This window comes from Talpa occidentalis, unplaced genomic scaffold (genome assembly GCF_014898055.3).
Source record: "Talpa occidentalis isolate TD23 unplaced genomic scaffold, MPIMG_talOcc4v2.1 talOcc4.7, whole genome shotgun sequence".
Classification (NCBI taxonomy): domain Eukaryota; kingdom Metazoa; phylum Chordata; class Mammalia; order Eulipotyphla; family Talpidae; genus Talpa; species Talpa occidentalis.
In genome coordinates, this window is record NW_023605083.1 from 115434465 (window position 1) to 115493271 (window position 58807).

The window sequence follows — 58807 nt, forward strand, 5'->3', positions numbered from 1 at the left end:
CCCCAGTTCTTGTATTAAAATAAATAAATCTTAAAAAAAAACAAAAGAAAAGAAAACCCTTTGGGACATAGAAAAGGGACATCACCTTTGCTCCAGGGATGGTCCCAAAGATGGGGAGAGTTGCAGGCAGGGGGTGCTTATATTTCAGAATTTCATATAATAGTCCTTAGAAGGAAATAAGAGGCCCAAAGTTCCATGAAGACACTCAGGGGGGCAAACGCTGAGGTCCACTGGGTCCATACTTGCCCACACATGTGAATGCCCCCCATTCTATACATGTCCAGATACACATGCAATTCATCACAGTCTGCTCAAGCTCCTACTCTGGGCCAGGAGTCGTTCAGTTAGCACTCATTTAATCCTCACAACACTATGAGGTTGGCATATTATCTCCATCTTCCAGAGGAAGGAATGTGTTTGAGTCCTTTAGCTGCAAAGTGGCAGGTTAGGGATTCTAACAAGGATGGTCTGACTCCAAAGCATGGGTTCTGCTCTGCTGCGCACTGAGTGGGGAATACCCAGAATCATCTGTGCTTGGGAGAAACACTCAGACATTCCAATTGAGCTCTTTGAAGAAATTTGGCTCAGGGAAGGGAAATGACTAGCCCGCGGTCACCCAATAAATGAGTGGAGCTAGGACTCAATTCAGATCTTGAACCCTCGCCTGTCTCTTCCTCTCAAACTGAGCAGTTCACTTCCCTCTCCATGTCTCAGCCTTCCTCATTCCCTGGGAAGGGGTCAGCCAAGGGCCACTAAGGCCCCTCCAACACTGACATCCTGGATTTGAGTTCTTGTGTAAATGTGTACACACACACGCCCTTCTCCAGGGCACCCAAGTCCCTGGCAGAAGAGGACAGATGAAGGAGAGAGAGGGGAGCATGGACCATTGGCTCACCGAAAGGCGGCCGAAGGGCAGCATCCAGGCCAGCTCGGCTCAGCTGACCGTGGCCACGGAAACACCACTTTCAGAGGCTGAGTCTCAAAGCCCAGGACTGGGAAGAGTAGCCAGCCTTGGCACCCAGCCCAGGCCTGAGCCCCGGGCGCTGAGCGCTTATCACAAATCAGGTCTCTCCCTGACTTCATCACACTCTTTGCAGTTGTACCTGGTGTTTAAAAGTAGCAAGCCTCAAGGAACAGTCCCAGAGAGCTCTCATCAGATTAGGGGGTATGTGGGAACGCAGGGAGGGACTTTATCAAGAGGAGGGTGGAGGACAGATTATCTCTCCCTACAGAAGCCTCGCCTTATTAGCCAGGGCTAGGAAAGGCATCTCCTCCGCATACCCTAGATCGGATGCCCCAGTCACTTTCACCTCTATCTGTTAGTCCCCTCAGAGGCCTCAGTTTATCCTCTCAGAACACAGAGAGCTCAAGTGACCTGTCCAAGTTTGCACAGCTCGTCTGGGAGACAACAGATTTGAACGCTGGCAGTCTGGCTCTTGGGTCATCTCTGGGAACAGCTTCACCTTCTCTAGTCTAGGACAAAGGTAAGGATGGGACTTCCATTCAAAGACAACCAGGCATTGGGCTATGAAGGCCACCTCCACAAAGGACAATGGAAAGAGAAAGAATGGTTAAAAGTTCCTGGGGTGCTAACCCAGAGCAGATAAATGAGGATTGCAATCTGAAGAATGAAAGGTAGGTTTGAACCCTTCAGTTTGACTGGTTAAACCCTCCCAAACGTAACTGCCCTGCCCTCCTCTCCTCAAAGGTGGGATTTACTGCTCCAGGCAGGCAGGGAGGGAAGGCGGGAGGAGATAACCCATCTCACAGGCCAGAGGCTTGGTGCCTGGTTCCAGGGGAGGAGTGATGGTAAAGCACTTACTGCTGTGTAAAAGCTTCTTTGGGAATTCTGGCCAGGGGTGATGCGAGCTAACCAGGCGCCCATGAAATAATAATCCCACTCGCTAGCCTCAGTCATCCAAGTCCTGGCCGGCTCCCCATCTTTCATCCCAAACGCTTAAAGGGATTTCACTGTTGGCAGACTGAAAACAAGGGAGCCCCCGGTATCACAATGATTCTGGTTCATTCCAAGCTGCTGCTGGAAATGGGAGTCCCAGGTCTCTGGGCCTGACAGCTGGTTCTCAGCTCTCCTCCCACCCTTAAGAGCCGGCTTCCCCACCTGGCCAGAAGCGTGGGCACAGACCCCTTGGGCTGGGACCAGTTAAGATGACTCACCAAAGGGTGTGGGAGATTCTGGGCAGAACACCCAGGGGCCTTCGTCCTCCTCCAATCCACACAAGTGCTTCTGAGGACACTCTGCCCCAACCCCCTACTAGGTGAGAATTCTGTCTCACCCAACTTCCATAGTGGGATTAGGGTACCCATGAGGAGAGGGGGGTGTTCAGGCCCAGTTTAAGCTTAGAAACCCAATTCCCAAATTCCCAGCTCCCAAATAGATCTTCTAAGAGGGGTTAGGAGGCAAAGGAGATTGAGGTTGGCTTCTTCACTTTGCCCCATCCCAAAGGGTGAAATTGGGGGGCAGGGGAATTTCCTGCACAGCTGGGAAAAGAAAAGGCCAGTGGCATTGGAAAGCCTGAGGTCTGGGTTCATTTCCGGCTCCTGCTCACAACCCAAATCTTCCCTTTCCCTTGGCCTCTGGATCACCAGCCTCAGGATCCAGCCCTGTGGTTCCTGGCCCCTCCCTGTCCCAATATTCAGGGTTCCCAAGAGGCTGGCTACCCACACCCCATCCCCCATGCGCTTCTGCACGTGCTCATGGGTTAATATCCCACAAAACCCACACACACCTCTTCAGAGGAGGGGTAGGAGGACTCCCTTAGACAGCCCTTCCAGGCCAGTGGGAGCAGGAGAGAGTGGGAGATAGGCAAGAAGAGGAAGAGGATGGAAGGGGGGAGGCTGAGGCCGCAGGAAGGCCTGAGATGCAGGAAGCAGCTGGGAGTTGGGGGGGGGGGGGGAGGCTTTGTGCCTGAGTTGTTCCCTGGGTCCTAGGGTCCACAATGTTCATCGTTTTCTGGGCTCTGTGGACTGAGGCGGTGCATCTGGACCTGTTTTGGGCTAGAGACTGGATGTCTACCCCCCAGGCCATGGCAGCTGGGGAGGGCGAGACAGAGAGGGCAACTCCAGACCCCTTTTCTGTGTGGGGGCAGTGGGACCATCAAAACAACTGTCCTGGTCGCCAGGACAGGGGGCATATAGGTCATTGCCACCCCTAAGCCCTCTTCCCCATTGGCATTTGGTGGCCAGGGTCCTTTTGGTCAGAGACCCAAGCTAGAGCCTTCTTGGGTGAAAGTTTGTCCCCAGGTCTCCAGAATTCCTCCCCCAAAATGGCTTCTTGTTTGAGAGGCAAGAGGGCCCTGGCAGGGGACCAAAGCCTGGGATTCCACCCGCCTTCCAGCCTGGGTGCAGAACAAGCATGGGGCAGGTCACCCTCTTCAGATCTGCAAGGGGCAGCTACAGACTGCCACCTGGGAGGGGACAGCTGGCCCCTTTCTCCATTCCTCCGCAGCCTCCTCTGTAAGACCAGCAACACTGGGCCAAGGTTTCACTTCAGGTGGGTCCAAAATTACTTTATGGGAAAAATTTTCAAAGCCGTTTCCGGGGCACAGTGTGTGCCGCTCTGCTTCATAAAGTTTGGGGAAAGGCCCAGACATCTGATTTTTTTTTTTTTTAAGCTCCCCATGATTTTGATGATGGCCTTAAACCACACCAGGGAACCCTATGGATCTTGAAGGAAATAACCCTTTGCTCCTTCCCACTGATCTCCCTTCACATTTAGGGTGCAGAGGGACCCCCCCACCCACAACCCGCACTGAGACCACTGTGGCTGGATGGCTTCCCCCAATACACAGTCGGGGTGCGGTTCTGCGGGCTGTGATCAGCCACAGTCAGAGGTGGGGACAGAAGGGCCGCAGCGCGCCGGGCAGGGCCGGGGTCGGCGGAAGGCTGCCGGCGAGGGCCCGGCAGGGGCAGGGACACCTTCAGACGGAGGGAAGGGGAGGGATCACAGGCTCTGGCCCCGGAAATCCGATCCCTTTAGGACCCAGAGGTGCCAGTCCCCCAGCGGCGGCGGCGAGAAGGGCAGCCGCTCGGTCCCCGGCAGCCGCGGCTCGGGCAGAGCCAGAGAAAGACCGAGGCTCGGGGCGCGGGGGGAGGGAGGGAGGGAGGGAGGCGCGGCGCGCAGCGGCGGGGTCCGCGGAGAGCCCCGGGTGCCGGGATGCCGGGCCCGCTGAGAGCCGAGGCCCCGGGCCGGGGCGGGGGCCGCCCGGGCTGCCAGCCCCGCTGACACCGCCTCGGACGATGTGAGCCGGCGCCTCCGCGCTGCTTCTCGGGCTGGGCGCGCGGCGCCGCCGGCCCCGGACGCCGTTTTTCGATTTGGGTGGGGGCGACCGCCGCGGGCGGCCGGGGCTCGGGGCGGGGGGCGGGGGGCGGCCGTCTCCGGCAGCCTGACTGGGGGAGGCGACCCACACAGGGCACTCGTGGGTTTTTTGTTGGCTTTTTTTTTTTTAATTTTTTTAAAGCGGGGTTATCTGTTTTGGGCAGCTGATTTTTTTTGGGGGGGAGCCTAAAAGGGCCCTTCGGGGGTTTCTTTTTTCGGGGGGGCGGGGGCGGTGGTCCCGACTTGGCGAGCCGCCTGTTGGAGGGGGGGAGCGGGAAGCCCGGGGATGCGAACCCGGCTCCCCCCATCATGATGAAGACGGAGCCGCGGGGGCCCGGGGGTCCCCTCCGGAGCGCCTCCCCGCACCGCAGCGCCTACGAGGCGGGCATCCAGGCGCTGAAGCCGCGGACGCGCCCGGGCCGGACGAGGCACCCAAGGCGGCCCACCACAAGAAATATGGCTCCAACGTCCACCGCATCAAAAGTATGTTCCTGCAGATGGGCACCCCGGCGGGGCCGCCGGGCGAGGCGGGCGGCGGCGCGGGCCCCACCGAGGCCCTGCGGGCGCCCGAGCGCGGCGTGCGCCTGTCGCTGCCGCGGGCCAGCAGCCTCAACGAGAACGTGGACCACAGCGCCCTGCTCAAGCTGGGCACCAGCGTGTCCGAGCGCGTGAGCCGCTTCGACTCCAAGCCCGCGCCCTCGGCGCAGCCCGCGCCGCCGCCGCACGCGCCGTCGCGGCTGCAGGAGACGCGCAAGCTCTTCGAACGGAGCGTCCCGGCGGCCGCGGGCGGCGACAAGGAGGCCGCGGCGCGGCGGCTGCTGAGGCAGGAGCGCGCCGGCCTGCAGGACCGGAAGCTGGACGTCGTGGTGCGCTTCAATGGCAGCACCGAGGCGCTGGACAAGCTGGACGCCGACGCCGTGTCGCCGACGGTCAGCCAGCTCAGCGCCGTCTTCGAGAAGGCCGACTCGAGGACCGGCCTCCACCGCGGGCCCGGGCTGCCCAGGGCCGCGGCCGCCGGGGCGCCCCAGGTCAACTCGAAGCTGGTCAGTAAGCGGTCCCGGGTGTTCCAGCCGCCGCCGCCGCCGCCCGCCCCGTCGGGGGACGCCCCAGCGGAGAAGGAGCGTGGCCCCGGAGGGCAGCAGCCCCCGCAGCACCGAGTGGCCCCCGCCCGGCCGCCCCCAAGCCCCGGGAGGTGCGCAAGATTAAGCCGGTGGAGGTGGAGGAGAGCGGGGAGTCGGAGGCCGAGGCCGCGCCCGGGGAGGTGATCCAGGCGGAGGTGACGGTCCACGCGGCCCTGGAGAATGGCAGCGCCCTGGCAACCCCAGCCAGCCCTGCGCCCGAGGAGCCCAAGGCCCAGGTGGCCCCTGAGGAGGAGGCAGCGCCCGAGAGAGGGGTGGGGAATGGCCGGGCCCCGGACCTGGCCCCCGAGGAGGCGGATGAGTCCAGGAAGGAGGACTTCTCGGAGGCGGACTTGGTGGACGTGAGCGCCTACAGTGGGCTTGGGGAGGACTCCGGGGGCAGCGCCCTGGAGGAGGACGACGAGGACGAAGAGGATGGGGAGCCCCCCTACGAGCCCGAGTCGGGGTGCGTGGAGATCCCAGGGCTCTCCGAGGAAGAGGACCCGGCCCCGAGCCGGAAGATCCATTTCAGCACAGCGCCCATCCAAGTGAGTGCGCCCCGCCGCCCCCCGCCGCCCCTGCAGCGCATGCTGTCGCCCCCGCCCTGCCTGCCGGCTCTGGCAGGCTGAGTCAGCCCCTGCCACCCAGCCCCCTTCCCAGAAGTTACCACCCTGGGGGGGCGTGGGGGAGTTCCAGCTGTTTGTCAGAGGGGGACGTTTTTCAGGCCCAGCGTGGCCTGCCCTGACCTGTCCTCAGGTTCCTCTGCCGCCGCTGCCCCGCCCCCGGGAACCCTGGCGGCTCCGCTCCCACAGGGGTGCTGGGGCACCTGCTTTCCTTTCCTCTCCCAGACATTCCTTCCTCCAGAGGCTCCCAGAGGCTGGGGCTTGGGTGGTAGGAAGATGTGGGGGGGTGGGGGGGGAGGGTGTCCTCAGGACAGCCTCCTCACATTCTCCCTACTCCACTCTAGGAGGGAGGGGGTCGGGGGTGCTCTGACACACTCCCTGCTCTCCTGGTTGGGAGCTAGAGAGGGGAGGGAGGGAGGAGCTGGAACTTCCCAAAATCAAGGTGTGGGAGACGGCAACCCTTCCTTACCCAGTCTGGAGCCCCCACCCCAAATTTGCAGAAGTGAAAGAGGGAAGGAGAAGAGTGAGCTGGCCTCGGGCCATGTGACTGGGGGTGGGGGAAAGTCCTGGTGCTGGGGACGCTGGGGTCTGTGGTAGGCCGGCTCCCACTGGCTAGAGGTGCTGGGTTCCACAAGGACACACACTTGGGGGCGACAGACTAGGTCTACAGCAGGGCCTGGAGGAGGAGGTGGGGCTGGGATACCCCCCAGGGTGCCTGGCAGGGACCTGCCTGGCTATGCTCTTGGCTACTCAACAGGGCAGACTCCCAGGGTCTTGGCAGGCCACAGGTGCACTGGCCACATTTGCTGGGTGCCCTGACGGCACCCTGGGGGATGGGAGCTTCCCCTTTTGGGGGGGGTCTTGGTGTGACCCACCCGCACATGACTCTTGGTGATAGATTTGTGGGTTGTGCCAGTGCCCTGAGAGTCTCAGAGCAGTGTTACAGTTGGAAGAGGAGGTGAGAGGGACATCCCCTGAGAGTTAAGAACCACAGTCCGCACCACCAGCCCCTACCACCAGCACCTTCCATTCTTGCCTGGCACATGTAGCTTAGAGAGCCCAGGCTGACCATGGAGTGTCCAGGCTCTTGGACTTCCTTGGCCTGGACCCTGCCCAGCCTTTACCCCTTCCCAGCCAACCCCTCAGCTGTTTGCCAGCAGTTTCCATGACTACTGCGGGGACTGAAGCTGCCCAAGTTTCCTCTCACCCACCCCCAGTATCTTCACGTCTGTCCCTCTTCCACCTCCCGCCCCAGCAAGGGGCCTGAAATGTGCTACTCCCCTCCCATGACAGCCCCTCGCTGGCTGTGACCTTCGGAGTCCTTTCCTGTCCCCTCGCCCCCTCTGAAGGCTGTGGGACCCTAGAAGGAAGTGAGGTTTCAGAATTTTCTTGGGACACTCTGGAAGGGGATGGGGAGTCAGGACCCCACCCCCAAACACACACACTTAGGCACCACCGCCACCAGTTCTCCACGCAGCCCGATCCCTTCAGAGGTGGAGTTTGGTCTTTTAGTCCTTGGCCTCTGACTGTCTATATTTGACACCTTACCCTGATTTTTGGGTAAAAAATAGCACCTGATTTGGAGCAGTGCTCCCCAACTCCCTGGTGACCTGCTCACCGGTGGTGTGTGGTGCTGCCTTCTCAAGTCTGACTTTTGACCTTGTGGGGATTTCCGCCTCTCACGCTGGGCTTCCCGGGCCCAGTTTTCCCTCTCCCTGCCCCCATCCCTGCATGGACACAAGGCCAGGGGCTTGTGCCCTGCAGATGACCCAGTTGTTGCCTTTATGGAGTTTCCACTAGGAATACAGCCCAATTCCAGATGGTCATCTGGGGCTGGGGCATTGGGTGCTGGACTCTCTCTTATGGGCTAGGCACATGATGGTGGGAATGTGAGGGGGGGGGGCGGTCTGGGGCCTCTCAGCTGGAGGCCTGGGTTTCCTGCAGCGGGCAGGATTTGTAAGGCTGAGAAGAGAGGGGAGGGCAAAGCCCTGGAGGCACTGAGGGTGGTTTAGAGGTCATGTGCATCTGTGGGTGTCTGTGTGTGCATGCACACACAAGGGGGAACCCTACTGCTGGAGCAGAGGGTGAGGGTCAAGGAACCCAGAACAAAAGTGGGCCAAACCGTTTGCTGAACCCATGGCAGTTCCTGTCCCAGGCCTGGGGCTGGTGTGCCAGGGCCTGCCCGCGAGCACCCAGATGGATGCGGTCTCATCCCACGCCACCACTGGCAGGTGACCTTGGGTCACAGAGCTGATGTCTTGCACCAAGCAGACTGGGTGGCCCGGCCCTCCAGGGGACTTAGGCCACTGCCAGCTATTGCCCACGGCTGCTATAAGAGCCTGAGTTTTAGTTTCTCTGATGCTGTAAAATTGAGGGCAGTGAGTTAAGTGGCCACACAGGCCCCTCCCAGCTGTGCTTCTAATTCTGTGAACCCCCCACCGAGGGAGTGAGCCTCTGTGGGGGGAGGGGACTGGGGATGACACTGAGCTAGCCCAAACAAAGCCTGGGACTTGAGTGTTGCTGCTGCCCACTGCCCTCTGGGTGCCCATGGAGCCTGCTCCTGGAGAAGACGGCCCTGCCAGGGGCCTCTGAGGAGATGGGCCCATTCTGGCTCCTCAGGCCGCAGGCCCAGCCATTTGATAGAGCTGCTCCCACCCTTCCTCGCCCCCGCTTGGCTCCAAGTGGTGCCAGCCTGTCGCTGCAGGCAATGAAGCATGAACACGTCATGGTACCCCAAATGGTGCTCATTAACCTCCCACCGAGGCCACCCTTGCTTGGGCCCAGAATTAGGCCCTTTTACAGAACCCCTGCCCTACCTGCTCTGTTCTTTAGAATAGGGTTGGGCAGGGGGATTCTCTTTATTGCTGAGAACAGAACGTGGGGACAAGGCAGGGCTACCTTTGGGCCTCTAGAAGCTGGGTTCACTAGGGATAGTGCTGGAGCCGCTGCCACTTCCCTGATCTTGCTGTCACCAGAGTCCTGGGCAACAGCCTCAAGCTGGGCCTCTTCATGCATGGGAATAAGGGGTGTACCTCTGAGCTGTGGTTCTGGAGGCAGACAGGCTTGGCCCTGCAGGTGGGGCAGTGGTTGTTGAGGGAGGGCCTGCCCTTTCTCCCAGGGGGTAGAGGTGGTCCTGCCCCCCTCCCTCGCCCCCCCCAATGTCAAGTTCAGGTCAAACAGGTTCTGGGTGCCCTTCTGCCTCTTTCCATCCCTCTCTCCCCCCTTCTTGTCTGACACCCCACTCCCCCCTCTCTCCCCATCTGGCATCCTCCAGCATCTTCTCCGTTCTTCCTCCCCTCCTCCTCTTCCCCTCTTCCCCCAGCCTGTCCCTCCCTCTCTCCTGCTGTCTGTCTGCATCAGTCTGAGCCCACCCTTGCCCCTGGCTGGCTCTCTAGGTGCTCCCTCTCACTGTCTCTCTGCTGGTCCCCTCTGTTGGTCTCTGGCCTAGAGACCAGGGTTGGTAGTCTGATGATTTCTCCAGGACCCTTCTTTTCCTTCCACAGGGGATTATGCTCCTATCACTTGGGCTACAAAAGAATAACAGTGTAGATTGAGCAAGACTGAGTCCCTTTCTGTCTTGCCCCAGGAGCTTTGGACTAGAATGGCCTTTGCTTCAAACTGGGGTCAGTCACGTGGGGTTGGGGAGGCCTCATCACCTCCAACCTGGGGAAGGCCTGTGGCAGGAGGACACGGCAGTGGGCAGCGGCCCACAGCTCCCCGTGCTGGGGCTGCCCTGGCCCTCAGAGGGCCCCTCTGACCAGCCGCCCCCCCCAGGTGTTCAGCACCTACTCCAATGAGGACTATGATCGCCGCAATGAGGATGTGGACCCCATGGCCGCCTCCGCTGAGTACGAGCTGGAGAAACGTGTGGAGAGGTTGGAGCTGTTCCCTGTGGAGCTGGAGAAGGGTAAGAGGCTGGGGCCAGGGGACGGACTTCCCTCAGGGAGAGTCGTCCACAGGAACGTTCAGCTTCTCCCTCTGACCGGGCCCCAACTCCATCCTTTGCATCACTCCCACCATGATAGTTCTGCTTCAGCTCCCTGGGGCACTGTGGGCTGGTCCTGGCTGTGTGTTGGCCACACGATGATGGGCAAAAACAATCTCCCTCTCTGCAGCGAGATGGACATTGAGGGAACAGCACATCTAAGTCCTTGTGTCTGTAATAGGTGCAGTGCGGTGGGGGGAGGGGGCGGCCTCCATAGCAGCATTTAATGGGGGATGTCACCAGACTTGGGGGGATTCCCCAAGGAAGTAAGCTTGAATTGAGCTCGGAAGAGGAGGAATTCAGGGTAGAATATAGGGAAGAAAGGAGAGGCTTGGCTGGATTTGAGCAGAGGGAGCAGATGTGCAGACAAGGCCTGTAGACCTTGTAAAGGACCATCCTAAGATGCACCGGGAGCCATTACAAGGCTCTAGAAAGTGATTCTAGAAAGGCCACAGCTTCAGGCTGTGATGAGGGGAGAGTCACAAGTAGATGGCGAGAGACTGCAGTGGTGTAGACAGGATGATGGCCGTGCAGGAAGTGGGTGGACTTGAGAGGTCCTTGGGAGGCAGAATGGGCAGGATGTGGGGTATTTGGCTCAGGCAGAGGCTGTGGGGAGGGGAGAGGAATCCATTGTCACCAGACCTGGCAGCCAGTAGATGGTGGTGCCATTCCCTCATCCCCAGCGAGTGGAGGGGGACTTCTGAGTTTGGATGTCAGGCCCCTGAGGCAGGTGGGGAAGCTGTGGAGAGGGCCTTAGCAGAGAAAGGCAGGGGGTTTTGGTCATGGAGGCTGTGAGTATGGATGAAGTTGCTTAGAGAAGAACACCAAACTGGCTATGGCCACCCCACCCTGTCGAGCCACACACTCATAGTCTCCCTCCTAGGCAGGGAGTGACCCAGGAGAATCCTGGTTGGCTTGGCCAACGGGGTGGACAGGACACAGTTGAGGTCCAATTAGAGGATCTCTGTGCATGAGTGTGCATGCAGAGTGAGGGTGAATATGGGGGATCTTTTACTCTGTGCCCTGCAAACCGGGCTGGGGCCTCTTCAGATCTCCCCAGCCCCACCCCTTGGCATCTCACGACTCTCTGCTCCACAGACTCCGAGGGTCTGGGCATCAGCATCATCGGCATGGGGGCTGGAGCAGACATGGGCCTGGAGAAGCTGGGCATCTTTGTCAAGACGGTGACTGAGGGGGGTGCAGCCCATCGGGACGGCAGGTATGCCCGCCCTTCCCCAGCAGCCAGTGTCTATGGGGTGAGATAGATCCATCCCTGTGCGGGGTTCAGGTGTTTGGGGATTACTTCTGCACCAGGTGCTGGCCCAGGACCTCGGGATACGGCAGTAAACAAAACAAATAGGGCCTGTACCCTCAGGGAGCTTGCATTCTAGGGGCCATGGGAGGTGTGGGGGGGTGTGGCATATGGTTTGGAGTGTTCTGGGCTGTGGCAGGGAGAGCAGGGAGTGGGGGTTGTATAGAGGGTGGAGTACTGTCAAGCATTCTTTTTTCATTCAGCAAATACCCAGTCCCTGACCCTGTAGTAGGGCTAACGCCAGGCCCTTGAGGGTCAGTGATGAGGCCTTGCTCCTGGGAAGCCCCAACGGCCTGGGGGAAGCAGAGAAAAGGAAGGTGGCAATCCCCACCCTCTCACTTAGCCTCCTAATTCCAGAGCCAGTCCCATGGTGCTCTGTTGGCAGTTTGCTTGTGTGAATGTGTCCCAGCTCGCGCCTGCTGTGGGGTGTGTGGAGTGAGCTGTTTGTTATTGTATACATGGGCCTTTGTAAAAAAAATAGCCACTTCCTCCATTTCCACATGGAGCGCTGCAGGAGGTGGCACAGGAGGAAGGAGGTGGCCAGGGGTCCCCAACTCCTTCATAGACCACCCCCATTCTCTATTGCGAGGCAAACAAGGGCTTCCCATGCCACAGGGGGCTAGGTCGGTGCCATGCATCTCCATGGGGCAAGGTGACCCTGTGGAGCATTCTGGAGGAAGTCTGCAGGGTCAGGTCTGTGCAGAGGGCTGGTGTCACATGTGCTGCGGGCCCACACTTGTGTGTGTGTGTGTGTGTGTTTGTGGTGATGTGCTCTGTGGATGTCACACTGCTGTCAGGTGTGATGGAGGAGGGGACAAGAATGTGACTGTCACCCAAGTGTGCTCTCACCCTCCTGGGCCTGGAAGCCTGTGTGTTTTGTTGGCCAGGTCGCAATCGTGCAAATGGGCCTGGCTGATATCTGGGCCCCTGGCCTCATGTATTTTATGTCATTAGACAAAGCACCAGGTCCCTAGAGGGACTGAGCCTCGATTTCTGATGGGAGGGTCCAACTTATCCCAGCTCCTCATGACCCCCTAACCAGTGTTGCCTCCCCTAGAATCCAGGTGAACGACCTTCTGGTGGAGGTGGATGGAACGAGTCTGGTGGGAGTGACCCAGAGCTTCGCAGCCTCTGTGCTCCGGAACACCAAGGGCCGCGTGCGGTGAGGTCCCAGAGGGCCGTGGGCGGGGAGTGGGTGCAGGCAGAAGGCTTGGGCCTCATCCATCTCCTGACTTACCTGCTCATACCCAGCTAGGGTTCTGGGAAGCCCAACTTAGTGAGGAATTGCTGAAGGAATTGCTAGGCCTGGATCCCCAGCCCTGTGACCCCTGCCCGCCTTCGCCCCCAATCACTGCTCCTCACAGCACTTAGGCTTCAAGGCTCACTGCACCTCCAAACTGAAACCTCAACTTATTCCCCTTCCTTCTGCATGTCCCAACTCATTCATTGAAGATCCAACATGTTTAGGGAGAGCACCATCAAATTAGGGTCCTACAACTGGGTACTTGATCCCTCCCTCTTAACCAGCCTATAATCTTGGGGGAATTCTCCTCCCTGGCTTGTATATTAAGGGAGTCTATCTCTGGCATAAGATTCAGGGACCACTACCTGCTTCCCCCAAGAGGGGCACTGCCCCCAGGAAAGGGTGGTGGAGAGAATGAAACAGGATGTGGGTGGCCACTGAGAGGAGGGGCTGGTGCCTGGAAGTTCCACTATTTCCTCTCTATCCTAATCTCCAGTGCCCATCATCCCGCCCCTTCCTGAGGCTCAGGGCTTTGGAGTGCACACAAGACACACCTCCAGAGCCCAGCCCTGCTGGCACAGGCCAGTTCCACCATTCCCCTGCCTCATTTTCTCCCTAGTGGTAGGGGAGAGCACTCTACTGGCAGCTCCTGAACGCATGTCCCCTGCTCCCAGCCTGAAGTTCCTCCTCAGAACTGGCCAGGAGGGCTAGTGGACCTTCTGCCACTCCTGGGAAGGAAACCCAATAAGTCCCCGGCTCCTCCATTCATTATTAACATTCTGCAGCCTCTGGACTCAGCCCTCTCATTTCACCTCCCCTGGGAAGGTGTGAGTTTGGAAAGGGGAGGACCAGCAGGGAGGATGGTGGCATTACTCAGCTGAGGACAAAAGCCGGTGATGATGCTGGTGTCCTTGCAGGTTTATGATTGGCCGGGAGCGGCCAGGCGAGCAGAGCGAGGTGGCCCAGCTAATTCAGCAGACCCTGGAGCAGGAGCGATGGCAGCGGGAAATGATGGAGCAGAGATACGCCCAGTATGGGGAGGATGACGAGGAGGTAGGGACCCCTGGACTGGCTGCTAGTTTTGCTGGCCCCTGGTGGCCAAATGAAGCATTACATGCACCCTGTGTCTTTCCCAAGCCCTGTGAAGTCCAGAGTGCAATTCCCTATTTCTGGGGACCCCGGTCTGAGGGAGGCCATGTAGATCCTTCCCTCAAAGAACCTCTAGTCTAGTGGAGAAGTCATACACTGTCTTCAGACACCCTTTCTGTCCTACAATTAAAACACAAGTCCCTCAAAGAGCCCCCGTTCGGAGGGCAGGACGCAGCCACTAACCTCATGGGGCTTGATCCCAGGGAGGAGACAGCCCTAGAACTCAGGACCTGTAGTGTGATGGTGAAAGTACAGGCTGTTTCTCTGGGGGTCCCAGACTTATGGAGGAACTACCTCTCCCTTCAAGGGGCTCCCAGGGGGAGATAAACCATACCTCTGGTGGGGCTCAGTCTAACGAGGACAACATGAATCATGCCCCTGGGTGCTGCCCCTGTGTGAGCTGGGCAGACTGCTGCCCACCTAAGCCCTGGTCATCAGGGCGAGGGAGGCTGGTGTGGCTGGGTACTCAGCCTCCTGTCCCTTTGCAGACCGGAGAATATGCCACTGACGAGGATGAGGAGCTGAGCCCCACATTCCCAGGTGGTGAGATGGCCATTGAGGTGTTCGAGCTGGCGGAGAATGAGGATGCATTGTCCCCTGTGGACATGGAGCCTGAGAAGCTGGTGCATAAGTTCAAGGAGGTGGGAGGAGGAGGGGTTATGGGGGCGGTGAAGGGTCAGGCCAGGCCAGCATCCTATCCTGCAGCCCTGCAGAGCTGAGCACAGCCCTCTGCCCCACAGCTCCAGATCAAGCATGCTGTGACCGAGGCAGAGATACAGCAGCTGAAAAGAAAGGTGAGGCTGTGGGGGGACAACGGTGGGGGGGGGCAAAATCGGGGGGTGCCACCCCCCACCTTCACACCTGTATACAGCAACAACTGTCCACCACCCTCAAGCACAGCTGTTATACTGAGGTGTCTTCCATTCATACAGTCCATGCTTGTCCCCTACATACAAGCCCAGCCACAAATGCAAACCACTCAGAGAGATAGAGACAGACACAAGCCAGCTAGGACCCCCGGCACCTGGGGACACCCTCTCCGCTGACATAACATGGAGATGCTAGATCCCTGCTGCACAAGGTTGCATCCAGGGGCCTTGGCCAGAGGGGACACGCACAGGCATGGCTGTTGCTCAGGACGAGTGTCATAGGAACTTCTGTTCTCACAGAGGTGCTCGTGCTGACACTGCCTGATAGTGACACACATGACACAGATAAAGATACCCAAGCAGACAGGGTGCCACATGCTCCAGGCATGTAGACACACAATCTTCATGTTAAAAATCTGTATGAGCTGGGAGTTCCAGCTTCCAGTATGCTGGGGAGAGACAGGGAGCAGAGAGGCCCTGCAGACACAGTGCCCCCATACACACTCCCAATTGAGTGTGTACACTCCTGGCTATTGGGCTGGGGGCTGTGAGAGGAGCCAGGATTGTTCAAGAAGCTGCAGGAGCAGGGTAGTCATTGGGGCCAGAGCTGCAGTTAGGAGACAGGGCAGGGGTGAGCCTCCCTGGCCTGCTTTACATCTGTCATCTCACTACAAACCCTTGTGAGCTTGGCAAGGAAACTTTCCTCTCAACAATCAGTTCTCAGGCTCAGCAAAGAGGGTGGGGGGCAGTGGGTTCCCTATCTACACGAATCACGCAGACTCTGGCCCTGGTCCCAGGCTGGGGTGTGCTTTGTCTCCTCTGGCCCCTCCAACCCATGCTACTTGTTCCTCTCAGCTGCAAGGCCTAGAGCAGGAGAAGGGGCGTTGGCGGGTGGAGAAGGCCCAGCTGGAGCAGAGTGTGGAAGAGAACAAGGAGCGCATGGAGAAACTGGAGGGCTACTGGGGCGAGGCCCAGAGCTTGTGCCAGGCTGTGGATGAGCACCTTCGGGAGACACAGGCCCAGTACCAGGCACTGGAGCGCAAGTACAGCAAAGCCAAGCGGCTCATCAAAGACTACCAGCAGAAGTACGCTGCAGCCGGGTACTGGGGGGCTGGGCCGGGGAGGACGGAGAGGTCTGGTGGTTGTTGCTCCCCACCCCCAGCTAAGTAAGGAAGAAAGGCGTACGGAAGTTGGAGGGTAGCTGGACAGGGAAAGACTAGGCCCCAGAAGCTTTGAAAAGATCTGGGACCCCTGACAGAGAACAGCTGAGGACAGGGTTGAAGACCCTGAGACACCCTGGATGGAAGCCAGACCACACAATCTTACCCACGTCTGTTCCCCCACCCCAATCCCCAGGGAGATTGAGTTCCTGAAAAAGGAGACAGCCCAGCGTCGGGTTCTGGAGGAGTCAGAGCTGGCTAGGAAGGAGGAGATGGATAAGCTCCTGGACAAGGTAGGCCTGGGGTTGCCCTAGAGGCAGGGCCCTCTGGAGAGCAGCAGTCTGCCTCCATGGAGCACCCCCTCTGTGGACCCTGAAGTGGGGTGGGGATCATGCTACTGACCTAGGGGGGCAGCAGGGGCAGGATGCTGCCATTGTGCCCAGGCCTGATCTCCTTTCCCCTTTGTGTTCTAGATCTCAGAGCTGGAAGGAAACCTGCAAACACTGAGGAACTCCAATTCTACTTAACAGGAATCATTCCTGGACAGACAATAACGAATACCCTCCCATTGTCCTCCCTCCCCTGTCCTCAATACCCCACCCCACTCTCTACCAGCCTGGGGACAGGTGCCCCGACTCCCCCACCCCTCCACCCCACCTCCCCCAGCTTCAGGGACCAGTGGGCCCATACACAGGCCCCCTTTAGGTGGCCCAGGCAGACAGAGGTGGCTGGAAGGATGGCCTCCTCGCCCTAGGGGCTGAAGCAGAGGCAGGCCAAGGGATGCCGAGGGCTGGCCTGGGTGGTGGATGGACAAAAGGACCTGCAGACCAAACTGCCAGACTTTACAACCTCCAGCCTTTGTCTCTGGACTGGAATGGGGCTGGGGGCTCTCCCAGCATCTCACCACTTGGAGGCTGCTCCCTGCCCATGGGGCTTCTGGGTGGCCCCTGGGCCTCTTGACTTGAGATTCTACCTTCTTGGCCCTTCCCCTGCCCCCATCATTGTGCTGTCTGTTGCGTTCTCACCCTCCTGCTGGGAGGGGCTGCCTCCACACCTCCTCCCTCACCTGTCCCCGTCCCAGGAGGGATGGAGTCCACCCCAGAGCCTAGAGGCAGGGCCTGACCCTGCACTGATTTCTCATGTGTCCTTGGGGAAAGGGGGAGCAAGAGCAGGAAAGGGGGAGAATCCAGAACACTTGGTCCCCACCTCCCCCTTTCTTGGGGCAGCAGCCCTCAAGCTCTCCCTGTGCCTCCCCGTCCCCAGGTGCCAAATAGCCATAACCTCTTCCTGAAACTGTTCTAGGGCCTCTCTAGGGTCCAGGTCTCCTGGTCAAGCCTGGGAATGCCAGGGGTGAAAGGAGGTCAGCTTAGGGTGCCTGGCGGCAGAGACCCTGGTCTTCAGCCAGGGGCACATTACTTACCGGAAAGCCAGGCCCTGCCCTGCCCTGCCTGCCCAGGGCCACACCTGGAAGCCTTGTACTAACATCGCAGAGATTCAGCCTCACCCCACTCCACCCCTACTGTTTTCCATTGTTTTGACTGGAGGGCAGAATTTTACTACTAACCTTTTTGGAGACCAGGGCCGCCTTGCTGGCAGCCTGCTTTCTAAGTGAAATCGACTCCGTTTCCCCACTTGAACCCCAAATTGGGGCTTGGACCAAGGGAAGTGAGACCCCCAAACCCCCAGGTCTCTCCACTTTCAGAATCCATCTCATTTTGCCCCCCTGCCTCATGCCCCTGCCCCAGCCTGGGGTTTTTGTTCATTTTTTAAAAACAGACAACCCCTGTCCCGTCCGTTTAGGCTTCTCTTCGTCCCCTGTAAATAGACCGTGCCATTGATCAGTATTTCCTGCCCTCCCCGCCCCACTCCTGCCCCCCGTCGTGCCCCACCCTAGGAAGAGCAGGCTGCCTCGGCTCGCCCGGCCCGCGCACTTCACCTCCGCCGCCCGGGCAGGCGGGGGCGGGGCCTGGGGGCGGGTCCGGACGGGGCACTTCCGGTTTCTCGGACCAATGGCTGCCCCCGCCCCGCCCCCGCAGGACCGCGTCTCTGTATATAATATATATATGTATGTATTGTTCCCGGTTTTGTACGGACCATGCCCTCTGTCAGGTCGTCCCCATAAAAGCAGCCCCCAGAGCCTCGCTGCCTGGTTTCTTGATTCGGGGGGAGGGGCAGGGATGCCAGCGCTGCCTCCGACACTGAGGATCTTGTCCACTCCTGGTTTCAGCAAAATTGCTCTCCACCACCACTGTCCCCATCAGCACTTACGTTTTTTTAGCCAGTCCTCCTGGGAAGGACTGAGGTTTCTAGAGTGTTACTCACGCCCACTGAATATCTCTTTTTACAAGACCTCTGATGGGATCCATGGACTGGGGTAGCTGCGGTAAGGTGAACCCATACCTTCCCTCCCCTGAGAAGTCGTCAGATCAGGGTACCCCGAGTCCGTACTCTGAGGGATCTTGTGTGAGGTAATTGAAGACTCAAAGGTTACCTGGGACTGGAAGGTGAAATGTCAGAGCAGTTCTGTCTTCAGGGTTCTAGAGAATACCTCTGGGGCAGCCTGAGAGGCCTTAGGTGGTCCTAGCCCTAAGCTCTGGACCAGCAGGTCTGCTTGCTAACTCACCTGCTCTAATAGAGTGGGTCTTCTGAGTTCACATGCTAGGATTCAGGGACCGGCTTTGGTGAAGTGCCAGGGATGGGTGTGAGGCCCCAGGTTGTGGCTGTCCCCAGCACCAGCCTTTCCTTTTTCTGTGTACATATTTGAGAACCTAAGCACAAAGCACTTGGATTCCATGACCTGGCCCCCATGGGGAGACATTCCCCTTTGGCTTAAAAAACAGAACTCCCAATATTAGGTCCTTCAAGGTCACCCAAGATGAGTAGCCTCTCATGATGAGTAGAAACTAAATCCCTTAGTTTCTAAGGGAGCAACTAACTTGTGGATGATTCTGTCATATAAGTCTCAAGTCAAATTCTGGCTTCTCATAGCTTCCAACCAAAAACCCTAGTTCTCCACTTCAGGGCCACATAGGACCTGTTTAAGCCTGAGGGTCATCTGGAAGCTTGGGGATGGCGACCATATCTCTCAAGACAGTTTCTCCAAGTGGATCATCCCTGTAATACCCTGAGGTCCCTGGAAATGCTGAAGACAGATCCAGGTGGCTGAACCCCAGGATCAGAGACCACCAAACCACAAGGTCACAGGTCATGGCTCCAGAATTAGAGGTCACAGGAAGCCTAGCCAAGAAGTACAGTGGCTGGGCCTTGCAAGGAGGGAAGGCAGACATGGAGGGTCATGGTGAGGGATTCTGCTGGTCTGACAGGGGTTAAGTATTCAGGACAGGGCCCAGCTGCCCATCTGTCCTGTGGATTCGATGGGGTGCCTTCACATTGTTCTAAAAGGTGGGCCAAGTAATTGCTCATGTCTCAGTGTGTTGTGTGACTTTGGGTGTTGTGTGAGGTATGGTGACGGTTTCTCAGGCTTAGTATGCGACTCACCCAGGACACTGTCCATGTTTGGGGCTGTGTCTAGGGGGATGGGCAGACTTCTGTGAGGCTTGTCACAGCTCTGCCCTGTCACCTGCTCAGTTCTTAGGAGTTTGAGTGTGTGTGCTACAACCCCAACATTTGCCATAAGGCAGTAAAATCAGATAAGGGGGCTTCTCAACTCTCAGAAGCTTAGGCATCACTGGGAACAGGGGGTTCTCCAAGTCCTTTGGCCTGACAGACACCCACAGAACCTGCCCCCCAGCACTGACATTTCATACCCATTCCTTTGGGATCTACAGGGGTTATATAATCAATCCCCCCAACTCCAGCCCCCTACTCAAATCTTACCAGAACTTCACAAGTCACATCCTCTTTTTAAAAAACCCAGACAAAGCCTAAACTGTCACCCAGAGAACTGAAAACTCACACAGATCTTAGATACCTTCAGCCCCCAAAGGTTATTAGTTCTGTTTTCATTTACGGTCTGGCCACCATCCTGGCTTCAATGTGCCACCTCCCCTGTTCCCTTGGAGACCTGTGACTGCAGAGACTCCAATCAGGGAGCTCAAAGTCTACACTGCACACCTTCCCCCTCAGCTCTGAGCTCCTTTGGCCATCCTTACCCCTTGCTCTTGAACTAACTATTCTCATTCTTCTAAGTCTCCATTTTCTTGTCTTAAAATAGGGGAAATAGCAACAACTAACTCCTGCCTTTATTGTGAGGGTGATAAGAAATAATCTAAAAAAAATGCTTAGTACAGTGCCTGGCACCTCCTAAGTCACAGAAGTGTGGTGGTTAGTTGTTGATTATTACATTATCTTCCCCGGCTGGCCTGCAACCCCCTCCAGCTGACCAGGTCCAAGTCTGATCTCATCCAGCCCCATCCCTGCCGGCTCCACCTCCGGGGCTCCAGACATCAAGCCAAGACCTGCAGTCATCCCAGACCCCTCCTTCTTCCTCAGCGTCCAGCTGTCCCCAAGTCCTGTCAATCTCTTCAATTCTACTTTCTGAGCCATTCACAACTTGATCTGTAACCTTCATGCCCACAGCCATCATCTGTCAACAGCCATGAGGGGTCTTCCTGCCTTCAAGCTGCCCTCTCCAGCCAACTGGCCACAAGAGGAACCTAGGGGATCTTCCAAGACCACAAATCTTATTCTCCCCTCCTCTTACACCCTCCTCTATAGCACTGAGGCTGAAATGCAAGCACTCCCTCCACCCACACCCCAGAGGGGACACACACACACACACACACACACACACACACTCACCTCAAAGTGTGTGGATTACTTGGCCCACCTTTTAGAACAATGTGAAGGCACCCCATTCCTCTCTTGCCCACTCACCCCAAAGTCCCTCTAGCACCTCTTCCCGTTTACAGGAGTGGTCAGCACACCACCTCCTCCAGGAAACCTCCTGGATCTCCTCCACTCCATCAGCTGGCCCCAATGCGGGGCCAGCCGCCTCTCCCTGTGCTGAGACGTCCTCTGTGAACCAGGAACCCCAGCACCAGGGCTGCGAGGGCCTTTCCACCGGCCTGGCCTCCGCCAGCACTTGGAGCCCCGACGTCCCGGCTGGGGTCAGCTCTGGTCCCCGCGGCCCCCGCCTGGGCACACCAGACCGCCGGGCGGACCGCGGCTCAGTGAATGACTCAGGGGCGCGCGCGGACCTCGCGGGGGTGGCGGAAGCCCCGTGGGCTCCGAGGCGGGGCTGCCTCTCGGGCCGCTCCTCCCGCCCCGACCCCCGCGGGGGGAAGTAGCGTTAGCTCCGAAGCCCGGGTCCGGTAGCGGCGCGGGGGGCGGCCTCCTCGCTCCCCCGCGCTCCCGCCGCCCACCCGCTCTTTGTCTCCCGGGCGCCCGGCCTCCCCGCCACGCGCCCCCCGCACCGGCCCTTCCTGGGGGCGCCCAGCGGACGACGCTCGGCGCATCCGCCAGCCGGGCTGGGGGTTGGCGGGGGGGCGGGGTCCGGCCGGGCCTGGCGGGCGGGGGCGGGGAGGTGGGGCGCTCTCTGACAATCTCTCTCTCTCTCTCTCTCACTCACACACACGCACGCACACACACACGCACACTCACTCACTCACACACGGAGCATCCTCCGTCAGGTCTCCTGGCCCAGCCCCGCCCGCTCCTCCCGCTTCCTGCAAACCCTCTGCTCCCCCTCACGCCCCCTCCACGCGCTCCAGGACCCTCCTCGCCGACCCCACCCCCACTCCCGGGATGGAGCGGACCGAGCCAGCCCGGAGCCCCCCGCATCCGGGGTGACGGTCCTCCGCCCTCTCGCGCCTGGTCCCCCCGCCCCGAGCACCATGGGCCTGAGGGGTTCCCGAGGCGCTGGACGCTGAAGATGACTGATGCTGGAGGTGAGGGGCCGGGACCCCAAGGACCCCGCGGTGGGCGAGGACGCCGAGCTGGCGGGCGCTCCGGCCGGTGGCGGGACCCGGGAGTGGGCTGGATGGGGCGAAGCGACCGGGGCCTTTCTTGCCCTGCCCCGAGGGGTGCCGCACGGAGCCAGGGTGCTGGGCTGTGAGGGGAGGGGGCGGAGATAGGATTTGTGTCCCTAATCCTCTCCCTCCCGCCCCGGCTGCCGGGAGAAATTAAAAAAAAAAAACAAACTGGGGAGGGGGAGGGGAGACGGCTTAACTCCTTCTTGCCTGGTGCGGTGCTGGAATGACGGATGGGAGAGAAACTAGTCGCCCTGCTGGGGTGGGGGATGGAGACCCCGGGAGTGCTGTGGGCTCTCAGTCCTCCATTCCCACACCCTCTTCAGGGGAGCTCGGAGGGGGAGTCCCCTCTTGCCTGATGCCCCTTGCCTGGGCCTTCTGGGGGGGAGGCACCCCTTTCTCTAGATCCACAATTACACCCCTCATCCCAGCCTCCGCTCCGGTCCTCCAGGCCTTTCCCAGTTGCACTTGGCTCTTGGTCTCTTTCCTGGCCTCCCCTGCTGGGCCCTCTGCTCTCCCAGGAGAGGATTCTTCTCCTCTCTGAACTCCTCCCTTGGGTGGCACTCCCGGCTGCTGGAGCCTGTCTCCACTGCTGCGTCCCTGGACCCACTCTGTCTCTTGCTCTTTCTGCCTTTCTCTAGCTCTGTGGACTATTCACCAACCTGTCTGCTGTCTGCTCCTTGTGCCCTCACTCTCTCCAGAGCCTGTACACCCTGTGTCTCTTCTTCCCCGGAGTCCCCCAAAATATTTGAGCTCACTTGCCCCTCTTTCTCCCAGAGAAGGGTCAAAGATCACTGCCGGAATTAGGACTGGGGGAGGGTGGCTAGCACGTTAATTTCCAGTTACCTGGCTGAACGGGAGTGACTGTGTGTGTAAGACTATGAATGTCTTATTTTCCAAGGCTCAGTTTTAGAAAGAGGGTGTTAGGGGCAAGGGGCCTGGCACCTCTTGGATGTTCTGCTTTCCTGAGTTCCCCCATGGCTCAGGGTAGACAGGGGCCCCAGACACCAGGGAGGGAGTTAGTGTAGAAAAGAGAGAAAGCAAGCAATCTGTGCTGATGCAGTAGGGGCTGGGCACAGATGTGAGCTGGAAGCTGACCACCTGAAAGAAGACTCCACTAGAGGGTAGCCAGCCTAGGCTGGGACCTTGGGGTCTCCAGTCCCAGGTAATCTAAGAGAGGAGGTACCACCCCGCCCTGGGGTAACCTCCACTCTGAGCTGGGAGGCAGTTCGTATCTTCAGAGTCCCTAGTCAGTGGGGCATACTGGCCCCTCTCCTCTGGGAGCTCCCATCTGATGTGGGGGAGATCCGATCCATTTAGGGAAATCAGTGAAGTAAAAAAATTCCTCATTTTCTAGTGGTAGGAGAAAGGTGGATTTAGAAATTGTACAGACAAATGGGAGGAGAGAGGGCTACCTGGGACAACTTTCTAGAGGAGCTGGGTCCTGGTCAGATGAGGATTTATGATGGATGAGGGGCTCAGGTTCATTCTTAGAGGCAGCTTCTCCTCCCATTTGGCCCTTCAGGACAGGAAAAGAGATTCTAGAGCTTCTTCACGACTAGCACCCAGAGTTCAAGAATGGCAGGAGGGTTCTTAGAGGCCCCATGTCCCTGGCTCCTTCTCACACTTCATTTCCTGCTTTCAGCCCCAAGTCTTCTTGGGGGCTGAGGCAGAGATGGTTTTGAGCCTCTCCCAGTCCGAGCCAGTATGGACCAGTTGCCCCTGTCCCTCTACCCATAGCATTACCCAGAATAAGGCCAAAGGGCAGGAGACCAGGGTCAAGGTTGTGCTCTGCCTCTTACTCCTCTATCTCAGTTTTTCCATCTTTAAAATGGGAATACTGAGAATACCATGCCTGAAAAGCACATATTGAGATAATATCTATGTAAGAAAAGGAGAGTTAGAAGAGGTGCCCAGGCACAGTGGCCTAGCTTTCCTGCACCTGTCAAAGGTTTAGCCCCGTGCCGGCCTTTTTCAAGGGGACCTGAGTTAGGAGTCCCCGGTGATCCTGTGTCAGTCTTGCAAGTGTGCCCAGCCCCTGAGCTTTCTCCCTCTCCTTTCATCCGTATTCCCCGACCCTTGAACACCCAAGCCCTGGTCTGGGGTTGTTGCAATCCTACATCTGCTGTGAAATCTGCCCACACTGTTTCAGCCACATATATCCTACTTCCCTACCTGCCCTCCTTTTTTTACTTACCACCAAAAACAAAGCCCCAAGCCCCACACCCATCCCGGAACATACACGTGTCATGGATTTTGGTTGTCCACTGTTCTTCTGTGAGAACTACTCATACCTTCCTGCATTTGTGAGTCTGTCTAGAACTCAGAGAACTGTGAATTTGTCTAGAATGGTCCCCTGCTGATGGTGCCAGCTTCCTGAGCAGCACATGTTCAGGAAGGCGGGTGGTGAGCCCACCGGTGATGCAGAGTAGGGGGAGGCAGGGCTGGAGGAGGGAGGGGTGAATGGATGGATGGGCAAGCAGGTGTATGGATGGGCAAGCAGATGTATGGATGGATACGTAGATAGGAGGTAGGTGGGTAGGCACCTAGATGGCTGGCTGGCAGAACCTGGTCTTGCTACTTACTTGATATGTCATCTTCCTCCCTGTTTCTTTATTTGTAAAATGAGGAAGATTGGATGAAATAATCTCCAATATTTCTCCCAGATTTGATGTTGGACAGTTTATGATCAAAGGTTTTTAGAAAATGCCAATGATGGCAAGATGACTTCTCTTCCTGGGGGCTGGAGTGAGTTCTAAGGGAAGGTGAGGGCTCCAGGGCCAGGAGCAAGTAGCTATGGACAGCTCTCTTGCCTCCCTCAGCCTGAACCTATTAACCAAGGTCTCTCTCTCTCTTCCTCCCTCTCTCCCTCCTCATCCTGTCCAGCTCTCTTGAGTCATGGCTTCTTCAAAGCTCCGAGAACCCACAGATGAGGTTTTTGGTAAGTCCTCTGCAACTCTATCTCTAACCAATAGACACAGTCCCCTGCATTGGGGTGATGAGAAAGTGGTAGTTCCCTTAGGGACTTCAGTGTGTGGGTGGGTGTGGATGGGTGGTGCTTTATAGCCTGATTTTGTCACCCCTCTCTAAAGGACATGGCAGTGATAACAATAAGGGGCCCCATTATCAAGTGCTTGTCTCATGCAGGTGGCTAGCACCCCATCTGCATGGCAAGAAGTGTGCCCATGAGGCAGAAGCAGACAGAGTTCTCGGACTTGCTATAAAGATCACGTGGCAGGCAGACTCCAGACCCCCTAAACCTCCCTGAGCTCAGTCACTGCTATACGCCTGTATCCCACAGCACGGGTGCCACGTGTCGCCTCCAGCCACATAAATAAGGGAACCCACCCTGCATGGGTGTGCTGGCAGATCAAGTGGATAATGCACATTCAGCCTCAGTACCCCCAGCTGGCCCCCTCTGCACACATGGCGGTGCATGCACTCCTCCCCCAGCCTACCCCATCATTTACCCCCTGCAGTCTCTCTGTTGTGTGCTTAGAGAAAGACCACCCCAGCAGGGCATTCCCAGCATGCCCCAGGGTGGAAAGGCTGTTCCCCAGCTGGACTGGGTGGAGGAGTCAGCCAGCAAAAGAACAAGGAGGATGGTGGAGGGAGAGGTGGAGTCAGAGCAGAGCAGCAGCTGAAGCCTGGAGAGTGTGTGCAACTGCAGGACGCTCCCATTTGTGTGTGCAATCTCCAGGGGCCCCAGCTTCTCCTCCTCCTCTCTACCTTCCTTCTCTCCTCCCCTCTCCTCCCCACTTCATTCTCCCCTGCCACCACCACGTGCCCTGGCATTGCCAGGAACCTCTGCCTCCTGGCTCCTGAGGATGCTGCTTCCCACCCAGCCTCTGGAGGCCCGAGGAGTAGAGGTTTGCCTCTGAGACTCTCCCAGCCTTGAACTGCCCCAGGGCCCCAATCTAAGTCTCAGATAAACCCCCCTTTCCCTAGGCTTCTCAGCCTCCATCCTCCCCACCCCCCAACCCTGCCTGTTTTCCTTCTCCCCAACCTGCTGATGTGGCTGGCCAGCCTTGCTGGCTCCCTGATGCGGAAAGGCAATTAACTATTCATGACTTCCCACAGCCCAGGGTCTGGCTAACTCCCTGCTGGGGAGACCAGGAGGGTGAGATGATGGAGATAGTGATAGAAAAAGATAGATAGACAGATGGACAGACAGACACATACACACACACACACACACACAGGTGAGAAGACTTGGTAGACCATACACGGAGAGAGAGGTTGGTCTCTCATCAAACCCCCCACTTCCTGTGAGGAGCCCCATTGCTTTCTACACCCTCAAATCAAGATGCCCATGGTCCTGAGGTGGCCTCCCTAAGTCAGACACAAAGGACCCTTCCCCCTGGCCAAGGCAGTTGGGCACCAGCGGAGTACTGGGGGATGCCTGGAAGCCAGGAGGCCAGGATGCTGTCCCAACTTCTTCTGCCCCCTTGGCCACTCCTTTCCTCTCTGAGCCTGTTTCCCCACCTGAGGGTGGGGGACTCACAAGTGACTCCCTTCTCTGCCTCAGAGGAGGAATGGCAGGCCTGGCACTTACAGACATGCCTCCAGCCAGACTGCCTGGAACCCTAGCCTGGCCCTCTCTTCACCAGCCAGATGCCCTCAGGCAAATTAAGGCTGCTCTGGGGATCCCTGGAGTCCCTGCCCTTAGGGCTGTGAGGAGATTTAAATGTGAGAGTAATTGTAAAGCACTTAGAAGCTCAATAAGTATCAGCTATTATTACATGTGCTTCAGTCCCCAGTCCTTGCTGCTTCCAAGCAACGCCTGGAGATTGTGTCAGGGAGTAGGGGACAGGGCTGCCTCTCCCAGTTTACAGCCTAGAAATACTAGAAGTAAAGTAGGGGAAGCTAAGGGGCCAGAAGCCACCACGTCTGCCCATTGCTTGCGTCTGGATGATATTCAGACACTGCGCACCCTGGTCTGCACCACCTTCTCCTTAGATGCTTCTTGTCCTTCTGACACCCTTGGCTCTTTACTGCCACCCAGATCTCAGCCTGGCTTATCACCTAGAGCAGCAGCGCCCCAGTCACTCCCCGTCTCGTCTCGTTCATCCATTTGATAAATATCACAGAGCTCCTACTATGTGCCAGGCTCTGGGGAGAAGCACTGAACCAGGCAGACACAGCCCCTGCCTTCAAGGAGCTTGAGTCCAGGGCAGCGGCCAGCAAGGAGACAGCTGACAAAAGCACGCAACTCTAAATAAGGAATGACACGTCTGAGGTAGCAAGGTGACCAGTGCAGAGGACTCGGGTGGGCAAGGATGAACGGGGGCGGGGTGTGGGGTGTGCTTGTCAGTGACCCTCAGCAGCACCTGTATGTCTGGGTCCATCTGTCTGGCTGCACACTGGTCCTGGAAGTGGGACTTTGCCTCAATCCATCAAACCCCAACTGAGGACCTGCTCTCTGCTGGGCCCCGTACTAGGCTCTCTGAGTCTACACAGCGGGCAGGAAGGACTTACCTCTGGAGTGGAACATCCCTTCCTGACCAGATCAGAGGCTGCGGCCTGATGAGGTGCTGTCCAGGGAATGATGTGCTCAAGTTCACAGCTAGAGAGGGGTGGTGAGTGATGAAGCAGAGTGAGCAGCCTGAGCAGCTGACTGGTGGGGGAGGGGCAGAGGTAGAGGCAGGTGGCAGGTGGCTGTATAAGCATTTCAGTGCTGTCCTCTGCCCCACTGGCTGGTGCTTGTTAGCACAGGCATGATGGCAAAGCACTTCAGATGAACTATCTTATTAGATGCTCACAACAACCCTATAAGAGAAATATTACTATTATAACCCCTTCTTACAGATGGGGAAACTGGTATCTAAATGTAAGTACCTTGTCCAGGGTCACCCAGCCCACAAGTGGTAAAAAGAGGCCCAGCCATTGGCCTATGCTGTCAACCACAGTGCCACACAAGAGCATGCTGTGGAGGGGAGGGATGTGGGGAACCCAGAAAGGTGGGCTGAGGCCCTGCAGAATGAAGGGCTAAGTGACATGGACTTTTATGTCGTTGGCTTTGGGATGTCCCCCTCCCCTCTGGGTTTCAAAAGCTGGAGAGTGTGGGGACAAGGTGAGTGTGGGAAACTTCCCTTTAGGAGTTTCTTATAGTTTGTGGACAATGGGGAGGGAGGCAAATTGAAGGCAGGGAGCTAAGGATGTATAGATGGGGAGGCAGTGTTTAGGGGTGGCAGGTGTGGGGGGGTGGCAGCTGGTGAAGACCTGAACTGAGGCACTTCAATTCCAAGCAGGAGGAGAAGCCAGGTTTCAGGAGTATGAGGAGGCAAATGAACAGAACTGTGATCTTCCATTAAAATAATATTTACTAAGCACCCACTATGTGCCAGGCCCTGTTTTATTCTGAGTCAGAGCAGCGAACAAAATAGAGAAGCATCTGCTCTCAGGAAGCTGACATCTAGTGGGTGGAGACAATAAAGTAATTCAGTAAAATATGCAGTGTGCCAGAGAACGGTAAAAGATATAGGACAAAATTATGGGTTGGGGTTTTCTGGCAGGGAATGTTATAATCGGGTGGGCAGGGATGGTCTCAGTGACGGTAGGCATTTAAGAGCTGAAAGAGATGAGGGAGAAAACCATGCAGAAATCTGTGGCAAGAACCCTGCTGGAAAGGGGCAGAGGAAGTGCAAAGGCCCTGAGGTAGGTGAAGCTTCTGTGAGGAAGTACCTGGAGGCCAGGGTGGCAGGAGTGGAGGGAGCCAGAGGGACAGAAGGAGGAGCTCAGAGGTTAGGGGAGCGAGGACATTCCAGGAGGCCCCTGGGAGAACTGCGGCTCTTACTCCCTGACATGGAAGCACTGGAGGACTCTGGGCAGAGCAGTGACACGAGCTGACATGTTTCATCAGGATTACTCTGCTGCTGTGTTGAAAATAGACTGTAAATGGGAAAGGCAGGAGGAGAGACCAGCTGGGAGGCTTTTGTAGTAATTGAAGGGAGAAGTGATTTCCCCTTCTCCTCTCCCCTCCCCCTTCCTCTCCTCTCTTCTTTACTAGACTGCTTTCTCTCTCTATGTATGCGTGTGTGTGTGTGTGCGCGCGTGTGAATGTGTATATACCCAGACACATGAACATATTGTGGGAACTCTCTCGTGAATCAGCAAAAGCAGAGAGCAGAGCACAATGTATCATGGGCTCATCCCTCGACCTCCACCATCAGCAACGTGTGGCCACTCATTTCCTCTCTCACATTCTACTCCTATGCCCCTGGATTATTTTGAATCTAATCCAAAACATAGTATCATTTCACCCATAAATATTTCAGTATGTCTAGATAAGCTTCCAAAGTAGAGCTAATAGGAATTGTGGATGGATCCTCTGGTTTGTAGGGTGGGAGGGAGGAGTCAGGGGCGAGTCCAGGGGTTTGGCCTGAGGGTCCGGGAGGACCGGGGCGGCCATTCCCCAGTGCTGGTGACTCAGAGGAGCAGCTGGGGACTGCTGAGGTCAGGGGCCAGTGGACAGCTATGTTGAAGATCCCGTTGGACGCCCAAGTGGAGGTGTCATGTAGGCACCTGGACACCTGAGTTGCCGACTGGGGCTGGTGCTGAGGGGGGAGGGAAGCTTGGGGCTACCTGAAGGGGTGTCTGGGTGGATAATTGGTCCTTTTGCTGAGCTGGGAACAGAGGAGAGTCAGGTTTGAGGCAAGGTGGTGAGTTGGTTTTGATGAGTTGAGTTTGAGGTGCCCAGATACCTTTGATGTGGCAAATTCCCCGGCAGGTGTGAGGTATCCAGGCTTGGAATTCAGGGGAGAGGTCAGGGCTGAAAGGAGACACAGGTGGGAGCTGAGCCCGGAGAGCAAGAAGAATGGCTGGAGGCGAGGGAGAGGCTGCACACAAGAGAAAGAGGACTAGGCGAGATGGATGGGGTCCCTGAGATCATGATGGGTGGAGTGCGGAAGAGGAACCCACCCTGAGGAGTGCAGAAGAGGAACCCACCCTGAGGAGTGCAAAGAATCTTTTCTTCCTGGAGATCCCAGTGCCAAACTCGGGGATGCTGCAGAGTAAGGACTTTGTTCTCAGGTGGAGCAACTGGAAAGTGGGACTAGGGGCAACAGGGTTTCGTGTGGTCTGTTGAGTCACCCTCCCTTCTTCCATGCTGAGCCTGGGCTGCAGACCCCAGGAGGAGAGAGACAGGACCCAAGGGACTGCCACTGGCTTATGAGGGTCCATCCGGCCCACTTCAACTGCACACGCTCTAAATGCTCAGCAGCGCTGCCTCCGAGCATGACTGGAGCCTGGCATAGCAAGCCAGTGTCCCAGCAGCTCTAGTCTCTGGACCCTACTAGTCAGGCTCAAACCCCAGGCCAGTGCTGCCTGGTAGCTTCAGGCAAGAAACTAACCCTCTCTGAGCCTCACTTTGCTCAGCTATAAATGCAGGCTAGTTATTCCTAGTCCTCTGGGCTGTTCCAAGTAGACGAGGTGATGCATGTACATTTTCTGGCCCGTAGTAGGTGCTTTGTCAGTGGTCACCACTATTGCCATGATTTCTCCAGTCTCAAGCCCCAGCCCTTCCTTCCACTAAACTACCCTCCAATTGCATTCTGGAGGTGCCAGCTCCTATCCTACTTCCCAGCATTGCATAGACCAGTTTTGCCAACCTCTTCTCTTGCAAACTCCCACCCACTCAAGCCAAGGCCCAGCTTTGAGATTTCCTCTTCCTGGGTAGCCATGCAAACAGGGCAGCCTGTCCTCCTCTGCGGCTACTCTAGGTCCTGTCAGGCTGTGTTTACAGGCTGGTATGTCTGGCTCCCCAAAGAAGGTGAGAGACCCCGCCTTGCCTGTACTCTCAGTGCCCAGCTCGCACAAGCATGCGTTGAGTGTCACACAAGCATGTGTTGAGTGTCCTCCTGAGGGCCTCGTGTGTTTGCTCTCTGCCCCCCTTCACCTGGTTTGCAGACCTAGACTTGGCTGTGCCAGAGACCGTCAGACTGGACAGCAGTCTACACAAGGCCCGGGCCCAACTACTGGCCAAGGGGCGGAGACACCGGCCCTCCCGCTCGAGGCTTCGGGACAGTGCCAGCTCCGCAGAGGACGGTGAAGGCTCTGATGGGCCCGGAGGCAAGGTTGGGGCAACTCACCCAAACACACATACCCCACCCTCCCTGCTTGTCCTGGAGGGACCCTCCAAACCACCCGTGCAGGGAAACCACACCCCTGACTTTTGAGGTAGTGATGCTGACATGCACTAGCTGCATTCACTTCTGCCTCATTTCATCCTTTTAAGGAAGGTATTACATCCCCACTGGAAAGCGGGCTCCGGGAGGCTCCTAAACAATGTCACACAGTCACTAAGTGAAGGGGGTGGGTTTAACCCCAGCCTGTGCGGCTGAAAGCCCTGCTCCCCCACCTCCCCCTGCCCAGCCACCACTCCCCTGCACGACCCAGGGGCCTCCCCCAGGCCCCCAAGGACGTCAGTTCGCAGGGTGAAACTTTCCCAGCTGCTCCCTTCCGCTCTGAAAAGTGGGGAGGCGGGCTGGCAGTGAGTGGCTGCCCCCCTTCCCAGGTGACCGAGGGCTGCGGGAGCCCCCTGCACCGGCTGCGCTCGCCTCTGCACTCCGGCCCCGGGTCCCCTGCCGGGGGCTCTTTCTGCCTGGAACCTCCGGGGTTGCGGCGCAGCTTGGACGAGGACGAGCCGCCGCCCTCACCTCTCACGCGCTACCGGCCTCTGCACAACGCCGCTTCGCACGAGGGCTTGGCCGCGGCCTCGTCTCCACCACGCTCCGCGCCCTCCTCCGACAGCTCGCCCAGCTTCGTGCGCCGCTACCCGCGCGCTGAGCCGCACAGCGAAGGTGAGCGGCGGTCGGCGGGGCGCCCCCTGCTGGCGCGCGCCGGGACCGCAGCGGCGCCTCCCGGCCCCCGGGCACTGAAGCGCCGGGGTGGGACCTGGTGGGGCAGGACGGTTGGAGAGGGAGGAGAGGAAACCCCAGGGCGCGTTCATTTCTTCACTGAGCACCTACTGTGTGCCAGACAGTTTTGGGCATGAGGACACGCAAGTGAGCAGACATGCATCCCTTGTCTTCATGGGCTTCTAGTTACAGGGAGAAACAATCAAGTAATTCTTTACCGTTCAAGGGGAAGTGCTCAAAATGTCACCTAAATCTGTAGTTACGCGCTGTAAGAAGGGCTAGGCAACGTGCCTGGGGTGCCTGGGGGCGGGAGATATGACTCTCAGAGTAAAAGGCCTGGGCTGAGAGCATCCTGAGAGGCTTCTCTAAGGGAGTGGCGTGTGAACCAAGATTAGCAGACTGGCTAGAAGTTGGCCAAGAAAAATTGACAGTAAATAGTAGTGGTCCCACCTTCTTATGGTGGTTTAGGGTCTGTGGGAGGTTGTCATGAGCGCAGGTTGGGTTCTGTGAAATAGGCGGGTGTTACATCCCCATATTTGAGATGAAGGCGCTCAGAGGTTAAGTGACTTGTGCTCAGTTTCACTAGGTGAAGGGCACAGGAGTGGGGGTGCCTGAGTCTAATCGAGAGAATTTCTGCTTCACACTGGCCACTGAGAGGCAGGTGAGCCACCACACAGGCTGTTTCTTTCCCTCTCTCCCCCACAAGATGACAGCCGGGATGCCAGCCCGCCGGAGCCTGCCAGCCCCACCATCGGCCTGGATAAGAAGACTCGCCGGAAGTTCCTGGACCTGGGGTCAGTGGAGGAGGGACCAGAACAAAGGCATGGAGCTGTCTGGGGTAGGGGAAGCACAGTAGGCAACACTGCCCCAAGCCCCTTTGTCCTCCCCACAGGGTCACCTTACGCCGAGCCTCCACTAGCAAGACCAGGAAGGAGAAGGGCAGCAACCGCCTGTCCATGGGCAGCAGGTACGTGGGCCTCAGCCACAGCTTCAGCCGCAACGCCCTCAGGTCCTTGGCCTCAGCCTCTGCCCACAGCTCACCCGACCTTGCTCTTGGTGCCCACACTCACACAGGCTGCTCTCTCCACAGGGAGTCGGTGGAGGGGTCCAGCAGGGCAGGAGGCTCCCCGTTCCTGCCCTTTTCCTGGTTCACAGACAGTGGCAAGGGCTCGGCATCCTCTGGTAGCACCATTTCCCCTGCCTGCTCCCCTAAACACGAGGGCTTCAGCCCTAAGAAGTCAGCTTCTCAGGTGAGTCCAGGATTTCTTGTCCCCAAACTGGTCTGCACATCAGGTGACACGATGGTCACCCTGACTCGGGCTGATTTAGGTGTCCTCGGGCCCATCTATCTGCCCCAGTTCCTGGATGAACCTGGACCAGTCAGCAGGTGGGCCAGTGGCTGCAAGCCTCAGCCCACACAGCCACCCAGTGCTTCATGAAGGCTTCTGCCCTGAGTTCATGCCTTCACTCTCCCACTCCCTCATGTGCTCAGTAGCTCTTTGTTGACTCATTCATTGCTTCATTCATTCAACAGACATCACTAGCGGAGACCTAGCCTGAGGTGCCTCCATTCCCGCTGGCTGTCCTGCTGGGGCAGTGCTAGCTGTGCATCCTTAGAGCCGGCCTACTGCGTGCTGGGGTTAGGCTTGGGGGATAGCGTGATGAATAGCTAGCTAGGTTGGTGTCCTCGCTGGATTTGGTAATCAGGCTCTATGAGCCCAGCCCAGTGCTGGCTCTGTGGTTCTGTTCCTTATGCGCAGCTGGGGTTAGGGGCCTTGGTGGGCAGGCAGAAAACAGGGACACTGACCTGGCTTCCGGGGGATCCTTGTCCGAGATGTCCTTCATTTCTGCTAACGATTATCCCTGGCTCAGCTCTGGTCCTGGGCCCTTCCAGAGACCTCAGATCCTGATGCCGCACACAGGTCCTCCTGTCCTGTGTGCCTGGTTCTTGCGCAGGGGGCACCTAGCAGCTCCTGGTGGCCAGGCCTGAACTCCAGCTTCATCCGGATGGGGTGGTGGGATGGGGGGGACTCCACTGGGCTGGAGGGTGAGCTCTCTCCTCAACAGCATGCACTCCTCCTAACTAGGAATCCACCCTGAGTGATGACTCCACACCCCCTAGCAGCAGCCCCAAGATCCCAAGTGGTCCCCGGCAGGAGGCCAAGTGTTCCTACCCCTACCACACGCTGTCCCAGTCTTCGGATGAGGTGAGCAAGCCCTGACCTCTGACTCTGCCTGATACAGGCCCCAGGCCAGGCCCTTCTGCTCACACACCTTGGTCTCTACCCCAGTTCCTTGATGAACCTCTCCCTGCCGTTCACCACTGGACCAGTCAGCAGGTGGGCCAGTGGCTGCACAGCCTCAACCTGGAGCAGTATGCTGCTGAGTTTGCTGCGCGGCAGGTGGACGGGCCGCAGCTACTGCAGCTGGATGGAAGCAAACTGAAGGTGGGTCAGAGTAGAAAAGCTGCGACCCAGCAACCACCAAAGTATGGGACCCCTTCATCTTGACCTTTTTACTCCCTCCAAGGCCACTCTCCTGACCTCTGGCCTGTAAGCAAGGTTCTTGGCCTACTTTCTTACTCTAGCACGGATCCCAGTCTGACTTGAACCTCAAGTTCAAGTCTCTGGTTTGACTTTTAGACTCCAGACCAAATTTTCAGGTTCCCCTTGATCTCTAGGATACTATCATCTGACTCAGCTCTACTGAATCAGTGTCCTGGCCTCTCCCAGCAATTTGTCTGACTCTCAGTCATGGAGGCTGGAGGTAGTAGAGAGGCGAGATTAGGGGGCTCTGCTCTTTGCTAGGAGGCTTTGGGATTGATTCCCACTCTGCCAAATTGCTTAGGGAAGAGTGGTGAGGAGAGGGGGGACGGGCCTTGGCTATTTTGTGACCTTAGGCAAGTCACTGTCCATCTGTGGGCCTCATGGAATTGGGCACATTGGAGGAGTGGAGCCAAGGCTGGTGGAGGGTGATGAGCAAAGGGCCCTGGACCTTCACCGTCACCTCTCCCAGCCACTCCATTCCACACTCTTGCCCTGTGGATTCTGCGCTGTGTGCAGGTCTGCCTGGTAGAGGCCACGCCTCAGGGAGTTGCTGCAGGGCCCCAGAAAGTATCCTCAGGGCACCGAGAACCTGGGGCTTGGGCTGGCAAGGGCCCAGGTGCTTCTGGGGATCTTTCCCTCACCCTTGAATTCCTCCCCCAGAGTCTGGGGCTCAGCAACGCGCATGACAGGGCGCGAGTGAAGCGGAAGTTGAAGGAGCTGGCAGCGGCTGCTGAGAAGGAGCGCAAGGCCCAGGAGAAGGCTGCACGGCAGCGTGAGAAGCTTCGGCGCAGGGAACAGGACACCAAGAAGAGCTAGGGGGGCAGGGACAGGCACTGGCACCCAGGCATGGGCGGCCAGCTCACTGGGCACAGGCCTCACCAGGAGGCAGGCCGTGCCCACATTCTCAGGGGGTACACACACCCTCTCTCACCCTGTCACGCTGTCTGGGCCCAGATCCCCCAGGAAGGGAAACCCAGGGAGAGGGGCCAGTAATAAATCCAATTTCAAGGACTTGTTTGGCACAGAGTTCCTGGGGGGCAGAGGTCACTTCTGAAGTAAGTCTGGTAGCCCAGAGGTGCCCGGATCAGTCTGACCCCCTGCCCTCAGGCCAAAGTGGTGCAGGGGCCAGCGGAGAGCTAGGCCTGCCAGCCTGCCTTGGAGAGGCCCCGACATGGGGCCAGGGCCCGGGGCTGAGAGGTAGGTTGAACACCTTGGCAGGGGTCGGGGACAGAGTTGTTCTCTAGCTTTCCAGGGGCTGTGTGTTGGGGGGCTCTGTTCTGCTCCTCAGAGAACAGGCAGTGCACTGTTCAGAAGTCACACTCAGGGTAGCGTCCAGTCCACACTCCTCAGCAGGAGAGCAGAAAGCAGCATGGTGTCCCCATGCAAGCTTTGCAAGGACTTCAGGAGATGGGGGGATGAAAACCTCCGCCTTCTTTCCCCTCTCCCGCCTCTGGGTCCCCTTGGTGAGTGACATCCGTGCTGGGCTGCCCCTGTTAGGGTCCATTTGGCCTGGCCTTGGCCCACTTTCCAAAGGGGCCCCCACTTCTGCTGTTCCCTCTGGGGAAAGAGCAAACATGGGAGCTGGTGGGAAGAGGCCACCCCCCTCCTTGGTCTAGGTGTTCTGAATTGGAAAATCCTTACCCCAGCCAGGCAGAAGCAAGATCTTGGAGGTTCCTTGCAAGCTACTAGGTTAGAAGGGTTCACTGGCCCTCTCCCAACTGCCCTGGTCCCTGTTGGGGCCTTCGTAGGTTCCAGAACTGGTGGTGTGGGCTCTGGTTCATTGGGCCACAAGGAGGGGGGCCAACCCCTGGGTGGGGGTGGCATCTGTCCTTGTAGAGGGCACGTTAGGTGTGGAGCAGTCAGCAGCCAGCCTGGCCTCTGGGACACTGGCCTGAGTCACCAGCAGGGTCAGGGTCTTCTCACTGCTGCAGTGGTGGGTGGCCCAGTGCAAATGGACCCCCTCATTTCTGCCCTGGGACATGGCCCTGGAACTCAGCCTTTTCTTCCACTCTGCTGTCTGTTGGGAGAAGGGCTTCTGAAGGAAACTGAGATATGGGGCACTGGCACCATCTGGGCCTGATGGAGGGGCTGGAGGGAGGTTGGGAGGCACCCGGTCTTTGAGGCCGTCCAGAACTACCCGGGTGCCCACCTGCATGTGACGGGGGGAGGTGGTACTCAACTTATTTCAATAAACACTTATGATGTGCCAATGACCTTTCTGTGCTCCAGTTGGAGGGCTGGGCAGGGCTGTGCCTGGAGTATGCTGGGGTACCCTGTCTGGGGCACTGTGCTGGCTGTGCCTGCTGTTGCCCTAGGGGTACACAAGGGTTCACGTCCTGAGTGGGCTGGGTGGCCCGAGGGCACTGTATGTCTATCACAGTGACTGCAGCCCTTGTGCCTGTGCACACACGGCCCCCCTGCGTCCCCCAGGAAAGCAGCCAGACCACAGTCTCATTCCATGTCTTTACTGTGGATATGGGCGGCACGTCACAGCCACTGGGGGAGCACACGACTTTAGTCCCCTGTGTGCTAGGGGCAAGGAGTTGTTCCGGGCTATAAAACTAGCTATGTACACAGGGCATCCTAGAAGACAGTCCCCCGGCGGGTGCATGTTGGGCCACAGTGGGAGTCGGGGCTGGCACTCAGGCAGGGCTATGTGGGTGAGGTGGGCACGTGAGGACATGCGGGGCAGGGGAGGCGGCAGAGACACTGCTGGGGCCTCGGGTGGGGCTTCGAGCAGCGCAGTAGCCTCTGGTGTCCCCAGGTTCCTCCATGATGGGGGAATCCCTGGGTGAGAACACCCCCTTCTCCACCTTGACCTCAGTGCTCAGAGTGGAGGAAGAGGTGGTGGGACCAGACCAGGTCCTCGTGGTGGCCCAGGGTGCGACCTCTTCCGCACTCACCACCCCAGGCCTGAGGATACGCAGCCCTTCCTAACACTGACCACGGTCCAGGGCCAGGTGCCCATGCGGGACAGGGGAATAAGGCAAGCAGGGGTGTCCATTTGGAAAACCTGGGCTGTGAAGGGCAGTGAGGGGGACCTGGGATCCCTGGAAAAGTGGCAGCCCTGGCCTCAGGAGGAGGACTGCCATGGAAACATCTCTGGGATATCCCATCAGGGTGGAGACACCCCCAATCCTCAGGCATCGCCCACAGAGATTGGCCACCAGGGAGACCACCTAGGAGTCTCAGTGGAGACAGAGATTGGCACTTAGGGGCCACGACAGACCAGTCACCGCAGTGATTCCCTAGACAGAAGCTGGTCATCAGGGGGAGCCTCCCCTGCCCTGGGGAGGGTCCCCGTGGTGACCAGTCCCGGAGACAGCAGTCCACACCCATGGGAGCAGCACGCCCCTAGCTGACGCGGTATGTGGACGTGTTCTTGGGCTCCGTGCTGGGCACGCACCAGTCGCCTGCCTCCTGGATGGTCTGGTAGTGGCGCCAGGCAGACTTGTTGTAGACAGGCAGGCGCTCCACCGAGTCTGTGGACAGGGCCTGAGGGGCAGCAGGGTCAATTCTCCCGCCTCCCTGAGTCTAGCCACACTGTGGGCTGTGGGGGCCACTGACCAGGCCCACACAGGCCACCCCTTATCTGAGTCAGCGAATCAGGTGACTCAGCCCAGAGAGACCCATGGAAGGGTCTGTCCTTCTGTGTCTTGTTCCTGCCCGTTCAAGAAGTTTGCCCACCCCAAAGTCAGGGAGGGAGAGGAAGGAGGCTGGGCTGTGTGACCTTCAACAAGGTCACCAATTCTGGGCCTCTGTACCCCCAAGCTGAATGACAAAAATCTCTGTGGTTCCCCTCCCTGCAGGGTCTGACAAGTCAAGGGTTCCCAGAACAGGGGTCTTAATCATGGACCATGGACTCCCTGAAATGGCCTGCCAAGCTGGGGGTATCTAGGGTTGGGGAACTGCAGCTTTGCTCTGATTCTCAGGAAAGGATCAGAAGGCTGGAACTGAAGCCTAAAAGCAGGCCAATCCTGCCCGACCCATCAGCAACAGGACCCAGGGCAGGGGCCTTACCTTAAGATAGATGACGGCGTCGGTCCCAAAGCCCTCCATGGAGAAGAGCTGCAGGTCCCCCTGGAAGTACTTGGCATACAGGCGGGAAATGGGGAGCCCATAGCCAAAGCCGGCCTGCAAGGGGCAGGAAGAAAGCAGGGTGAGGCAGCTGTGCTGATCTCCTGGAGCTGCAGGGGGCAGAGGTGCTGGCTGAGGAGTACTGGGGTTGGAGGGTTGTAAAGGGGAATCCCCAGAAGGGGTGAGAAAGAGGAGAGAAAGAAGATGGGCATGAGGGGTGAGGGGAGAAGGTGAGGAGGCACAAGGCGAGGACAGGTAGGTGGGGGCTGGGCGGGTCAAAGGGCTTCTGTGAGCCTCGATTTCCCCATCTCAGCCCTCTCCTCCGCTGGAAATGGACAGGGAGGTGCTGGTGAGTTGAACATGCCACAAAAAAGGTAGTAACTTGGGGGGAGGTAAGGGCAGAGGGAGAACTGGGGAAATATGACAGTCACCCACAACAGGGAGAGGGGTGCAGGCTGGGGAGAGATGGGAGAAGGGAGGCCCGGACAAGGGAAAGGTGACAGACGTCACACACAGCCCCACAAGCATGGAGAGGCCATGGGAGACAGGAAGCCAGAGGCGGGGAAGGGCAACGGCTCGATGAGAAGAGGAAAAGGCAGACAGCGGGTAGGAGGTGCTGAGTGAAGTCATCTCACCAATGGGGTTCCCCCAGTGCCCGGCTGGGGCGTGGGTGCTGTGGAGTACATGTAGCTGAAGAGTCGCTCAATCTTCCTCAAGGGAACACCCCCACCTCGGTCACTCATCTGGGGAGACAGGATGTGCCAGGGCCTCTCCGGACCTCAGTTTCCACACACCCCCGCCCCGTACCCCTGACCTCGTGGTCTCCCCATCCTGAGGTCTTCTCCAAGTGCAACTCCCAGCAGGAGCAAAGTCCCCACCCCACAGTTCTGTGGTCCCTGAAGTCAAAGGTCACATACTTTGATGGACAGATCTTCCTCCCCCAAGGCCACCATGACCTTGATAGGTGGGAGGACCAGGCTGGACTCGTGGCTTTCCACTGTCGCCCGCATGGCATTCTGGGGAGTGGAAGGGGGAGAAAAGGAGAAACAATGAGAAACACCTAGTGCTGAGCACCCTCCATCCGGAAAGGGGCGTCCCCCGGCCTCCTCACCTTGAAGAGTTCAAAAAGCATGTGATAGAGGTGGGAGGGCACGTAGACCATGTGGATTGGCTGTTTGGTGTCGGATGCTGCCAGGGCATTAAGACCAGAGATCAGGAAATTGTCAAGTGGTCACAATTCAGCATCGCTTCACCCCGCAGTCAACCACCCATTCAGCATTCGTTCATTCACCCACCATTCATCCAGTGTCCATTCACCCACACACCTATCCACACGGTACCCATCTTTAGCTGTGTGTCTGTCCATCCATCCATTCATTAAACCTATCTACCCATCCAGCAGCCATTAACTCCTCTACCCACTCACCCAGTGTCCATTCCACCACACATCCTGCAGTCCAGGCATCTGTTAAACCTCTATCCTCCTCATCTCTCCTTCAGAGTACAGACCCATCCACGCCTCCACCACTGGTTCACCCATCTACCCATCAATCACCCATTCCAATAAAATCCACCTATGCTATATCCAGCCAGTGACTAGCACACAAATCCTCGGAGAGCTTTTTCACCCAGGGTGGAGGGAAAAGGGTGCTTCCTGGATAATTTTGACAGCAGCACCCTGTTCCCCAAGAACTACTCTAGCTGGCAAGTTTCTTGGTGGTAGGGACTGCCGGTCTGTTTCTGGTGCCCAGCAGAGAGCTCTGCATGTAGCAGTTCAATAAATGTGCAACCGGTCAATGAATGAAGGGATCTCCAGCCCTGTGCCTGGCGAGAGAGAGCAGCGACACTCAGCCCCACCCACTCAGAAGACCAAGCCCAGAGAGAGAAGCACACAATGGCCCACAACAGTCCTCCACACTGGCTGCTGCACCCTGGGCTTCACTGTGGGGGCAACTGAGGCAGTCACTTGCCCTTTGGACTCTGCCCCCGAGTGACACCAACAGGGCCGCACAGAGCTATACCTGGGGTGGGCAGCGCCTAACTGTCTTGTCTGGGGGGCCTGGGAAGGCTTTTCCGAGGAGCTGGACTTGAACTGGGTCCTAGGGAAGACTAGGGTGTGGGTAGGGTGACTTCGAAGTACAGAGGCAAGATACACTGCAAGCTTTCAGCACATGGGCAGGTGCAAGAGGGAGAGGGAAGAGGTAACTCCCAGGTCCCTGCTGCTCCCCACCTCTAAGGCCCTGGCTCTTCTACAAGGCTTGACACCTCTACCTCCCAAATAGTTATCAATTAAACCCACCCCTTCCATTCATCAACACTGCCCTCCCCTCCCCCTGCCTGGCTTCCTGTCATAACCTCCTAACAGGTCTTCCCATGTCCTCTCCAGCCTCCTCCACCCCCAAGTATCTTTGGAATGTAACTCAGACTTGTCAGCACCGTGCTTCAAGCCCTTCAGACCCTTCAAGCTGCACTCGAAATCCTGTCCATGGCCAGGGTCTGCACACCGCAGACCGTCTCTGCCCCTCATCAGCCCTTCAGTCCCCCAGCCCAGCACACTGCTCCATCTGGGCCTTGAACACCTTATTTAAAGGAGGACCCTGCAGTCATCCTTCCTCCTTTTATAGTAACAGACACCTTCTTCCCCAATATTTTAAGTGGGCGCGTGGCTGCCCATGCAGAGCCTGAACTCCTAGCCTCTCTGCTGCTGCAGCAGCGAGGGCTATGGACCCGACTGTTCAACAATACACTGGGCTCTCCCTGGACACGAGGCAGGAGAGTGGGGAGCTGGCCTGACCATTCCACCCTGGGGGCTAGAGAGACAGAAACGTCTCTTTTAATGAAACTACTGTTATTTGGATTCTGGGAAGGCAGACAAGCTGTTGTCCTAGCTAAGCCACTGCTTGCTGTCCTGTCTCTCCAATTTATTTCCTGTCTGTTAGTCATCACAATCTGAAGTGGTCTTGTTTATTTGTTCACTAGTTAAAGGCCACATCCCCCACAGTACCAAGAATGTAAGCTCCATGAGAACAGGGACTTTGTCTTTTCAACTGCATAATAACTATTGATATTTAGCAAATGGATTAATAGTAAGGACAATTAAAATAATACATGGGGCCTCCCCGGTGGCGCAGCGGTTGAGCGCTGGGTTGCGAAGCTGCCCGTGGCCTCTGTGGCGCAGGTTTGATCCCCCGCTGCTCCCCTGACACCGGAGGAGGGTCCCACATGGCGCGCAGACCTCTCCTGCCGCCCGCTGCTCCCCCCAGCAGTGTACTTCGGTCCTTCTGCCTGCTGTGCTCCCTGCTCTGGCTCTGGTGAATTCTCTCACCCTCCCGCGCTTCTGACTGTACCCAGTGCTTGTATAAACAAAACAAACAAATAACTAAATAAATAAAACATGCCTCTATTAAAAAAAATAAAAAATAAAAAATAAAATAATATATGAATAGCTGCTTCTCTTCTGCTCAGAAGACAATCCATTTCCTGATGCCACGTCTAACCTTCCTCTCCCATGTCCTCACCCTTAGACAGACAGATAGACACACACACACACATACACACACAGCCTTACCATTGACCTCCTGGATCTCCAGGTCAGGGGAGGCCATGTAATACTTGTCGCACAGGAGCTTGGCCATGTCATAGGCATCTAAGAGAGAGAGGCCACTCAGGGAATGGGGTGTCCCCTCCAGTAGGCAGCCCTTGGCACTGACATTGGGCAACACCAACATTAAACCCATGGGTAGGTGGTGCCCACCATGGGGAATGAGTCACTCCCCTGACCAGCGAAGCTAGGAGGGCTCATCAGGTTCCTCTGCAGCCAAGGGAGCCAGGGGCGCGGCCTACCTTTCACCACATCGGAGACGTTGCAGTTGGGGTCAATGCTGCCGATGTGTTTTGGGTGGGCTGGGTTGGTGCTGCCATCAAAGATCAAGGCTGGGGGAAGGAAGGGTGCTGCTGGCAGGGCCCCAGAGCCCACCCCAACATTCCCTCTCCCCCAGCACTCTCCAGCTCTCTCTCTTTCTAATGCCTCTCACCTGAATGCTGCACACCCTCAACCCACACCCCCTCAACCTCCTGCCCTCTCTCCCCTGCTCTGACCCCCCCATTCCTGGCTCTGACCCCCCATTCCTGGCTCAGCCTTGGCAGGCCTGAACCATTGTTCTCCAGGATCTCATCCCACATTGTAGTTATTCTTCCCTTTCCCTATACCACTTAAAAAAATTTGCCGTCTTGTAAAGGATGGGATACTCCTGAAATGAGGACCTAAACAACACAGTTTCCTTATGTGATGACTTTTGATGCCTATGACCTCTGATGGTCACTGCATTTAACACTTTTTAAAGAGATGAAGTGATTTGGCCTCTGTAAACATCTCAGCCCTAATGGCGAGGTGGCCACGGCAGTGCCCCTCCGCCGCGCGCTCACTGTGCTGGTTGATGAGCATGCGGATGGAGATGCGGCTGAGGTAGAAGCGGTCCAGGAAGTACTGAATGTTCTGGTTGGAGACGGGGTCGTCGCCGTAGGTGTCCTTGTACTCCAGCACGCCCTGTGCCATGGTGGGCACCACATCGTTGTGGCGGTTCCGGATGATGACCAGTGCGTCGGTGAACCTGCGGGGGAGGGTACACATAGGCCCCCACCCAGTTCCAGCCCCAGGTCACCCTCCTCCCACACCCCCTGCTTCTGATCTTCATTCTTGTGTCTTCCCTCACCTCCACCCTTCCTACTGACAGACACCAGCGTCCTCCACACTCCTCCCCAAGCCTGCCCTGACTCCCCCACGGCCTGTGTGACCACCCCCAGGAGTGGGTCCTGGATCCCCACATCAGACTCAGGGCACACAGAGGACGGGTCTTCCCCCCAGACTGGATACCCCGCAGGGCAGGAGTCATTCCTTCCAACCTGCTAGTGTCCTGCCCCAGGGCTATGACCAAGGTGCCCCTGGCCTGCATCTGCCTCCCACTCCCAAGCAGGGCCCTTCCTCACTGGCTCAGGGTACGATGGTCCTCGGGGTCCTTGTCCAGAAACTGCATGATGTCCAGGAGACTCTGAACATACCTGTGTATGTGTAGGAGAACCTTGCTCAGCTCGAGCCAGGAGCCCCCGCCCAACTCACAGGTTTCACCCTAGTTCTGTCCCTCCTGGGGTCACCCGCAGAGCTGCGCTGGGTAACAATCAGCCTCGCCAGTTTTCTGTTTCATCCATAAGTGCATCTCCCTGACAACACAGCAAGTTATGCCAGAAAACCTCTAATTTATTGGTCCTCTTTATGGCATTCTTGCTTTGGAATCCCAGAGCAGTGCCTCAGAAGAGGCTGGGAGGTCATCCCAACCACATGTTCTCACCGATTAGGAGGCTGAGGCCCAGACTGGAGAGGGGAGCTTGACCAAGGGCCAGCAAAGAGGACACCAGGCCAAGTGGGCCAGGGCTGGGCACTAGGAGCTGTCACTCTGCCTCAGGGCCTGGATGGTGGATGGGGAGCGTGGGGTAGGGGTTAGCGCATGGGGTTGGGGTAGGCACATGCCCAGCTTTGTCCCTGGGTGGGGCTGGAGCCCATGGAGAGCCTGGAGAGCTCTTTCTACTCCAAAGGGCCCCCATTATCCCCTCCGTCCACATCTGGTCAGAAGGTCAGTTTCCCCAGGACCTTGAAAAGAGCTGGGCAAGCAAAGGGAGCGTGGGGTGCCCTGAGCCAGGAAGGCCAGGCACTTCTGCAAGAGGGTCAGGTCCGCTGAGGCAGAAGGTGCCCACTGGTGCCTTCTGCTGTCACTGCTTCTCAGTGAGGATTAAATGTGATCACTGCACAGCACGGAGCACACAGCGCGCACTCCCGAAACGTCGCCTCCTTATGAGTGGTGCTTTAAGCACTGTCAGCAGTTCAGGGCATCTTGAGTCTCTGAGCAGCACGGACCCCCTCTGCCTGCTTGTGCTGGGCACAGGCTCCAAATCACACTGCGCTTTAGTCTGTCATGCTGTGGTCAGCACCAATGGCAGGATGGACTTGTCTCAGTCCTGGCGCTCCTGGTCTGCCCTCCCAACCAGGGCTGGCAAAGCGTGTGACAGGAGGTGGCACTGTTGAGGATGGGAGGGGAGCACCAGGGGCAGGAGCAATCCACTGGTGCCCAGCAGACAATCCTCATCCTCCCTGGAGCATAATGCGCATCAAAGCCCACCCCAGCTCAGAGTCCACACAGGCTCCCACCCCGCCAGCAGCCTTCAGCGTGCAGTATTGCTCCATTTTGGGGGACTAGGAAGCCAGCTCAGAAAGGGCAGGTGATATATTCCAGGCCACACAGTCAAGTGGTGGTGCTGGGATTCAAACCCGGGTCTGACTGACTCCAAGTCTATACCATACAACCATCCACTCAGCAATCTACACTGGTCCTAACAGCGGTGCTACTGACGTAGATGCAGTGGCAGCCAGCAGCCTGGTGTCAAGGCCCTGCTCTGTGCCTGCCTGTGCTCCCCCTCCGACCTGTACAGTGACCCCTGAGGAGGCGCTACGCTGGGCCCATTCTATAGATGAGGTGTTAATGTGCAGAACTGGGATTCTCTCTGCAAGGTCCCATGCCTCCACCCCCAAGCTCCCTGGCCACACCCGGGACAGAGCTCCAGAGGAGGGGCTAGGGGAGAGGACCGGTAAGTGGGCAATGCTGGGGCAGGAAGAGGAAAGGGGGAGCAGCTGGAGAGCGGGAAGTCCTATCCCAAGAGCTGGGGGGAGGCAGACAAGGAGGGAAGGGTTGGAGCAGAAGGCCCTGACTCACTTGGCCGTTGTTTGGTGGGAGTGGGGGAAGTGGAATGGGGGGTGGGAGCGGATGGGGGTTTGGGAGGAGGATCAGGGTCCGAGCAGCCAGGGTAGGGCCTGGGCTCTAGCTGTTGGTGCAGCCTCTCTGTGGCTGCCAAAAGGAACCCTGTGGGGTCACATGACTAATGAAGTAGAGCACAAGGTACCAGGAGGGACTGAGGGCTGGGGGCTCAAGCTCAGTCTCCTGAACTGTGAGGCAGGGCAACAATTCCTGCTGCCTCCCCATCACTCCTGCAGAGGAGGGGTCCTGGGCGTGCTGTGGGAAGGGAAAGGAGGGGATGAGGATTTTCCCTGGAGGCCCCTGCCCTGGCCTGAAGCCCCCCATGGACCCAGCACACCAGATTTTGCAGAGACCAGACCCTGGGCCTAAAGGGAGAGATGCTGAAGGGAGCAGCATTGGCTCCTGGGCAGCCCTCTTCTCTGAGGGCCAGAAAAAGACCTGGGCTTAGACACAGGAGGTGTGAACGCAGTGGTGCGATGACAGATGTTGTCACTCGTCACTGTTGGGTTTACTTGCTCTGTCAGGCAGAGTAGGTGGTGGGGCCCATGGTGATGCCACAGGGAGCGCCTCGGCCTCAGCAGTAAACAGTCTGCCTGTCCTCACCCACGGAATGTGGAGGCCCTCAACCCTGCTTTCCAGGGCTGTCTAGCCAGTCCAGAGCCCTGGATTTGTGTGGGGAAAGGGGTGGCATCTGGGAGAGGTGCAAGGAGTGTGGGTGGGAGTGTGCACGTGTGTGCATGGGCATGAGGTGGGGGGAGGCAGCACACACAAGCTTGTGTGGGAGCAGGGCAGAGTAAGCCTGTGCCCCTGCATGTGTGCGGGTGTGAGCACTGTCACATTAGTGCCCACAGCTGCTGGTGACAGGAGTATGCACAAGGCAATGACCGTGCGAGGATGGGAGGGGACACATGTCCTGCATCTGGAAGTGCCCCCTGGAAGGTGGCAGGCACCGGCCCTGAGCCAGGCCCACTTAGGTCCTATTGCTGGCTGTGGCCCAAAGAGGCCCCTGTCCACAGAATGGGTTTTAGGCAGTCAGCACTTGGGACTGCAGTGCGGGGAAAGGAGATGCAGGTCGCGGCTCTTGGGAGTATGCAAGGAGAGGTGCAGGGACTCAGGGGGAGGGCTTGCCTAAGCCCCAGTCCCGGGCCGGCACAGAGCAGGCCTCGGGAGCCCACAGCCATGCTGTAGTGATTCTTCTCAAGCACCAGGACTGGTTCCTGTGGGGGGGTGGTGGGCTCCTTCCCCCGGCCCAAGGCTGACAGGCAAGGGAAGTTCATGAGAAGGTGCTGGCCAAACCTCCCAAACTGTACCCCCACTCCCACCCCAGGACTCAGTGATAGGAGTGACTCTTGATTCGACTCTTGACTTGATTCGACTCCGAGACTCTCCCTTAACCCTCCGTGTTCTGGAAGCACTTCCCCTCCTGCTGCACACTCTCCCTCAGCTCTTTCTCTCCTGAGAGGAGTTCGAGTTACCCCGTCTATGCTCTAGACAGGAGCCGGCACACAAATTTCTGTAAGCTCCTCCCTCCCATCACGCTGAGCTCCGAAGCTTGTGTTTGCAGAGCTCTGCAAACACATCTTAGAAAGAAGAATGGGTCCCCATTTGACAGATGAGGCAGCTGAGGCTCAGCAAGGCAGTGTGCTTTGCCAAGGACGATGCATCTAGAAAGTGGCAAAGCCTCCAAGACAGGCACGCTGACACCAGGCCCTGGGCTTTCCACTGCCTTCCAGTCCCTTCCCAAACAGAGTCCTGCTAGACCAGGGTGTCCAAGTCTGAACTAATTTATCAGATTTACTTAGAATCAAGAATCTTCAACTTGCCCACAGTAATTCCTGCCCAGAATCTCTCACCAGCTGAGTACAAACTCTATTACCTCTCACCACTTATTAATTATTACCACTGTTGCTACTAATAGCATTTGGACAGGACTTTCCTGTTTTCAAAAAGGGAGGTTTTGCTCCTTACTCTTTAGACTCTGAGGTTAGTGACCCTTTGCCAGGCTCCTTGCAGGTCACCTCCTTGTCCCATGCAGACCCAGCCTCTACCCTCTACTGCCTGCAGCACCCGAGCTGGCAAGGGGCTTCTCCTGGAGGAGGAGTTCTGCATTGTGCACTCTCGTCCCTGTCAGGAAGATCTTCCTGCCCTCAGACCTCAGTCTCTCTTGCTGCAGCTGATGCCCATTCTCTGGAACAATCTCAGGAGGCTGTCTCCTCAGTGTGTCGGGACGCTCCAGCAATCCCTTGGCCTGCACCCCTCTACGCTGAATCATCCACCGGGCAGTGTTCACTCTTGTCTAACTCCACTCCCTCCTGCTGTTGCTTGTCACCTCTCCCAGTCTTTGAGGGAAGAATCAGTCATGCCAAGCTCCCACGTGGGGTAGCTGATTCTCAGGAAGGTCTTCTGTCGGGGGCACAGAATGTTATGGGCAGCTCAGCAGTTGCTTGCTCCACCCCCCTTGTACCCCTCCAGCTCTCCCAAGAACACAGTGTTCAGGGAGGGGCTGAGAAGCCCTGTCCTGGAATCAGGGGCCAGCTGGAGAGGCAGCCAGGTCTAGCAGCCGGACAGACTGGAGGAGGTGAGGAGAGAACAGATGGCACCTTCTGTCTCCTCCCTGAAACTTCCATAACTCCCCACGGCGGGAAATGCTGCTTGGCTCAGAGGTCCTGGATAGCTGTGGTTCAGGGCCCAGCGAGGGTGACCTGGTTGGGCTGCGTGAAAATCAGCCTTGGCCCTCTGCCCGCCCATCCCACCTCCACAGGCAGCCCAGGATGGACTATACCCACAGAGGAAATTCTGGATGCCCGAGCCAGGCTCTTTCCTCCTCCACACCTTCACATAGCGGCTCCTTTGGCCTGGAATGCCCTTCCCTTCTGTCTGAGGTCCAGGCTCACCAAGAACCCTGCAGGGTCCAGGGACATTTCACCTCCGGTGTGTGTCCGTTTTGACTTCCACACCACTTTCTGATTGAGCTAACCTTCATTGTGTGTCTACTACATACCAGCCCGGCGTACAAGCTGCTTTCCTCGTCACACCTCACTTAGTTAGAAAAAGTCATGTATGTGTCTATCTACAGGGAGGAAAACATGCCGCAGGGGCAGCAGTGAAACCCTGCAAAGCCGTAACAGTGTTTGGTTATGGGGCGGAGGGCGGTGGTGACCATTCTCGTCCGTCTACCTTTTCCGAATGTCAAAGTCCACGTTATACTTCTGCAATGAGGGGAAACCCCGCCATGTTGAACAATAGTTTGATTAATTTAAATAAAAGCCACTCCAGCAGTTCACTGCTCTTGTCACTACCTATCTAGCCCTCAGGTTACCCTCTTTTATTTTCCCCACAAGATTACCACCCTCCACCCCAGCCGCCTCCAGCAGCTGCTGCTGCGGTTTCCTATACCCAGCATGGTGCTGGATAAAAAGGTGTGACACATGCTCCTGGGTGCAGAGGAAACCACAGCCATGCCCCTGGCACTGTCCCGCAGCTGTGAGATCAAGCGAAAGGTTTCTGCACAGAAACCACTGGAGACCAAGGAAGACCAGCTGTTTACATGCCCAGTTACAGAGTAAACTCTGGTTTATTCTTCTCGTGACTGGCCATGGGTTAATGCCATCCAGTTGCTTAACCCTGGACAGTCTTCTTAGGTGAACCTCCCTGAGATTGTCCCCTGCAACTGCTGTTCTGTGCAATACAATTACAGTCTTTGCCACTCCAGGGCTCTCTGGGGTGTACTGGGCTAACCCTTTATCTATTTGAATGTTTTCCAACATCCCAAACAGTCTGACTTATAACCTGGATTATATAATTTGTTTGAAGATTTGCTTCTTCCTGTTTCTCTGTTTCCCACAAAGTTGCCCCAGGTAAATATTACCCAACAGGTGCTGGGATTCTAGGTCCAGAGCTGGTGGAGAACGCTGACATTAGCCTGGCTTGGGGCTTTGACTGTGAAAGCAGTGATTTCCTAGGTGGATCCTGGGTTTCCAGAGAAAGCAGGTTGGTAAGTTTAGGGCTGTTGCACAGACATAGAAAGTATGTGTAGGCACTTGATCGTAGTCCCTGCTCTGGCCTAGTCTTCCTACTTGACCTTGGGCAACAACTTGGCACTTGAAGCCTGTGTACCTCCCCTCCCTCAAAGCTGCTGGGAGCAAGAAGACCCCACCTCCACGCCCAGGGGCATATGACAATGGGCACCTAGCCAGGGCTCACCAGCTTTGTACCAGTTGCACTGAGGGTGTGCCCAGCACCCGATCTGGAAGCAGGTTGATCTCTTTCATGATGTTAGCCAGGCGCACTGGCAGCTCCTGTCTGAGGAAGGTGAACGAGGTCTTCTCACAGGCATTGCTGGACCCTGGGGGTAGAGAAAACCCTGAGCCTGCAGAACTGGCACCCACTGAGCCAGAGGTCAGCTCCGGAATCTGATTAACCATGTCCCTCATTTCCTGAGGGTTCAGAGAAGACAAGACCTGGGTCAAAGAGCAAGACAACTCTCCTAATCCCCAATGGTGCTGCCACCTTCACAGCCTGCCTGATTCTTACGAGGCTGCATGCTCTCCCCAGCCCCAGCTGAAGTCTGCCTGCCTTCAACCTCGGGGACAGGGTCACTCCCAAGCCCACTTGGAGCTGTCTCTGGCCTAAGTTACCTCATTTATTCTATCTTTTCTTCTTACCACTCACTTTGGGGGGTGGTTTGGGGAGGTAGAGGGAAATCTACCCCTACCCAGGTGGGCCCTGGCTGAGGGGAGCTATGCCTGGACCACTGCAGCTGTCTGGACCCAGGACCCAGCCCACTGGCACCTTGCTGGTCTTGATGCCCATGGCAGTGCTGCCCTGCCCTAATGCCTACCTATGACCAGAGCCCAGAAATATGAGCCCTCTATTCCTTGGTCCTTGGTCTGGCTTCAAGATGAAGAGGAGGTCGAAGAAGAATGAGGCCATGGCCTAGAATCAGAAGACCTGGGTTCTAGTCCAGGTTCTGCTCCAACTATCATATTCCGTATTGTCACCATCCTTCTGAAGGCCTCAATTTCCCCACTATACTATAAGTGGACCAAGTCCTACAGTGAGTCCCTCCTGGCTGTGACATTTCTGTAACTGGGATCCTGCCTGGACTGGACAGCTGTTAGGAGTGGGCCCAGGAGGCTTTCCTGTAAGGAGGTGGCTCAAACAGGGCAGGGGGCCAGGCCAATGAGTCCTGGGGAATAGGTGCCCTGGTCATGCCTGCTGCCTCTCTGCCCCCTCCCACTGGTGACGCAGTTGTAATGTGAGCCAGGCACCAGCTCCTCAACTCTTGAGAGGCCTGGACACCCCCAGTCGGCACCATGGAAATACCGTGTGGACACAGAGAGCCCACACAATGCCTGTTTCCGTCACCGTGCTGGTACAGCCTTGCTCCTGCTCCAGAAGCCACCCCCAGAATGCCAGCAGTGGAGATCCTGACCCAGGAACGCAGGGGCTGCCAGGGGTGGGTACAAAGCTCCTGACTCCACCTCATGGTGTCCTGGGCCACTGTCCAGCTGTGGAGAGGCGGCCAGGCAAAAACAGACTTGATCTTCAAGTGTCCTTGCCCGCTGGAACGGCTGATGGCCAGCTCCTGTACTGGCCGGGGGCCCCTCTCCTGTTGGCATCTTCTCAGAGGGCCCTTCCCCAAACTGACACCTCCGTGTCCAGCCCAGTTCAAGCGTCCTTTCGGATGGCGGTGCCTCCCTACCTTGCCTGTTACTCCCAATAGCAACCACCCTCCCCCAACATTTCTTCTCTGTCCCCCTCTGAGAAGCTCCAGGACAACCACCCTTAAGCCTGTAGAGCCTGGTCCACACTACTCCCTTGGCGCCCTACTGCACCGCACTGCCCCCTCCTCTCCAAGAGCCCCTCACAAAGCCCAGGCAGGCCCCTCGGACCCCTGCATCTCAGTGCCCCCCCAACCCCTTCCCATTAATAGTCCGGTCAGAACGTCTCCAACCTGGGAACGCTTAATCTTTCCAGGCCCGCCAGTCCCGTTCTCCCCGTTAACCCTTTCCTGCCCGCACCCCTCCAGGCACCCTTCCCTGTCACTCAGGGCCTCGCCTTCCCTCCGCCCGAATCCGCCCCGGCCAGGCCCCTTCCTCCGCCCCGCCCGGCTCCCCGCGGCCCCGGCTGCCAGCCAGCGCCCTCCACCCCTCACCGAAGTCCAGAAACTGCTTCATGGACAGCGGGGACGGGGAGAACTTGCTGAAGTGCTCGATGTACTTGGGCGCCCCTGCCAGGGACGCGTTCTTCAGCAGCGCGCGGAGCCAGCGCATGGCGGCCGCGGGCGGGCTGGGCTCGGCTCGGCTCGGCTCGGCTCCGGGGCGCTCGCACTCGGCAGGGCCCAGCCGGCCCAGCGACGCGGTTCGGCCGCCTCCTCCCGGCCCCGGCCCCGGCGGCCCTCCGGGCCCCGGCCAATCGGCTCGTCGGGGCGCCCCGACGCCGCCAATGGCCGCGCACAAACAACTCCCGGGGAGCCAATAGGCGCCCGCCCCGGCACGTGGCTTCTCCCCGGGGCCCGCCCCCTTAACCCGGTGGGTGCGCCCCGCGGCCTGCCGGGTTCCGGAGTCCGCGCCGCGCGCCCGCCTCCCTCCCGGCCCTCTGTTCCGCCCCTTCCTCCGCAGCCAGCCCGGGTTAACCCCTCCGGCCCCGGATGCCGGCTGTTGCTCCGAGATCCTTCCTTTCCCTTCCCCTCCCCGAGCCGCCTTGGCGCGTCTCCCGTGAAACTGTAGGATAAATTCCAGCGAATCGTTTTCCTCCCGAAGCTGCCCGCGTGGCCTGTCCCGGTCTCCCCGGGGCGCCAGTGGGTTCCCAGTCTAGGTGATGGTGGCTGAGATGAGAGTATTTGCGAACTTGGGGTACAGGCCCATCCTATTTCCTCCTGTGGTCTTGCAACCCACTCACCCCCAAAGCTCCAAATGGCTCAGAAAAGGCATTTGCTTTTCTGGTTAGAAACTACTCGGTCAAAACCCTCAATAACTGGGGCTGGTGGGGGTCATCCCCATTACCAGCCCTACTAGGACGACATTCAAAGCATCTCCTCTTACCGTTCTCTAGTTCTTTTGAGCTGAGAAAGCAACCTTCCTTACGCTGGGCCATCTTAGAGAAAGGTCCTGGAAGGTGATTTATGCTGGGGGCAGGGTCAGAGCTTGGGGGTGTTGTGGTGGGGCAAGAGCCCCCTCTTCCCCAGCAGCCCCTGCCTTCTCCTAGGCAGGTGCGCAGGTGCTCCTGTGATTGAACTCCATGTGGCCAGTTTTGCGACTGGCATGTTGGAGGCTTTGGTTCTCTTTCAGTCCTGGATTGTCACCCACCAGGTACGGAATATGCCCCAGGCTTTGTGCTGGGAACTGGAAACCCAGACAGCATGAAGACATGGTCTTTTCCATTGGTCACTTCTCAGTTTGGGAGAGAAATGCATAAGCAAATAGTTATTTACGGCAGCCTGTGATTATGGCCAACACAGAGTCACGTGCAAGGCTTGACAATGGAAGGGACTCATAGCTGAGTGAATATATAACCTGTGCGCCAAGCGCTATTTGCATGGATTATCTCATTTAATTCTCAAATGTGCTATTAAACCCATTTTACGGATGGGGAAGCTGAGGCTCTCAGGTCAGTCTCAGAAACATATTTGTTTACTTTCCCTGCTCTGCCTTTCATTTCCTCTCCACTTCTGGAGCCTTTCCAGTTCTTGCACGATCCGCTTTGGCTTAACCCTCCAGCCATCTCTCTCCACTGCTCAATACCCAGCCATACTTTTCTATTGCCTTGAACCAGCCTCCAGGCTTTTGCAAATGCCATCTCTTCTGTCTGGATCATTCTCACCTTCATCTACCCATTCTTCAGGTCTCAGCCAGCTCATTTTTTAACCCTGCTAGTTTGGGTAATGGGCTCCCTCCCAGCGCTTTTTAGACCCCTTGCTCTTAGACCCACCTTAGCTCTTATCACACTGAGCGGTAACTGTCCACTGACTCTTCCATCTCCCCGACTAGACTTTAAACTCCACAATTTTATTCACTGCTCTGAATTTGAGCCCTGGTAGTGTGTCTCTGGTACACAGCTTTGTGCTAATTCTGCTGGGCCCCAATCACAGAATCAGGATTAGCAGTCACCCCATTCCCATCCATGTTGGCTGTCCTACTCTTTGCTGGGAGGATGGTCACACTCCTCAGCCCAGCCCCCTCTCCCCTTGTTTGCTTACTCTCCTTCTACCTCCCCTCCCTCTTTCCTTCCACTCCTGCCTTCCCCAGGGTCTCAGGTCTGGGAGGAAGCAGCCAAACCCACATACACATTGAACACATGGTGTCTAAGGCCAGCCAGCTTGTCACCTTGTCTGCCCTTCTCTGGCCCTTGTCTGCCTGTCAGCAATGGGACTATGTTCCATGGTCAGAAATGGGGGGCTGCTCCATCATGGGTCCTAGGGTCTCCAGTACCGGCTCAGTGCCTGGTACACAGAAGAGAGAAGATAGTAAGCAGAGAAGGTGGGATGGACAAGGAGACATGCCACAGAGACAGCAGGAAGATCACCAAACAGCCACGGGCCTAGCAGCTAGGAGGTCACTGATGATGTTAGTGAGTATGTTATAGGGCAGCCCTGATATTGAACGGGTTCTGTTAGGGGGAAAGGATGTCCTGAGTTAATCCCATGCAGGCTTTGTGGACCCCACCCCCACTCCAGACTAAAGCCATCAAGACATTGGGAAAGACAAATCCCGTCACCACCAAGGGAGGGTGGCTGGGACCTGAGGGTGGAGTTGGGCAGCCAGGTTGGATATAAAAACCAAACACGTGGGCCTTGGGGGGCTCACTATCGCTCGCCTCCTGGCTTCACCGCTCCTGGCTTGCGGCCAGCTCTCAGAGCGCCATTTTGGGATTCCTGATCGGCGGATCGGGTAGGACTCATTGAAAACTTTGTCTCCCACTTTTCTCCCTGAGCTGTACATGTCCTCATTTCCCCTTCCCTTGTAAATAAACCTTTCATGAACCTTTCGCGTGTGCCTGCAGTAGAGCATTGATAAGTCCTTTTAAGCACGCAGGTGAGGACCCACAGTCAGGCACCCCGTTTTGTATCGGGGTTGCTCTACAACAGTTTCTGGCTGTGGGTCCTCACCCACGCGCTTACAAGGGACTTATTAATACTCCACTACAGGGCCTCCCCGGTGGCGCAGCGATTGAGCGCTGGGTTGCGAAGCTGCCCGCGGCCTCTGCAGCACCAGTTCGATCCCCGGCTGCTCCCCGGCCACCGGAGGAGGGTCCCACATGGCACGCAGACCTCTCCTGCCGCCCGCTGCTCCCCTCAGCAGTGTACTTCGGTCCTTCTGCCTGCTCTGCTCCCCGCTCTGGCTCTGGTGAATTCTCTCACCCTCCCGCGCTTCTGACTGTACCCAGTGCTTGTATAAACAAACAAAACAAACAAACAAACAAATAAATAAAAACATGCCTCTATTAAAAAAAAAAAAAACACATTAAAAAAAAAAAGAAAAAAATACTCCACTACAGGCACACACAAAAGGTTAATAAAAGGTTTATTTACAAGGGAAAGGAAATAAGGAAAATGTACAACTCAGGGAGAAAATAGGGAAATAAAGTCTTTAATGCGTCCTACCCGATCCGCTGACCTGGAAACCCAAAAAGCACTCTCAGAGCTGGCCGGACGCTGCGAGCTGGCGGAGAGTCAAAATGGGGGACCCCTCCAAAGCCCACGTGTCTGGCTTTACACCAACCTGGCTGCTTAACCCCACCCTCAGGTCCCAGCCACCTTCCCTTTGGTGGGGATGGGATTTGGAGTTCCCAGTGTCTTTGGCTTTGGCCTGGGGTGGGGGTGGAGTCCACAAAGCCTGTATGGAATTAGCTTTAGGACATCCTTTTCCCCCTAACAAGTACAGTATTCAAACTCCCTGGTAAAGTGTGTAGGATTCTAGACGTAAAAACACCTAGACCTATGCCTGGCCCACAGTACTTATTAAATGGCAGCTCTTATGATTCTCAAAATTAAGGTAACAAGGAAAAGGCTGTGCATAGGTGTGGGAGAAGGAAAGGGATTTCCCATGATCCTCCCCTTAAAGCTGGACCTCTGTGACTTGGGCTCTGTACTTGAAAGGAAATCCCTTCTGCAGAGATTGCTGTGTATGTGTGTCTGGGTGAGGGGCAGGGATGGTTAGGAGATGTTGAGGTGATAAACAGGTTAGGACATGACAACCCCAACCCCCAGCTCCCCACTATATGTACAGTGTGAGTTGGTGGGGGCCACTCAGGCACCCAGACAGACAGAAGCTTTGTGTCAGCATAGGACTTCCACAGCAGCACAGGCAGGAAAGAACTGGGAGGGTCTCCTCCAGCACTGAATTGTTTCAGCCCAGACACAATCCACTTCCCTCCTGCTCACACCCTGTAGGCCAGAATTAGTCACATGGCCTTATCTAACCATCGGACCCCGGAAGTACAATCTGGCCATGTGCCCAGAAGGGGGAGAATCACCTTGATGGGTCCTTCTAGCAATATAAGAGCCAAGACCTTCCCCTGGAACAGTTTGGAGGTGCTGCAGCTCTAAGGAGCTGACGAGGTGGGGTTGTAGGGGGCTCCTTTTATATAAAAAATGGCTATTGCTGCTTCTGTCTTATGTTTCTTTCATAAAAGTGTCATAGCATCAGTCCTGAAAATAACTTATTCTCAGGAATGTGTGTGTGGGCATGTGAAGCTCACAGCCTCTCTCTCTCTCTCTCTCTCTCTCTCTCTCTCTCTCTCACACACACACACACACACACACACACACTCACACACACAGACATGTGTGCATGAGGCTGGGGGCCTAGGGACTGAAGCTGTGAAGATGGGGTTGGGGGTACATATATAGATGCCACCCTTTTCTGAAGCAAGAAGTGGCTGCCAATGACAGAGCTTCACTCTCCATGAACTGGACTTTGACACCCCACACAGGGTGTAATTCTTGGCTGTGTCTGGAAAGCAAACTCAAGTCTCTGATTACTGGTTCTGGGAGCTCTGGGTGGGGGCTGGATTTTCTTAGAGGAATTGGACGTTCCCTGCCAACTAACCTGGAAAGGGGCAAATCCCAGCCCAGGAGGGCAAAATGGAGGGGAAAGGGGTGGGCTCTGGGGGAGGGAATAGAGGGCAGACAACCCCACAGTGAGGTAGGAGGTAGGTGAGGTAGGCTGCAACGGCCAGACAGACATCAGGAGGTGGAGAATCATCCGGGCCTGTGGTCTCTCAAAGTAGTTGAATTGAGACTCTGCCCCTGGGCACCTCTGAACAGTAACTTTCAGCCTTCAGTGAAGTCTCGCCAAAGGTCACAGCCTCATGGACAACTAGCAGAAGAAACTATGCCGCAATTTAGCTAAAGAAGCCCGGGCACAGCCCTCTTGCTGCACTCCTGGGCTTGTGGAGGAGGAGGAAGCCAATGGCTGACCTGGTGCTATGTTCTCCGTGCTGGGCACCTCCCACCAGGAGCAGCTGCCCACAAGACAGCATTCAGGGGACTCCTGCCCCAAAGCTGGGGATGAATATTATGACCCAGTCTAGGTCACGATTATCTTCTGTTCTACTCCTCACGGTGCCTGGGGGTATGAGAAAGAGGGAAGAATGTTTGGGGGGGGTGGAGAAATGGGCTGGAAAGCAGGCTCTTTTCTGAGCTCAGCCACTTCAGGGAGCTCTCCATTCTCCACCCTTTCACCAGCCTCCTTCACCATTATCCAGGGCTACCTGTTTCTACAGCAAGGGAACTTCCTGCTTTTCTAGACCCTGCACATTCGACCCCCATACCCTTCCTCCTGCCCCAGGGCCACACTGCCCTCCAAGAAGCCATTTTGGATTCTACCCAGTGTCCCCTCATCGTATGTTCTGCATCGGTTATATGTGCATCACCATCCCTCAGACTAGGGCATCCCCAAGTTCAGGAACTGGTGTCTCCCTATAGATCTTTACCCTCCAACCTCCTTTGTCATCTGGGAGTCAGTTGGAGGCATTATCCACCAGGCTGACCTGGGGGTGGCAAGAAGCGGGGGTACATGGAGGCAGATGCAGCATGTACAAACTGGGAGCTTTTTATTGGTTGCTGTGAGAAGCCTATATACAAAGAAGGCACAAGGAGGGGGAGGCAGCTCCCCTGCTACAGTACCGTGGAAAGGGGTAAGGGTTGGGAAGGGGCCTACCAACAGGTAGGGGTCAGGAAAGGTTTTCTGGAACCAGCATCAACTTCTAGAATGAACTTCACGACTCAGAAGGCAGAGCCAATTGACTCTGAAAGCAAACAACAGCTAAGAACTCCACTTCTAGGCCCCCGAACCATGATCAGTGAGGGTAGAGTGGGGTCTGGCCAGATGGGGCAGGGGCAGGGCACCCTCCTGGTTCTACATTCAAGCGTCGCTCCCTTGATAATATCGTGGGGGTCTCTCCAGGCCTCTGGAGCCCAGATGGTAGTGGTGGGTGAGAAGTGGTATCTCCTGTGTCTCATATTGGCATCTCCTTAGCCTTGGATAGGTCCTCTCCTCTGCTGAGGATCCAGCTGTGCTGCCACGGCAGGCCCTACACAGCATGTCCAGGCTGCCTCGTGGCTTGTCCCTCTGCTCCTCAGGCTGCATTCCTTGCCAGTGCAGACTGTGGCTAGCAAAGGGCCTTCAAAGTGATCCATGAAAGAAAGTCATCCCGGAGACCTTCTTTCTAGTTCATTCTGCTCTTGGGTCTGAGCACACAGGGTTGTAAAAACAACCTCCATGTTAGACAACCTTAGGCAGGTCCCCTGCTCTCTGGCAGGATTCCAGTCCCTCCAGCTGGGGCCCGGTGGGCTGCTCCCTGTCAGTAGCTTTAATCTCGAGGGCGGAGTCAATCCAGTGACTATGGCTCAAGACAGATCCAGTGTGTCACCACGGTTGGGGCCTTTCCTCCTGGCTCTGGCGGAGGCCCTTTGGTTGGGTCCAGGCACAGACAGAGGTGCATGCACCATCAGCAGTGCACAGACACGGTCCATGAGCAGTGGGCCCACACATCCAGGGCACCAGGCTGCAGTGTGCTCGGCTTAGCAATACCCACGGTCCAGGTCTCCCGGAGAAGCCGCGGCCTGACGGCACATGCAGGCGCTCAGAGGTGTGTGCGCCCGTGCCTGTTGATGCCAGCCTAAAGGCAGCAGCCCCGGTGGACTGTTGGGCATAACTTATGATAAATAGAAGAAAGGGGCACTAGGGGAGTAGGGATGGGGCCGGGGTGGGGTGTCAGTAGTATCGATCCCGAGTCTGCCAGCTAGTCACCCAGTGCTTCTTGGTGGGCATCGTGCTCCCTGGAGGTGGGTAGCGTTCCTCCTCCCGGATCCGCACTGCATGGTACTTGGGCATGATCCGGTAATAGTGAGTCCGTTTAAAGAAGTCACACTGGAGTTGGGGGGAGAAGAAGAAAGGCATCAGCATCCAGCTTCCAGCCAGTGTGTTGATCTGCCCAGGCCCTCCCCCACCCAGGGGTCCTCAAAATCAGGACCTCCGACCTAATACACACCATCTCCCTGTGCTAAGCTGAGAGGGGAGGCTCCCCACCACAGGCCACAGAGGAAGGAGGAGCTGAGGAAGGCAGAGGAGAGGGAGAGGCAGATGGAGACAGAAGGGCAGCGCTCAGATTACTGGCTGAGTGGCCAGGAGGGTGATGGCCTGCACTGACCACAATGTTGAGAGGGCTGTCTGACACCCCAGGGGGGCTCCCAGGAGGAAAAGTGCCGGTTCTCAGGAGGAAGGACTCTGCTAAGCCTCCCCTTCCCTGGAGGTAGGAATGGGGCTGTGGAATTGTTCTGGAATTAGCCTTGT

At 57.2% G+C, this 58807-nt stretch overlaps 3 protein-coding genes across 4 annotated transcripts; 2 read left to right on the plus strand and 1 right to left on the minus strand.

Annotated features, from left to right (window-relative positions):
- The first annotated feature begins 4577 nt into the window (after window positions 1-4577).
- On the plus strand, window positions 4578-17933 carry PPP1R9B (protein phosphatase 1 regulatory subunit 9B). Its single transcript, XM_037494042.1, is given in 12 exon segments — window positions 4578-4739; window positions 4742-5515; window positions 5518-6002; window positions 9852-9984; window positions 11161-11281; window positions 12432-12536; window positions 13535-13670; window positions 14255-14407; window positions 14507-14560; window positions 15491-15720; window positions 15992-16088; window positions 16269-17933. Coding segments are annotated over 12 exon segments (2436 nt in total). The 5' UTR covers window positions 4578-4645; the 3' UTR covers window positions 16323-17933.
- A 3346-nt stretch (window positions 17934-21279) lies between these two features.
- Window positions 21280-35139, plus strand: SAMD14 (sterile alpha motif domain containing 14). The gene is made up of 10 exons (XM_037494043.2): window positions 21280-21644; window positions 24612-24666; window positions 30633-30799; window positions 31240-31525; window positions 32289-32376; window positions 32475-32549; window positions 32673-32832; window positions 33670-33789; window positions 33874-34029; window positions 34789-35139. Exons 2-10 carry the CDS (start codon window positions 24624-24626, stop codon window positions 34942-34944), a joined length of 1251 nt encoding a protein of 416 aa, XP_037349940.1. The 5' UTR covers window positions 21280-21644; window positions 24612-24623; the 3' UTR covers window positions 34945-35139.
- Window positions 35140-36552: 1413 nt separating this feature from the next.
- On the minus strand, window positions 36553-51394 carry PDK2 (pyruvate dehydrogenase kinase 2). 2 transcript variants are annotated; one of them, XM_037494044.2, is made up of 11 exons: window positions 51166-51394; window positions 49212-49353; window positions 43192-43263; window positions 42631-42815; window positions 42049-42138; window positions 41774-41851; window positions 39317-39393; window positions 39123-39221; window positions 38841-38948; window positions 38149-38262; window positions 36553-37623 (listed from the first exon to the last, which is right to left on the minus strand). In XM_037494044.2, the coding sequence occupies exons 1-11, from the start codon at window positions 51281-51283 to the stop codon at window positions 37483-37485; spliced, it is 1224 nt and encodes a 407-aa protein (XP_037349941.1). In that variant the 5' UTR covers window positions 51284-51394; the 3' UTR covers window positions 36553-37482. The 2 variants fall into 2 exon arrangements, with proteins under 2 accessions (XP_037349941.1, XP_037349942.1); XM_037494045.2 differs by lacking the exon at window positions 43192-43263 and having other exon boundaries at window positions 51166-51309.
- Window positions 51395-58807: the final 7413 nt, after the last annotated feature.

Coding starts and splice junctions, on each gene's coding strand:
- SAMD14 (XM_037494043.2), top strand. CDS start 24,624: ATGGCTTCTTCAAAGCTCCGAGAACCCACAGATGAGGTTTTTG. Junction 32,377..32,474: donor CGGAAGTTCCTGGACCTGGG/GTCAGTGGAGGA, acceptor TCCTCCCCACAG/GGTCACCTTACGCCGAGCCT. Junction 32,833..33,669: donor CTAAGAAGTCAGCTTCTCAG/GTGAGTCCAGGA, acceptor CCTCCTAACTAG/GAATCCACCCTGAGTGATGA.
- PDK2 (XM_037494044.2), bottom strand. CDS start 51,283: ATGCGCTGGCTCCGCGCGCTGCTGAAGAACGCGTCCCTGGCAGGGGCG. Junction 42,816..43,191: donor GACCATCGTACCCTGAGCCA/GTGAGGAAGGGC, acceptor CCTCCCCCGCAG/GTTCACCGACGCACTGGTCA. Junction 38,949..39,122: donor AGGAAGATCTGTCCATCAAA/GTATGTGACCTT, acceptor CTGTCTCCCCAG/ATGAGTGACCGAGGTGGGGG.